Source organism: Grampus griseus (assembly GCF_964374135.1).
Source record: "Grampus griseus genome assembly, chromosome: 5".
NCBI classification, from domain to species: Eukaryota; Metazoa; Chordata; class Mammalia; order Artiodactyla; family Delphinidae; genus Grampus; species Grampus griseus.
Genome location: NC_138998.1, coordinates 62,753,099 through 62,824,785, shown reverse-complemented (window position 1 = coordinate 62,824,785; position 71,687 = coordinate 62,753,099). Strand labels below are relative to the sequence as shown.

Genomic DNA, 71,687 nt, shown 5'->3' with positions numbered 1-71,687 from the left:
TTTTACTCTATGCCAGACATTCCGTTATGTGCTTTTTGAATATTGTATTTATTCCTCCTCGGAAACCTTAAGGTTTGCATTATCATCTCTATTCTACAAATAATAAGACTGAGTCTCAGAGAGACTGAATATGCCCAAATTCACCCACTGAGCAAGTGGCAGCGCCATAAGGGAAATCCAGGTTCACTGCCCACACCTACTAGGCACTGGATATCGTCACTCAGGCTGTCACTGAACAATCCAACAGCTCTGTGAGGCAGGAGTTGTGATTCCCGTTTTTCGAGTAGGAGACTGATGTGCAGAGAAGTGAAATGGTCTGCCAACAGTCATGTAGTTATGATACCGGCCAGGGTTCTTGGCCTTCCACAAGCAAGAGAAATCGACTAGAGTCCGGACAAGAAATTCCGGCAAGGCTCTATTGGGGTCCCTGCTGCAGCAGAGGGAAGCAAAAACAAGTAATCTGTTCCCTTGCTCACTCCCCAAGGGGGTTGGCGAGCTGGTCCCTTATATGGGGCGAGGGTAGGGGTGGGCCCAGGGGTCGGGCCAGAGGGGGGGCTTAGGTGATCTGCCCACCCCTTTGGTGGTGTTGAGTGCAGGGGGCATGCACAGTATGCTGCTTTTGCTCCTCACACCCTGTTTTTGCTTCCAGATCTACAGAAGCGGCAGTTGGGGTCTTTTTGGTCTTTTTGTATCTTGTGTCAAGAATTTGCCCCAACTGCGCGTGCACGCTGTTATCTTTAGTCCCTTATGGTTTCTTTGTATTTTGTTCCTCGAGGAGACATTTGTCCAGGTGCAAGCACTGCAGCAGAGGGTCCCAGATCCCAGCCTGTGTCGGTTAGTAGTGATGGAGGTGAGCTAAGAAGTGGGCGTTTGGCTTCATGTTCAACCTTGATTCACCACACAAGGAGTGCAGATGTAACTTAGTAACTGCAAGAGAAGGCTGTGAATCCGGGAAGCAGAGGGAGGTAGTTTAACCCACTGAAGATCTTTGAATAAATCAAGAACTGGTTCCAGAAGGGAGGCTATAGAGCTATTACCATATTACCATATGGATTACCTCGTTACCATTTACATTTGCAAGGTGTACACATAGTTGTAAATGAATGCTGCCTGCATTCCAGTCAGGATGCGTGGGTTGGAAAGGATAAAACATGGATCCCGTAATGAGAAAGTACATCTTGTCATTGAAGGCAGTTTAACATATAGGGAGGAAGAGGAAGACCATATTTAGCTTTTATATTCTATTGTGGCTGAGACAACCTTGTCAGGACAAACCCTGAGGTCAGTTTCTTGGTTCAAGATGAACATTCCTAGGTGGGAAGGTCCAGCTGAAACCCAGATAAATATCTGAAGCAATTAGGTTATGGAGAAAGGAGCAAGAAGAGTGAGGAAAGGGGCTTCCCTGGTGGCGCAGTGGTTGAGAGTCCGCCTGCCGATGCAGGGGACACAGGTTCATGCCCCGGTCCGGGAAGATACCACATACCGCGGAACGGCTGGGCCTGTGAGCCATGGCCGCTGAGCCTGCGCGTCCGGAGCCTGTGCTCTGCAACGGGAGAGGCCACAACAGTGAGAGGCCCGCATAGCGCAAAAAAAAAAAAAAAAAAAAGAGTGAGGAAAGATTTCAAAGGTAGTTCAAGTCAAAGGGCACATGAAATTCTCCCAACCAGGATGCTACCTGATGAAGAAAATTCCTCAGTGGTCAGACTGAAATGTTGATCTTTCTTGCCTGCCTGAAGGATATGGTCTAGGTGCCCTGGAGTCTATCCCAGAAAACTGGCCACACTTAGGAGGAGCAGGCAGGCCCAAGGAGAAACAGAAAGCTGTTCAAGATTGCCAGCCCAATGGGCAAGGGGGCACCTGTCGGGGAGGATGTGGGTTGAACAAGTCAATGAGGAGGCTGATCCCCTCCTTCTGAACAAGGCCTGGATTTCCAAAATGCAAATGGGAGATTGGGGTGTTCTGGTGCAGTATGAATTGCTCTGGGTTGCGAAGGGCCGTGATGAGGCTGTAGGGTCTCACCAAGTTCCATGCCACCCCAGATCTGGCTGAAATGAAAGGCAGTGTCCCAGGGCCCAGGTGTTGCTGCTAAGAAAATGCAACACCTCTCTCAGCCCACAACCTGAGCTAGGCAGAGCCCAGGTCACATGCTTCTCAGTCCTCGCCTACCAGGTGGGCAGGCCGAAGCAGGCCATGCATAAAAACAAATCCACCAAGAGAGGGTAACCCAGCCACCCCCTTTCTCGAGCAGAGGGTTTGCTGTTCAGTAGAAATCACTTGCACACTCACATGTTCATTCATCCTTTGGTGACCTCTTGCTAAGTGCGAGGTGCTATGTTTGGGGCTGGGTAATTCAGACAGGCGTCCAAAGGGTCCCTATTAGAGGAATTTGTCCCATGGGTGACTCGACACATGAACAATGTGATATATGCTGTAATGGAGGGCAATACAGAGGTATGATGTTGGAAGCAGTCTTCGTGTGCCTCTTGGTTGATATCTGTAAGCATCTATGAGGTGTATCCCATGATTCTAAAGTGTGAATGATCGCCCCTCGAATGACTATATAAGACGCCTGACACCCTGTCCCCAAGTATCCATTCTAGCCCCCTCTCAGTCACATCTCCTTCCGGCCGGACCCTCCAGGGACCGCAAGGCCTCGGTGTGTGTGAACACTGTTCTCTCTGCCTGGAAGGCCCTTCCCTCCTCACTCTGCCCAGCAAATCCTAGTAATTAATCACTCAAGGGTTGGCCCAAATGTCAAGCCTCTTTGGTGCCTTCCTTGACCTGAACAGGATGTACTCACTGCTCCTTCGTTTGTACTCCCAGAACCCATTTACAGGCCTCGGTTACGACACCTGTAAACATTGTATAATAGCTATTTGTTCCTGTGCCTTTCACCCACCTCCCACCAGACTGGGAGCTCTTCTCGGACAAGCCCCACGCCGAGGACACCGGCCACTCAACAAATGTTTTTGGACGTGGAAATGAAATTTACGGCTGTGTAAACTCCCGTGCGTCTTACCTTAATGAGGTAAGGGCCTATTAAAAGTTATAGCCCAGCCTAGTCTAACAGGTGGGAAGGGCCGTTTGCCTTTCATGGCCAAACACTCTCATCCACTTATTACCTGGCCTCTACAGTGCTATGGGTGGCGGGAGCAAGGGCAGGGGGCAGAAAAACAGTGTGGTAAAGTCCAATTTGTGTTTTTTTAAAGGCTATAATGCATATACTTAGATATGATTGTCTAGGCAGTAGAACATATTGAGAAACTGTTAATAGTGCATGATTCTGAAGAATGGGTAGGGATAGGAGGTGATATGGGGTGTTTATTTTCCATTCTGTACCTTTCTGTGATCTTGAGATTTTTGTCATGAGTCTCTGCCACTTTTCAAAGAAATAAGACAAGAAAATGAATTCTGTGACTATACCTTAAATGAACAATGAAAATCAGGTTGCAATTTACCAAAGAACATATCCTAGAGTCTCACTAGAGTGTTCAAAGCAACGTCATTAATAATAGCAAAAAACTGGAAACTGCCCAAATGTCCATTAACAATTAAATGGAAAAATCAGTTGTAATATATTCATACAGTGGGACACTGTACAGCGAAGAGAATAAACAAAACACAAGTACACACTACAAAATGGATGAGTCTTCCAAACATAATGTTGAAGAAGCCAGTTACAAAAGAGTATGTACTGTATGCTTCCATCTGTGTAATATACAAAACCAGGCAAAATTGATCTGGGATGCTGGAAGCCCAGATGGTGACTGCCCTTGTAGAGCAGGGGGAGGGGCAGTCACTAGACTAGAGGAGGGGGTGAGGGGTCCTTTGAGGGCGTGAGCTGAACATGTTCTGTAATCTGGATGCTAGATGCACAGAGGGGCTTGCTTTGTGAGAATTCATCAAGCTCCACACTTAGGATTTGTTTACTTTCCTGTATGTATGTTATACTTCAGTAAAAAGTAAACAAACACGCGAAATAAGCCACAAATGAGATGCCTGAGCATTCGCTTACATCAAGCGGATAATCCCTCTTAAGAGTCAGATGCCGAACTTCTAGCCTCCTAGATACCCAGCGATGGCCCTCCAGCGGGAGATGGCCTCTAAACCACGGTCCCTGATGGTTTTACGAGCACCTGCGTCCCGCCAGAGGCAGAGCCTGACTGCAGAGCACCCGGCACCTCTGTGCTGCCCAGCAGCCAGAGCTTTCCTGGGACGAGATGCTGTGCTCAAAGTCTACCTTTCCGGCCAAGTAGTTTGGCTTTTTCATGGGCGAGAAGGCAAAAAAGGGAGAGGAACAGGGGTGCGGAGAGGTTTTCAGGTGGGCTCTGGTTTAAATGGAAGCTGCCGTACGTCCCAGAGGTTGGGGGCCAGAGACAGACGATTCCCAAGAATCTAGGTGGGGAAAGGTCGGCAGAAGGCACCTCCTTGTTTTAAACATGCTGATTGTTTGGCTTCAGGTGGCAATAGGCGGGAAGACTGCCGCAGGGTGAACGGGCGGGCTGGACGCCCCATCTGAAGCCTTGTGATAGAATCCACACGGGTGGAGCATTTCACCTGAGGGCTCTATTACCAGTTGGTCAGAGTTGATCTTCCCTTTGTCCAACTCCAAATAAATACAGCCCCCCTTCACAGGCCTGACAGAGCCCGAGCCGGGGTGGGCACTCACAAACCAAGCCAATAGCCGAAAGAGCCACCACCCGCTCTCCAGCTGCCACCGTGAAGCGGGCCCGTGAGAGAATGCACCTCCCAGCCCCACCATCCCCTCAGCCTGCTCGCCCAGTAGGATGGTGGGGCAACGCCACAAGCCTTTCACAGCTGGAGGAGGGCAAGTTCTAGGTTACCCTGCTACTCAGATTTCAGGGGCTCAAATCTGAGCACATCCAAGCAAGGGTTAACCCCTGGCCATAGGAAACTGTCCACTAACGGCACAGAAGGAAGCAAAAAAGAGGACTCCGAAAGGTCAAAATAGATTTTGTCAAGTCTACACATTCAAGTTCATCCACTTCCTCATCGGAGGGGGCCCTTTAGCTCCCACTCAGAACCCGTGGACGCCCGTTTCAAACTCCCTTGGTTTGTTGATTTCCAAGCACGTGGTACATCGGAGGCACAAAATCCCAGCGAACATGAGGGGCTGCTGGAAAAGTGTGTTCTTAATGTATTGAGAAGCTCCGCTTGACAACCTGCTATGGAAAAGGAGCAGGAAGACTCTAAAGATCAGACATGGGATCCCCCAGAAGCCCAGCACCTGAGGCTCTTTCATGCAGGGACCCTTCACGGGCCTCAGAGGTAGAGTAGGATGCTGATGGGTGATGTGCTCAAGGAACAGGCAGCTCTGTTCTGCATGGCCGGACCCAAGGTCTAGAAGGCTTGGGAGAGGCTGCAGAGTCACCAGGGAGCAGTAAAGATCCTGTTCTGGAGCTGGACTCCTTTCTGAAGGCAATAAGAAGCCATGGGAAGTTTCCAAAGATTTTCACCCTACGGTTCTGGTAAGGGTTGGGGCTTAAGGAAGAAATTCCTCAGCAGTCAGGAATCTAAATATAACATGTACCCCCAAGTTTTCTTGATAGTGGATGTTTTATAAAATCTAAGAATTGAGAATTAGGAGAAAGAGGTAGGAGAGAGGGTGTCCTCAAGCTCAGGAAATGAGCCGGGAAAGAATGAGGCCCCACTAGGCCAGTGGGTCACAGGGTCAACCTATTGGATCAGAGGCTTGGCTTGTTCCTTCCTGACTGTGAAGCCTCAGACGTGGTTTTTAAAATCTCACTTTGACCCTCTGTTTTCACATCTGCAACCTGGGTATTATCACCACCTCCAAGAAGGAATGGGAGCACTAAATGACAATGTATGTGCAGTGTCTTAGCACAGAGCCTGGCATCTAGGGGATGCTCAGTACAGGTAATTTCTAGTCTCTTTCTGACATGGCTCTAATGAAGATAAATTCGAGCTGGCCCAAGATAATAATTCAGAAATCTGCCTGGATTTGCTGGAGCACGTTCCCAAGGAAGCGCAGTGACTCTCAGGGGAATGGCAAGGAAGCAGCCAGAGCCCCAAAGGCAAGATGAGGGAAACCGACAGAGTTGGAAGATGGCTGGAGCTAAGACCTCACAGTAAAGTGTTTCGGAGCAAGGACTCTGTACAAGATCTGCGATGGGCTCCCGACTCCTGACTCCAACTCTTACTGGCTATGCGATCTTCAGCAAGTTACTTAACTTCTCTGTGCCTCAGTTTCATCATGCATGCAATAGGGATAATAATGGTATCTACATCACAGGGTTGTTAGGAGAATCAAGGGGGTTAGTATAGGCAAAGCCCCTAAATGGCCTGGTGCAGTAACATGATTTTTTGGTGTCAGCTACTGTCACTAAGAACACACACCTTCTCGGGAGCTGAGACAGCCCAGCAGAGTGGTTACTGGCAGGACTCTGGAGGGGGTCCCGGGGGTACAGTCTCCCTCTGACTGTGTGCTAGCCATGTAGCGATTTATGTAACCTCCCTGCACCTAACCTTCCTCATCTGTGAAAAGTGTAGGTGATAATAATAGTACCTCCCTCAGAGGGCTGTTGTTGGGACTAAACGTGCTAATACATGTGAAGTGTTTGGAAAAGCGTCTGGCTCATATTAAGCACTCAGTAAATGTCAGCTATTATTATTCCCTGACTACAAAGAACCCTGAAGACAATATGGCACTATTCGTTTAAAGAGACGTTGAATCGAAAAGATTTTCTTTTCTTGCCTCAGTTTTTCGGGTATTTATATCTGAATTTTACAAAGGAAGGTGTGCCAACCAGATAGAATCCTTTATCCCTTGAAGACAAGACAAACGCTGCTGCACCTTTTTGACGCAGTCCTCGAGTCCCTTCCCCTGTATTATACAAGAATGGGAAAGGACCACCCCCGCCAGGGTCATGTAGCCCACACCCTCACCTCCAGACAGGGCCACACTCCCTGCAGCATTTCGATCAGAGGAAGGGGAGGCACTGTCCCACTGTGAGAGAGACCAAGATCACCATGCTGCCACATTTCCCACTGCCATCTTGGTGATAGCTCGAGGCAGGGTTACCTGTGTTATACTTTAACTCGCTTTTGGGGTTTTAGGGGAAGACTTTAAAAGCAGTCCTCTAAAGGGAAACAGAAGCTTTCAGGTTGGGGGCAAGGGACTTGTTTTTCTATCCTTCTGTGTTATTCCTCTGAAAACACATTGCAAATCGAAGAACAAGGGGCTAGTTATCCTACTGTGATTGAGTTTTGCTGTTGCCAGAGAACAAAGGCTAGATTGACACGAGATGAATGTTCCAGAGGGCTGGTCTCTCTTTTTGTTATCTTTTCCAGTCCCGTTTCTCTCCTGAAGGAGAGGGAATGGTACATCAGAACAGAGGCTGGACAAATCCTCCAATGGAAGTAATGTTCTTAGGAGGAAAGACTCCGTGTACTAAACAAAGAACTTCTAAATACCGACCCTTAACTCTTTTTAAAGGCAAAGATAATTCAAGAAGATGGGGAGTGGGATGGGGACGGGAGCGGGGGAGGTAAGTCACTAAGAAGGAGAAGCAGAAGAAAAGAAGGAAGAGGTGTAGAAAAAAAAACCCATCATAAACACTTAACAGTAAGGAACAAACTCTGGGCCCAGGCATCAGTCTGGCAAGGTAGTTCATCATGAGTTACACCCTCACATTTCACAGCAGAGGCAAGGTGCCTGGGCCCAGGGCCTGAACCCCTGTCCAACACGAGTCATGTTCTCAGAGCTGGAGCAATCCTCTGAGTTCATCTACGCCACCCAGTGCAGTAGTATCTCTGCACTAAATCTTTCTGCATAAATGCCTCTTGTGACAGGAGGCTCATTACCAGCAGCAGTATTCCTTTTGGGGCCACTCCAAACATTCCAAAGTTCTTCCGAACCCGATACTGAGCTAAAAATCTGTCTCCCTGTGACTTCAACCAGTTCTGCCCTCTACCATTTGGGGTTCAAATGATATTCCCTGGTGGTTTCCTGAGCAACAAAGGCACTTGCTAAGTCAGCCACTTATGGGCTCTGGAGCCTGCCTGCCTTAGTGCTTATCCAGGTTCAGAAACCTACAAGCTGTGCAACTATTGGCAAGTTACTTAATCTCTCTGTGCCTCTGTTTCTTGTCTATAAAGTGCAGATATTAACAGTAGAGACCACTTCAGTTCTCTTCTTATGAGGACTAGATGAGATAATCTGTAGAGAATTGTACCTGGCATGAACAGGTTATACATTAAGTAAACTTCAGCCGTTGAAATGGTACAATAGATGGTGGGCTCCTCCAAGACAAAGACTGGATCTTACTCATCTCTGTAACATTTTTGCTGAGCACAGCGTTTGGCCGAGTATTGAGCACAAAATAAATGTTTATCGAATGGCTAAATAATTAATTGGCAAGAGCTTTACTCTGATGTAAATCCCTCTATGATCTGGTGTCTGTGACAATCTTCTCATAAAAACCCCTCCCTCAACTCCTCCCCTCCCCCCAGCTAAGCTGCTATTTATTACTACTTAATCCAGAAATATCAGCTTTTCTTCCCAAGGTGGGATGGAGAGCCTTGGCTCAAGGCAAAGGTCATCCAAGTCACGCTCCAGGCCTCAAGTTCAACCCCATGGAGGAAGTCGCTGTGAAGCGTCCTGCACTGTTTCCCTATAGCCAGTGTGATGATGCACCAGGGTTTATGTGGCCCCATGGGCTGCAGGCCTACCAGGCTGAGGCCTGAAGACAGATTGAAGCGAAGAGGAATTCAAAACCTCTTCTGGAGAAACTAGATCAGAGAGCAGGATGAGATGGGATGAGGTGGGGCAGGATGGGGGCAGACAAGCTGGGGAGGAGGAGGAGGACTGGGGAGCTAATCTGGGCCCTGAGTCTAGCCAGGGAGACAGCCCTCAGCAACACACTGGGAGCACAACTGGGCTAGGGCTGTACTCTAGCCGCCAAACAGAAATGGCACTACCTGGAGAGGCACTAAGGGAAAACTCCACTGGAGCTGGGGTAGGTAGCAAATTGCTCTCCTAGGAAATTAAATATCATGGAACTGCTTGTTAAAAGTTCACAGCGCTTTCCCACCCACCCGCTCATGCCCACCCCACTCTCTTGCAAAGTCTCATGCGTGGTCAGCACTGGGCCTCCAAACTCCCGGTTTCCTTTGGTGAATTCCAACATTTCTTGGCTATAAACGACAGACCAAGAACCCATAAGTGGAAGCAGAAAAGAAAGTGGGCAAATTTTTACTTAAATTTTTTTTCCCAGAAAGCCACACTGCATTCCCCATGGTGGCGGTGTGAGGCAGCCCCAGAGTTGCCTGGGGCTCCCTTTTCTAGGCGCACTCCCCTGATACTTGGCGTCTTTCTTCCCCACCGCCGGCACACGGGGGTGAACGGCAGGGCACACGAACAGAACGAGAACAGAATAGCTCCCTCACAAGCCCCAGCATCCCGGGGGAGAGCACAGAGCTGCCCCACGGCCTTGCAGGAGGGGGCAGAGGGGGCGGAGAGGGGAGAGGACTGCTTATTTGTTTCCTGGAACACCCTGTTAAGAATCTCAGCAATTGCAGTTAGTGCCCGGTCGTTTGGCAAGCGGAGTAGCTTCTCGTCGTTCCCAGCTGCACGGGATCTAATTCGCAAACACACCATCTTGCATTCAACACTTAAATGGAAAACAGCAGCCCCGGGAGGGAGGCAGGCGATCTAACTCTGCAAGCCCGTTTCGGAGGGCTTTATGTTTCTATTTCTAGGTCTGCGGACTGGTTGGTGCAGTCCTCGGAGAGGATTTCTTTGAGCACCGACCCTCTCTCATCTCGGATCCAAAACCCACTCTGGCGGTTATAAACCGCAATTAGACGTGGGGAGAAAACGGGATTTGGTTGGGCCTTGGCCGGCCAGTATAAAATAGTAACTAAAATCTGTTTGAGAGCTCAGATTTTAAAGGGAGATGCTGCTAATTCTTCCCCCACTGGAAACCTAGTTAAAGGAAATTAAGGCCTCTCTTAAAGGTAACTAAGATTAGAGCTCTTGGTTTCCGTTTTCTGTGTTTCTATGGGCCGAACGCCCAGGTCGGTCAGCGAGTTTCTCTCCGGGTGGAATGACGGATTCCTGTCGCCCGAATTCTAAAATGATAAATTCGCTTGGTGCTGCAGCTGCAAACGACTGGCGCCCAGCGGCCCAGTCCTGGCAGTGGTGTTGCTGGGGCGGGGGGGCGGGGAGAGAAGTAGGGGTGAATGGGGAAGGGAAAAGAGCCAAGCCTCGGTAAAAAGTTGGGAGAGCTGCAGGGAAGGAAGGAACTGCGGCTCCTCGAGGCCCTCGGCCCCTTTAAGTTCTTCACTGACTCAGCTAAGCTTCCCCCTCAGGTCGCGTTTTTTATGAATGAAAAACGTCCTTACATTCATTATATAAACAAGCCTGTGCTGATTGGCCAATGGCCCCCGGTGCATAAATTATGTAAAACAGACCCCTGAGAGGTGGGGAAGGACGCTCTGTTGACCAATGGGGACCGGAGTTGATGGGGCGGCTTGGCTGGATTTGCCCGCAGACAGGGTAAACAAGAGGTGATGGACAGCCGCTGGAGCGGCCTCGGGCCAATGGGAATGCTACTGGGCTATAGCCGCGGGCCAATAGCAGAGGGCGGAGCGGCAGGACGCTGGGGGCCGGGCCAGCGCTCCAGCCTGGTTGGCAGCTGCGGCGCAGAGTCCAGCGGCTGGTGCGCGGAGCGGTTCAACGTCCCCGTAGCGGTTCGGCCCAGCCATTAGCCTAGGCGCCCAGGCCCGGTGCGCGCGTGCGTGAGCGCGCCTGCGCCCCGGGGCCGCTGCAAGGGGAGGAGAGCCGCTGCCTCAGGTGAGGGGGCGTCGAGGAGACAAGGGGGCTTAGGAGGAGGTGTCCAGGAAGGGCCCAGCCGGCGAGAGTTCACTGGCTGATTCAGAATCCTCAGAGTCTGGGTGCACTTTCCATTGGGGTTGGGTCCCCTTCCCTCCCGAGGCTGACCACCCCCTCCTCCCGCGGCCAGGTCCGGTTCGGTTCCTGGGAGGCGTCGGGCGGGGGCGGCTAACGGTTCCGGAGCTAGCGGAGAGCGGGTTTCCGCACGTCGCGGGGGAGGCGAGCGGGAGCGCGAGGTGCGGAGGCTCCCGGGTGGAGATGGAGGGGCGGGGAGTTGCGGGCTTTAGTCTCTGGAGACCTGAGAGCCCCGAGGGGACTTGGAGGTTCGCGAGAAGAGGCACTCGGCAGATCTTTGCAGGGGGGAGGAGGGGGCTGAAGCAGCGTAGGGGGAATGTTTGAGAGTGATGCACCCCCACCCCAGCACCTGGAGGGGTTAAGTGACATAGGCATGTGCAGCCACCGGGGTTGGGGGTCGGCCAGGAACTTATGAAGGCCTTGCAAGGATGTGGAAAGCGGACACCCAATCCCCCCACTCCCACCCCCAGCAGACTGAGGGCGTCAGGCTGCATGGCGATTCTCGAGAAATAGGAGAGCATCAGAACCGCGGCCTGGGGATGGTGGAAAAGAAAAAAAATGGGTGCGGAGGGCGGGGGATGGAGAGATGCTGGAGCCTCGCGCTGGATTTGGGATCTGACCGTATTTTCAGAGGGGAGGGGACCTCTGGGGGAGCCGAAATCCTGATTGTGGAGGGGTGCCAAAGAGAGATGTTTGGAAGGGTGTTTTTTTTTGGGGGGGGACCGATTGGAGGCGGTTGGTAGCGCCTGGCGCCGCAGCTCGTTTTTATGAATGTGGGTGACTTTATGAATGAAGTGGGTTTCTTTCGTTGGCTCGACGCTCCCTGCGGCTTTTTTTTCTTTCCCTTTTTGTGAATGAAGCATTGAGCTTTCTTCCTAGGACGCTGGGGTGAGGGGCCTGCGTCGGAGGCTGGGCGAGCTTTGGGAGTGGGGGCGGGGGCGCATCTGAAGGAGTTTTCTTGAATGGAGAAGGCTGGGAATTGGGTGGAAGTGTGTCTTGTTTTGTGAATGGGGCCCAGTGAGAGGGATCCAGTTACAGCCTTTACCTGATGTGACGGCCGCGGCTCTCTCTCATTCATAAAACCGGGCCCGCTGCGCGCCGCGGGGGAGGGGCCTCGATCGCGCCGCTGCGCTGTGTTAAAGTTTTTCCTGGGGGCCCCGGGAAGGGGGGGGCACAAAGGAAGTGGTTTAAACTCCTGGATGAACTCGAGCCTTCCCTTCAGGCTTTAAAAAAAATTACACTTTGAACACGATTTTTCTAGCCCTTGAACTGTGAGAGCTGCGTTAAAGATCCTTGATCCCTCTTTTGGGTTCGCTCCTTTCTTTCATTTAATTTTTTTAAAGGTATTTTTGCTCTTCATGGTGAAGTATTTTTGCAACGTATTTCATCGTGAGACTCTGAAAATATCTCCCTCTCCGATCTCCTACCCGTTGTCCCCGTCTCCCAATAGACATTTACAGAATTTCTAAGGCCACGATTTATTTTATCTGACAGATTTTTGAAGGCTGCAGAGAACTCATTTTCTTGCCCCTCGGCTCACTGCTGATGCGCCTCAGATTTTGTTTACCGTTTGGTGACATTTGGGAAAGAAGCTTTATTCTGAACGTTTTAGCGCTGTTTGGAAGGCACGCAGGCAGGCTAGCCGAAGTGTTTTTCTAGGAAGTTATGAAGTGTGCAGTTTTGTCCCTCTCCCTCTTTCTCTTTGACTTGGAAAATATCTTATTACTTGGACCAAAGTGATGAGAGGAGGCTGGCCGTGAAGGGTTTCCTCGTATCCTGCTAACTTACAAAAATTGGATATGTTTCACACAGTGTGCAAAACAAATTGGATGGAATTGCCCACTGAGAAAAAGTTCCCTATCTAAAATTTGTATACAAGTTAAAGAAAAGATTTATCCTGAAGTGTTTCGCATTGCTTAGAGCTGGGATGAGTGAAATGAGTGTTTCCCCCATTTTGTTGACTTAACTGCGTTTTTGTTTGAAGAATAAAACAGTGTTCGGGAAAATGGCACTTTCCTAAAATTGTTAGTTTATGCCTCTCAAATTAGAAAAAGTTCCTCCTCTCCATTCTGACCCCCAGCCTCCCTTCCCAGCCCCAACACTTGACAGTGCTGAAACAAGTTTAATTTTATTTTTTGGTCATATTTGAGAAAAAATGATTTCATTATAATAAACTCATTTTTCTTTCCATGGATCTTTTGCTTTTAATGCTTTTTAAAGATCTGTGGTAGAGATGCATTTAAAATATGTGCAGTGGAATTTAGTTAACTTTATGCGTTACTTTTCATAGCTACTTTTCTTTAAGAAGTTGGAGATATCACAGACATCTCTGTAAGTTGCCACGGAGTCGGTGACATTTACAGACACTCCAGCTGTTTGGACAGAAGGTTTAAGTTTTAATAAAAAGCTGTGTGTGAAGTTAGGTATACCACTGATCGTTGTATTCCTGGAACTATTTTTAGTGTTTTACCACTGACCTACAAAATACTTTTAGAAACAGTATATATGTCAGATTCTTAATTGCAAATAATTTGGAATGCTTAAACCCAGTTTTTCTCCTTCCTGTCACTGTAATGTCAAAAATTAAATTATGTCTAAAAAAAAAAAAACCCTAACACTACAAACGCCCTGGGGAATATTCTTATGGAAAGAATCTTGAAATCGCCCTTTTTAATGAAAATACGGTCTTTTTTTTTTTTTGGTAGGGGACAGGTAGTAGTAAACCTATAATTTTAATGATTAAATAAAAAGAGAGAAAAAGATTAAAAGACTGACTAGGTGAATGGATTTGGCACTAAGTACACCATGAATCTTTGATGCCCTTAATCAAGCCCAGCGTTAGTCTGTAAAGCTTACACCTTGAAGTGGGCTTTAATTACCTCAGAGAAAGGTAGTGATTTTGCACAGGCCCTAAAAGGACAAGCAATATAAAATTACTTCATTTCTCTTTCTTCCCCCCTCTCGGTTAAAATCTCCCAAATTCGTATTACAGGAGGACCCCTTTCCCCCCAGAAATTACTCAATGCTGAGACCTTCCAAAGTGACATTAGAGACATTGGAAGCACCATGGATGGTTTTTATGATCAACAAGTCCCTTTTATGGTCCCAGGGGTAAGTTTATGTGGCTTTTGGTTTGTTTTGTCTTCCCTCTTTGAACATGAGTCTTCTCCTTATTGGTTTATGGCACAACCCCCTTTGGACCCCTTTATTACACTTGAGTCTTCACTGTCTGTTGGCCTCTTTCAGAAATCTCGGTCAGAGGAGAGTAGAGGGCGGCCTGTGATTGACAGAAAGAGGAAGTTTTTGGACACAGATCTGGCTCATGATTCTGAAGGTAGTGAAGCTTTCCCCTCTGTTGTGGCTTGTTCACATGGCTCCCTGCAAAAGCTGCATGCAGCCAGCTCTTCCCTCTTCTCCCTAGCAGAAGAATTCTCCTCATTCTGGTGTCTTCTGTTTTCAATTCCAGAGTTGTTTCAGGATCTCAGTCAACTTCAAGAGGCTTGGTTAGCTGAAGGCAAGTTTCTTGGCTGTCCTATTTTCCACATAAAACATTTTATTGTGCTTTTTAATAAAACTTAAAGGTCTAAAATAAAAATCTCTTTTCCAGCACAAGTTCCTGATGACGAACAGTTTGTCCCAGATTTTCAGTCTGATAACTGTAAGTACCTTTCTGGTGGTGGCACATGTGTTCTGAAATTGTTTGGTCTTGGATCATCCAAGTCTAGAATACTCTTTCCAGTTGTAGCCAGCATATTTGGACAGTGGAATGTGTTTGGTTTCTTTTAATAATTCAAAGTTAATCCCCCTCCGAATTTGTTTCATTCCTTATGGAAATTATTTCTAAAGTGCTTTTACTGTATTGCAGGTGAGATTTACTGAACATGATTTTATCTTAAAATGTCTTTTTGCCTAAGAATTTTGCAAGGCTTCAAGATCCAAATGATAAATTAATTGAAATATATAAGTTGTTGGACCAAGCATCCATAAATCAGTCATCCTTTTACAGTGGTTTTTTGGGGTTTGTTTTATAAATTAAATCCTTGATGCAAATCATGAGCCTGACTTTTTTTTTCTTTTAAAGGTGCAGAAAATAGTTAATGGAAGATTCAGTTAATTGTTGCTTCACCAAACATGTTGTCAATTTTGTTTCTAGTTCAAAGTTGACAAAAGGTGGTCACAGAGTGACCTGATTTGCACTTATTTTTCATGTAGTTGTCAGGACTTTATCATTCAGAGAAGAGTAAAAACTTTCTTAAAATGGTCTTTAAGTGCTCATATCACTGAGATAACATGCAGTGGGAGCTCAAAAGGCGGCTCTCGGTGCTGGCACAGGCACAGTTCGCATTACACTGATCTTTTGGGGCTGTCCTCAACAGGTCTGGGAGATTTTATGGTCCAGGAAGAGCTATCAAGGACAAAGCTGGCTGATGAAATTTGAGCAGCACAGGGCAGCTCTAGAGAGCATTAGTTACTGGCGAATGAGCAGGTTTAAGAGAGGCCTGGAGAAAAATGCTGCCTCTCTTGAGAGTTGCATCATAGAGAAATTCGTGTCTTAGTCATAGTTTATAATAGCAAGCACCTGAGCCAGGCAAGGATTCAATTTCTCATTTTGCACCAACACATTCTTCCCAGCTTTGTTTTATCTCGTGTGTGTGTGTGTGTGTGTGTGTGTGGTGTGTAAAATGCCACTGGGAGAGAGCATATCTTTTGGTGTAAGTACAAGTTGGGTGTTCTAAATCAATAAATGAAAGACCAGAGGTACCAGCTAATCTTTAATGATAGGCCTCAGTATTCAAGGTACAGTGCTGGGAAACTTTGAAAGGGAACAAACTGTAACCCACAGATGCATGGTTACCTTAGCTTTGTCACAGCTTGCTGTGAATGTTTTCTATAGGAGAGTAAATGCGTGTTAATTATTGCCCTCTGATTGCTTTCAAGTGATTGGGAAGCTTGCCGCTAAAAAGCTAAATAAAGATAACCTAAATTTTGTGTGTGTGTGTGTGTGTTTGCGAGATAAAAGACAGGATTTGTAATCCTGCTTTGCTCCGTGCTGACAATTTGGCCCAGCCTTTCCGGTTCTTGCTCAGAGCAGCATAAACTGCAGTCTGGGAGGTGGCTTTCTTGGCAGAGGTAATGCTTTTATGACACTTGTTTCTCTGTAATCCAAAAGAGTTAAAAAAGGAAGGTGAGATGACTGCATTCAGGTTGATTTCATGTGCTGAATCAAAGGTATATTCTTTAGAGAAAGATGTCAGCAAACAGGATTTATATTTGGAGAGATATTTATCTGCAGGAAGAAGCTAAAGTGAAGGAATCAATCAATGTGTTTTGGCTCCTTAGAAGTAATTCCTGCTCAGCAAATAGAATGTGCTACCTTCTTTAATTAAAGTGCCATACCTAAAATGGAGCTGCTTTGGGAGATGTTTCTGCTTTACCAAGTGTGATGTGTTTCTTACTTTGTTTGCTTTTTGCTTTAACTTCTTAAGGTTGAGCTTTTCTGTCTTTTAAGGATAAAGCAGATGGTTGAGTAGCCTCAAAAAGTCTCTTAATAATTCTTTTCCCCTCTCTGACTCTTATTTCTGGAGGTGGAGCTTCAAGAAGGATAGATTCAAATAGAGGTTAGGAAGGAACACAAATGCGGGGAGGTGTATCCTTGAGCCATTTATCCTTGCTGTTACATGTGTAACTGCTTTGACTGCAGTTGAGACAGGCAGTGTGGACTCATGGGAGCTGGCAGAGCCCAGGGCTGGGCAGACTCTGAGTGCATCTCACAACCTCCTGCTGAGGATCAGCTTCCACTCCAGTCACCTTCTGGAAGAGCCCATGATTGTTTCAGGGGAGGGGGGGAAGCTCATTTAAATTTAATGAAATCTTATGAACTGGTTTGAATCACCTGATCAATGAACTATAAACCAAACTCACACTTGCTAGGTAAAGCAAACCTCTTCCCTAGGGTAGCAGGAACGTTTGTGTCTTCAAATATTCTTCTGTGGCCTGCCACAAGTAGTAGTCTACCTTTCCTGTTGCTGATGATTTAATTTTCCATCTTGTATGTGTGAGAGTTTTTGTGTGTGAGAGAGAGAGAAAAAGAAATACCAAGTAATGTGGGCAACGTTTTATTTTAGAACGTCAGGTTTGAAGATTATGGCTTACCTTTTTTTGATAAACACCACTGTAAGCTCAACTTCTGAAGAGATTATATTTTGTAAATTTTCTAGATTTGGGTTCCTATCCATAGGCATCCATCTATAAGTGTGATTTAAATAAATGAAACCACTGTTCTTATAAGTCTTATAGAAATGCCCAGCCTACTTCTGGTTGTATAGATTTCCCCTTATGTCACAAATTCAGACATTAGTAAAGTATCCCCCACCTGGAAACTCCTAAAGGTCACATTCAAGGGAATAGAAGGTTTAACCTATAGACATAGGGGTTCTGCCAATGCCATCCATTGTCCCTTGATCCTGATGAATAATCCTGAAGATCCCAGATTGTTTGAGCTAGAGGTCCCTTGTAGAGATGGTCTTGCCTAACCCTTTCACTTTACTTATGACAAGGTCCAGAGAGCTGGGGAGACTGACTAGTGATGGGGGGCAAGTGGGAGGGGTTAAGTGAAATGAGGGGGGGAAATGTATAAAATCATATCCTTGAAGAAGCTCTCACAAAGCTGCAGAGCCAGGGAGCACTGTCAACGCCCAGGGCTGCTCAGGGCTCTCCCTCATTATTTCAGATACCTGGAGCTGGCCCTCAAGAAGGCCTGGGAGAGTGCTGGCTGCCCAGTCTAACCCACAGTTCTCTTCATTCTACAATCCCAAGAAACCAATTCAATATCTTGGTGCTTTGAGTTTTTTCATGTAGGATTTGGAAGAAAGAGAAATTATAAAACAGAAAAATTATGAAACAGACATGTTTCCTAGAAGACATTAGTGTGTATACAGATAAAACTATGAATATATATCCTGTATATTATGAATGTGTGTGTAGCTACCTGTGCCTTAACACACAGAACTGCCAAACCACAGAATCTGGGCCAGTAGATAGGTGTGTACTACACATTTTTACTACACGTTTTCACAGAATTAGCTGCAAATCAAAACCATGGATAAGGATGGAACTCAGAGTGCTTAGATTTGGGGTAGGGGTGGGTAGTCGACATTCATTTTTCTGAGCTGACTGGTTGGGCACCTTAGGGTAATTACTAGATTTTAGCATATATAAATGGGTTTTTTTTTTTAATGCAGATTTCAGTTCTGATTTTTAAAAATCTCACTCATTTGTTTGAATTGTGACTGTTTTATGTGTCGGCATTTTGAATAACTAAACTATTTTATGCTGGGGAGAAGGTGTGGTAAAATCTTATTTTAAAAGATGGTCTCTGCACCAAATATAATTTGAAGAATTGTTTTAAAATCTGAATGACCTTATTTTCCCCTGGAAGTGTTCTTTTTAGATCTGTGCTTCAAAAAGAATGGACCGACTGGAGGAAGTAAGGGTAATTTCCTAAGGACTGGCTAATTAACTGATAAAAATCGACATTTCATAAATACATTGCAATAGATGACTGGGGAAATAGGATTAACTGTTATGGCAGCCCTTGAGCCTAAAATACATTGATCTTAATCCTGTTTCTATACGATATTATTCATGTGTTTTGTTTGTTTGTTTACTGCATAGGAGGTTGATATGGTAGAGGGAGTGCCTTCCTTTGGGAGAGGGCACATGATTTTGGCCCCAGACATGATGTAGCAAAACTGTACATTTACTTGCTCTGTGTCCTTGGGCCATTTCTACATGAAAGGAGCATCCTAAAGTCTTTTTGTTATAAAAGGTAGGAGAGAAAACAGTAGGCACTTTAAAAATAAGAGGCTTGAGGGAATCAAGACTATCATTTTATCCTTATCCAGAGCTGGTAGCTCTGAAGGTAGGGAGAAGAAACAAGCGTGCTAAAGCAAGAGGATGAAAACTGGAGGTTATTTGACTCCAAGTTTTACAAACTTTTCAAAGTCTTTGTTATCTATCCCACTCACCACCTTACCACTGAGAAGGGACTAAATGATTTGAAATCCTTCCTGTTTTGATAGCCTCCAAGATCCCTAAGATGCTGGACTCGTAAGGACCCAAGACCTAGTGTTCCCACTTATCAAACAGAGCCATATGTTTACACGAAATCTCTTTTCATCTGACTTTAATTCAGTTAGGCTTATTAAAAACAATAGATTTTTTTTCTCTTCCTCTTCTATGTCTCTCTGCTCTCAGTCCTCTAATAAAACCCAGTATCCTTTCCAATCATTTGTGTTTGGCGCAAAAGACTTGGAATGGGGAATTACATCTGCGTCTGCCGGGCAGATCACTTCTGTAGATGCCAGAGGTAACAAAATCCCGGCATCAGTCAAGAAATTAGTCTATCCCCTGTTTTTCAGCGTTCTTCGGCTTTATAAGATGAAGACATGGGTAGACTGGTGAAGCTGAGGATTTGTACTGTCTGCCATTTCAACCATCTAGTAGTATCATTGTTTTAATTTCAATCCTAGAAAAAAATGTTACCTGGTGGGGTAGGTGGGGTGTGTAATTCTCTACCCAGAGACTCTTCCCTCCACGTGTTTCTAAGTTTTCATGGTGGTAAAGCACATCCGGCCCAGAGGCTGACAGCCCCCTCTCGGGCACATGGCTGCCCTTGAGGCAGCTTGGGCCCCATCTGTGCCCTGGCACACAGTGCTTCTCCGCTTGGAATCCAGGGAGCTCAGAGTCTTGTCATGTTGCAGCTCCCAGCTCTTGGACAAGTGCCAGGCATGTTGATGCCAGTACCGGATTAGGTTTCTTTTTTAAAAATTCATTTTGTGAACTCATCAAGCTCATTTAACAGAGGCTTTGGTCGTCAGTTTCTATCATTGTCCCATCCCTCTAAGAGGCTCAGCTTAAAATAAAGGAGAGACAAGACACTAAGCCCCGAGTGTGTCAGTGGGTGGATGCCCGCACAGGGGGGTGTGTGTGTGTGTGTGTGTGTGTAATCACAAGGTAAGTACACCTTTGGGCTTGGCAGGTAAATGACAGATGTTAGCAATTCAGATGTTAGAGCCGCCTCATGAAGGAGGCTCCCCTGCCTAACAGAAAGAAACATCTAGAGGAAAGTTGCAGCCAAGGGTGAAGATTCCAGGGAGCAGGATAAGGTCTAGCTGTTAAAAGGCCAGGAGTTTGAGTCCGATCTGCAGAGCACTCCAGGCATTGAATGGAGAGTCTGTAGTTAGAAAGATGCAGAGAAGTGCTTCTGGTGTCACTATCTGAGTTCACTGGCTGTGGGAATGGGGGCAGGCAGTGAGAAGAAGTCCACATAAGACATTTGAAAATAGTCCAATATGTTTCGAAAAAGAAGGAAAACCCATGTGCTAAAATTTATCTTTCCTAAAGTAGTATATTCTTCCTTGAAATAAAGTCTAGTTGTCACACTGGCTTCATAAGATCTCCCTTAGGGTGATATTGAAGGCCTGAGAAGAATAGAAACCCAACCAGTTTTTAGCCTTGTACTTTGCCTTGTCCTTGGAGTAGATTTCACTCCCACCCCCCGCCCCCAGATCTTCTGCCCTTCTCTTTTGATGTCTCCTGAGCATGCCCGGTGGGTATTATAAACTTTTCAGGCCGGATGCAAAGCCAGGAAAAGGAACTGTGAAACTGTTCATAATAGGTAGCTCGACCCCTCCCCCTCTGCAGTCAGAATCTAGTAGTGAGTGTCTCCAGAGACCCACTCCCTTGGGGAGGAAGCCAGGTGGCTCCCGATACAGCTATTGGGAATGAATGGAAAAGCAAGGAGTCTGGAAAGGCTGGCTTCCATAGGGAGCTGTCCTCTAATGCAAACCAGTTCGTCCCTGAGGGCAGGAGAAATACCGCTGAAGTCTGTTTCTCTCAGCTGGTAGCTACAGTCAGAGTCTGAAGTGGGCCGCACAAGACAGATTTCTTTTGCCAGAGGGCACTTGCCGACCTCACTTGGAGCCGACTTGCACACCCTTGCGGATTTCAGCCAGCGTCTTGGCCATCTGAATCTTAGGGAGTGCAGAGCACGCCTGCAGGGTCTGAATTTCTTACATAAACACAGCGCGCTGGGCGAGCAAGCGTCCCTGCGGCGACAGCTGGTCTCTGCTCCGTCGGCCCCAGCGAGCTGAGCGGCTGAGTCCCCCCCACCCCCACCCCGGCCTGAATGGAGCATTCCAAATTGGTTGTGAATGGAGGGCCGGGCTCCCTTGCAGACTTTTTCAATGAATAACCAGACCCCATTGTGCAGGCTGTGGAAAAACAACCAACTCAAACAACACTGGGACTGTTAGAAATATGCTGGTGATTGGCAGTTTGGAGAACCTCCAAAATTAGTTTCCTTTGGCTTCCCTGTTGCTCCCTGTTCTCCGAGCCTGGGCTTAATGGGGTTTGAGTTTTCTTTTAAGTGCTGACTTTAACCCTCCAACTGCCAGACTGGGGGCCTGGGCTTAGGCAAAGGGCTGCTACTGACCCATGGGCCCGCCCCCCCCCCTTTCTTTGTCTCCTATTTTAGACTGTAGCTGTCTAAAGGGAGTGATAATAGGAGAGGGTGGTTTAGCTTCCCTGGAGAGAGAGGTGTTGAGACTTGATCTGAGGATATTACCCTTTTATCTCTTGGTTCCCGTGGGGCTGTGGCCTTATCTCCCCACTGAAGAGTCCTGCCTGCTCTTCTACTCCAGTCTTTACTCCAGGCCTGAAGAACGGGTGTTTTTCTGCTATAGCACTTCTACTTAACATTTTAACATGGGAGGGACCTAGCTGTAATTTCTCGACTCCTTGGCTTTCTCTCTCCCGTTTAATTTCCCACTGTGGTCAGATACCTGTCATTTTAAAATGACCCTTCCCAGACTGGTCCTCAGCTATGGGGGAGCCTCACTATGGCAGCAACCCTCCCATGGGGTACTCATCAAATGCCTTTTCTCCTCAACATCCCAGGAAGTACCAGAAAGAACCCAGCCTCTGAGGAACCCCAACACCAGAGTGGCCTCCTCACCCCCAAACTTGGCCAGGTTCTAGGGGTACACTTGCCTCAGTATCGCCCAACCTAAACATCTTCCAGCCTCTTGGCTAACAGCTCACAGACATACCCCCCCCCCACCTCAAAGGGCTGTGTGGGCTAGACCAGGGCTGTATGATAAGCATAAAAAGGACAATCCGTTAAAAAAACAAAACTTAATAGTAGTGATCCGGTGCCATTTCCTCAGGGTTTTAAATTAAGAGTTCTTCTCCTCACCACCTAACAAGGCTGTTTGCATTTGTGCTTTTGCTGTAAAGATTTTTTTTTTTCCTGTAATGTTTCCCTTGCTGTAAATTGGTCTTGCAAGAGTGTCTTCTCTTCCCTATTAAAAAAAGAACAGGCCTGGGCAGATTGTCCTTTTGTGAGAGAGTTTGAAACCTCTCAGGAGGTAACCCTAGATATGGGCTGTGTAAGAGGATGCTGGTACTTGTGCTTCTCCAGAGGGGCTGAGGAGGACTTAGCTTACATAAACACTTCTCAGCTGAGTGCCTGGAAATGCTTTGTAATTGCCTGAAAGGGCACTTAAGGAGGGTCTTTTATACTTTTCCCATAGAAAAGGTAGAATAGAAGAGGGGGGATGTCTCTTTTACTTGGCTGCCCACAGTAAAGATCAGATCCTGGAAGTCCTACCCCAAGTTTCCTAATCTGAATTTTAATAGAGAATAATTCAGTAGGGATAATGTCACTGTGCTGAGGGTACCTCAGCAGAGTCAGAACATTTCTGCTTCTCCTCAGCTTCGTTCTCTTTCCTTTCCTTCCCCACCAGCCTGGGATCTTATTTCTTGGGGAATAAAGAGAAAACAGCAGCGTAGGGCTTTAATGTATTCTGTATTTTGACATATTAAACAAGGTCCCTGCTTTCCAATTTCCATTCCTGTCGAAACAAGAAGCAAACAGTTTCTCTTAGGCTCTAAGTGTGTCCAAAAGCAGAGAACCCCTGTCATGTGTTTCTTCACGTCTGCCTGAGCAGTAGCATGGTGCTCTGTGCGCAGCCGACACTTGGGGAGTGTGTTTTGCACACCACGGCTCTCTGTTCTGTTCCTTCCCCGCCCTGTTGCTCAGCAGGCCCCAACGCCAGCCTCCAGCCTGCAGGGAAGTAAGTTTGTAACATGAGTTCTGAAAGCCCCTGGGATGACCTTAGTGATAGATAGAAAAATACTAGCTAGGGCTATTTCTCATTTTCTGATTCCTCTCTTAAACACACACACTAGCCAGGTCTTCCCAGGCTGCATCTAGACTTTGTGTGGCTAATGCTGTTCCCCAGTAAAACTGTATGTGTGAGGGGACAAGTCACAGTTTAGGTACCCTTGACACACTTGGTGCGTTTCTGCTCTTAGGAGCGTTGGGGTTATAAATAGAAGGGAATGGTTCTCTCCTACGAGAAACCTATTTCTCTAGGGTTTGAGTTTTCTCCCGTCAGACTTTTAAGATGAACTTTAAACTTGAAGGTAAAATTTTCCACTGTGATTAAATCCCACTTCAAATATTGTTGATGCTTTAATGCCAGTTTAGATGAAAATCAAATAAACTGGGAATAAATTATAGAAGGGGTGTAAGGTTCGGTCTTGCATTTTTTTCCATTCAGGAGGAATGCGCTGTTTCCCCCTTTCCTGATGGTGTGTTCCGCTGTGAGCAGCCCTTCGTGGTAGAATTTGCTGTGGCTGACGGAAAGCCCACAGTGGGGGGAGCCAGCCTTTCACCTCTAACCAAACCCGAGTTGGGAGAACAGGGCTCTATTTAGGCCTCTCTCTCAATGGTAAAAGTTAAGCAAATAAGTTGTCTATCATATTAGTTTCTCTGTGGCCTAGAGTTTGGGGATGTGACACTGATGCAATTAGAAATATTCGTTCTGTATAAAATATTTTCATGGCAGAGCCCCGTATTATAATACACAAGCCCTACCTCAGTCAGAGTTGGGCCAGATCTTTTCTAAGCTCCTTTTTCTCCCTTTCATTTCTAACTCTTATATTCAAGGCCTCTGGGTTTCCATTTTTGGAATTCTAAAATAACAATCCTAAATTGTTAGGATGAATGAGTCCCTGAAAGAAAATGAACTGCACAAATCCAAGCTGTTTCAAGAATAATACTAAAGTGTGGAAAGAGTGTGAACTTGAAGTAAATCTGAAACTAGTTCATCTGGGTCAAAATAAACACCCCAAAGCCTCTCTACTACCATTGGCATTAAATTATCTTCCTTATTTGAGAAACCAGTTTTCTATTTAGAAATGACTGTTTGAAGGATGCAGTTTCAATGAGAGGTAGCTGTTCCGTGATAGGCCCTCTTTCTGACCTGCAGTTCCCCTCTGAGTCAGGACATTCCCGATTTAGTACATTCAGCCAAGGTGGGTTCCTCTTACTAACATGACCACTTCTTTCGGGAGGAGAAAGAAAGCATTAATACAAAGAATCTTTTTTCTTCTATTTTAGCCAGACTTAGAATAGAGGCCCTTAAAAAAATCACCTGTCATTATTGTTAGTACTGGTAGAGGTGAAGAAAGGATAAGGCCAATGTCCTATAAATTTCATTTAGCAACTGCTCTTCCTAGTTGATGACCAAGGACATGACCAGCCAACCTCTTTACCCTGGCAAACTTGCCACTGGGCCATAGGTCCCCCTTGAGGACTCTTTGGCCCCTAAGCCCTCCCTGTGTATAGGCCCATTACCCTGACCTCTTCCCAGCACCTGCCCAGCCTTTCCAGCCCCTTGTTGCAGAAGAGGCAAATAGATGGCCTTGAGGACCACTTCTCTTCCTAGCCAAAGCTATCCTCGCTCTGTCTGCGCTTTAGGACCTGGGCATCACCCTTGTCCCGGGTCACGTTTTCTCCTCTCCGGAGGCAGAGTAAAGAGGTAGGGGAAGCCTGGAGCACCCCCTGGAGGCTAGAGTGCTGCCCACATTTTGAGTGGTCAGCCTGGGTGGTACTGTTCTACCTTTTGGGTTGCAAGTGTACATTATACAGTGACCTGCCAAACTGACTTCCATGGGCAAAATTTAGTTTTTCATCTTCTGCCCAATAGTATTTCAGCTGGTGATTTGATTTTGAGATACCGTGTCCTGGTTGTGCCACCAGTGGCTGCCATTGCTGGAAGAGGCAGTGGAAGAGGGGGCAGGGGAGGGAGGAAACTTTCTGTGGGATGAGACCATGGAGCTGGGCCTAGCAGAAGCAAACCTCCAAATCACCCACCTCCCCTCCCCATTCTATGACGTTACTAGATAACATGAACATTCTAGTTCATATAAGACCCCAGCAGTGTAAGAATGCCCCCAATAAAGCCCTTTCCTATAAAGTATAACCCCCTTGTCCAGTCAGTCCCTCTTTTCCACAGAGAAATGTAAATCCCTTTTTAAGTATAAAACCACCATTTTCATCTCTTCCTGCTTTTACCCGAGCCAGAAGGGCTTTGTTTGGGGGTCTAAAGGAAGCTACAACCTCGGGGCCCCTTAAGCTGGAGCTTTGGCTTCTTCGGAGCTGGATTTCTCCATTGTTGAATCTATCTTGTGTCATATATTCCACATTCCAGGGAGCAGTAAGAGCATAAAATACCATAACACCAGGCCCATCCAAACAAAATTTAGCAACATTTCACTTTCCAGAGCCAGTGTGAACACTGCAGCTTCTTGTCATCGAAGCACCAATCTCACATACAGCCAGCCTTTCCCCCCTGAGAAAGCAGCATTCTACAAGCCCAATACTTGATCTGGGGCACAACCTAGACCCATGTTGCTCTTGTCAGCTCGAGTCCATAACAGAGATTTAGGGTCATCCTAGGTAAACAAAATGGAAGAGAGGCCTACAGAGCATGGCCTCATGGTTTTAACTTCTTCATGGTATCAATTCTGTTGACTAATTTACAACCCAGGTGGGAGACATTCTATCAATAACTCTAATTCCTGTCTCCTGGGAGAAATTCCACTGCCTTTGCAGGTGACCTCTCAGAAGTTTCAGATACCACTCTCTACTAATGCTATTTATACCTTTTCAAAGTTGGGCCAGTTTTTTTTTAAGCTCCTTTTCCTCCCTTTAATTTCTAAACTCTTGTATTTAAGACCTCTTGGTTTCCATTTTCAGAATCCTGAAGTGATCTTCTCATGTCCCTGCTAACCCTGTTGGTCTGCCACTCCATTTGTGCATTGAGGGGGGTCTCTCTGGAGACAGTCTCCATACCACCTTTTTAAAAATTTTTTATTTTATATTGGAGCATAGTTGATTAACAGTGTTGTATTAGTTTCAGGTATACAGCAGAGTGATTCAGTTGTACATATACATGCATCTATTCTTTTTCAAATTCTTTTCCCATTTAGGCTGTTACAGAGTATTGAGCAGAGTTCCCTGTGCTATATAGTAGGTCCTTATTGGTTATCCATTTTAAATATAGCAGTGTGTACATGTCACTCTCAATCTCCCAATCCACACCATCTTTCAGGTAAGTGCCTATCATTTTTTATAGGAACTCGCCAAAAAATATTCCTGGGCTTGCATCCCCCAAAGTTTCCAGCTGTAGAATTCCAAATACTTGATATAACCTCATTTACTCTTATGAGTAAGAAAGGTGTTTTCTTCCCTCACCTCTTTTCCCACTGTAGCAAGACCTGGCTCTAGTTTTGTAGGTTATTATTTCACTCTGGTATTACCCAGCCATCTTCATGCAGGGTCATCAAGATTTGAATCTCGCTCTTGGGCTGGTCCTGTTCCAATACCAATGTAATTATAACCCTATTTGTTGGATCTGACGGTCTTTTCCCATAGTCCATGTCATGATAAGTTCAAAGGCTTTTTTCTTGAGCTGATTATGTTACCCCAAGTTTCTAGCTCTAAATCATGAAAAACAGAGTGGGTTTTTTTGTCCACACACCAATTCCTGAAGCCTCTCTTCTGCTGACTGTAGGTTTTTCCCACTGCTTGGGAGAAATCTGATTCCTGGAGCCAGATGTTCCAGGAACTAGTTTTATCAGTTCCTAATTTGGCTCCTATGTTATTTATTGTACAGAAGATGATATTGGCCATCCATATAGGGAAGACTTCTTTAATTGTTAATTGATGAATTCTGCTACTTCCTGGTTGATCTTATGTCCTGGGGCCCTGAAATATATCACCAGGGTGATAGTCAGTCCTTTGGTCCTTACTGAGAAACAGGACAAGTAAGGAAAGAATAAGCTGGAAAAATCAACATATCCCCCCACCACCATGATTAATCTCCAATCTAAAACCCTGAATACTATCCCTGTTACTCATCATCATAAACCTTGTAATTCTATTTGATTTCTTAAACTATGTGAATTTATTAGTGTGATGAAAACAGAAGTTACTTTAAATAAATAAAATCTTGAATACTGCCACTGTGACGATTGTGAAGAGATCTTTCCCTATACCTACTGATACCAGATTCTATCCCAGAACAGAAGCCTTGCTTTCTCCACGTAGGACTTTGCCCAGGACAAATGCAGCTATTCTTGCCATTTGAGATTCAGAATGAACCTGCCCTGAAATCTCAGCCCCTGTATGTGGTATGCTCACCCAGATGTTGGCTGTACCAGATGTTTATCATATTTCCCATGAGTTATGTGGAAAGCCTGTTTCCGTACCAGAGTCCTGCTGCCATTCTTGATTCCCAAAACGTAAATGCACAGGGGATTCTCCAAGCCAACAGACTTGAACACAATTTAGGGCTCCAGCTCCACACTCCTTTCTGATCTCTTAGCCTAATAAGCTAGGTTGGACCAGTTGTAGCTCCCAGAAACTCTTGTGCCTTTTTCCCCAAGGCTCAGGGCACCAAAAGTCCAGGCAACCCATTTCAAGCTTCCTCTCCTGGCCCTGGCCCTGCTCAGGCTTTATGGGCAGAAGGAGCCAAACCAGCTACTTGGAGGGAAGAATGAAGGAGAACCTCGAGGAAGAGAACTTTAATTCCTTTTAATTCTGCCAGCCTTCACAGCTTGCTGATGGCTGCATTGTGCCCTTCTGAGGACTCGGGATGAAATCTAATGAGTTGTTCGTCTGTTCCGGTAGCGTTCTGAATGTGTTGTGCATATACATTCACAAGGAGTGGACATTCTCCATTTTTTTTTTCCAAAAATGCTTTGTGATCTTGAGTTGAGCTTCTGTTTTAGTTCCTGTTATATGTGTATTAATATGAATATGGACCTACTGATCAATTTTACTTTTGTTAATATTTTGTACTTGTGTAATTGCTGTCTTTTTACCCAGGCCATAGTAGAGGTGGCACTGGGCAGTAGTCATGGTGATAGCAGGGGCAGTTTTCATTTTGCCCTCTCTTGGGTGTTCCCTTCTCCTTTCTAGGTGGGCCAGGGCCAAAAACATATTTGAGAATCACTGGCTTAGATGTTAAGAGTATGACAACATTTGTCCTTGTGTAATTTTAGATTCCCAGGGCTGTATTATCCAAACATGGTAAAGGTACGGTATAAACAGGGCAGTCTCCTTCCAGTTTGGTAATAGGCCAGGGGGTGACTTCCGTCGTGTGGTAATGCATGGTTTTGAAGTTCTTAGCACGTCTACTGACCTGTTAGTCAACCATAAGATAATTTTTTTCTCCAAGTATCTTGGAGGAGATGAGATATAATAGCTGTTTTATCGATTTATTTTTAAAACATATTGCTACATTTACTTCATTTCTCTGTGTATAGATTTTTTTTCCCAAGTTATTGGAAAGTAAGTTGCAGGCATTACGACATTTCACCCCCAGATGCTTTAGCGTGCATCTCCGAAGGACGTTCTTCTACATAGTCAAGAAAATTAACTTACTCAGTAATATTCCCCGGCTGTCTTTTATAACTGATATTGACATTGTTATTGATATAGGATTTGATTAAGAATCATACATTATGTTTATTGTTATGCCTCTTTTATCTTCAATCTATAACAATCTGCCTACCTTGCCGCCTCCCCCCAATAACACTGACCTTTTTTAAGAAATGAAATTGAGTTATTTGTAATGAGGTGGATGGACCTAGAGTCTGTTATACAGAGTGAAGTAAGTCAGAAAGAGAAAAACAAATACCGTATGCTAACGCATATATATGGAATCTAAGGAAAAAAAAAAAAAAAAAAAACGGTACTGGGCTTCCCTGGTGGCGCAGTGGTTGAGAGTCCGCCTGCCGATGCAGGGGACACGGGTTCGTGCCCCGGTCCGGGAAGAGCCCACATGCCACGGAGCGGCTGGGCCCGTGAGCCATGGCCACTGAGCCTGCGCGTCCGAAGCCTGTGTTCCGCAATGGGAGAGGCCACAACAGTGAGAGGCCCGCGTACCGAAAAAAAAAAAAAAAAAACGGTACTGATGAACCTAGTTGCAGGGCAGGAATAAAGAGGTAGACATAGAAAATGGACTTGAGGACATGGGGTGGGAGGGCAAAGCTGGGGCGAAGTGAGAGTAGCATCGACATATATACATATATACACTACTGAATGTAAAATAGTTGGCTGGTGGGAAGCAGCAGCATAGCACAGCATAGCTCCGTGCTTTGTGATGACCTAGAGGCGGGTAGGATAGGGAGGATGGGAGGGGAGGCTCAAGAGGAAGGGGATATGGGGACGTGTATGCCTATGCCTGATTCGCTTTGTTGTGCAACAGAAACTAACACAGTACTGTGAAGCAATTATACTCCAATACAGATTAAAAAAATAAAAACTGACTTCTTTTGAAGGGTCCTGGCCAGTTGTTTTGTAGTTGTTGACTTTTTTAGGGTACATTTTTAAAGGATATGTAGAAATGCAAACAACATACAGAAATGCTGACCTTAGGCCTGGAAATTCCCTATGTTTTGGGTTTACTCACCTCTCATATCCATGTTATAATGTTGACCTCTAAACACTGGTAAAAGAACAGAGTGAGTCAGATGGAGAGAGACTGTGCATGTTTACTTAGTTACATGCATGTTTAGTTCCTGGAGAGAACTACACATGCATATAACTAAGTAAATGAATCCCTCAAAAGGAGAGGGCTTTTGAGGGATTCATTACAATTTTTTAGCAAAGCTTACTAAATAGTTGATTTTACTATTTATGGATGATTTTTTGCTGTATTCAATTTTTGAATTTATGTTTACAAAGGTTAGCTGTATCAGATATTAAAGAAAATGGCACAGTCCCCCATATCTCCACCAATTCTGCTTTTAGTACTTGTGCCCCTTAACTAAATTTGATAACATTTCAAATTTTTATTTTTGGAAACTGTCTCCAGGCAGAATCAATGTTAACCATCCATTCAAATGGGTTTGAGCATGTCTCTTATTTGGTTTAGAAATCTAAAAGGCATCTCCTTTTCCAGATACTTTTTTTATGTGCCAGAACCCGTCCACTTATCTCATCTCCCTTAAACCTCTTTGGTTCCCAGAACAGGGTATTATCTCCTGTCCTTGTCATTTGCTATAGCAATTGCAAAGAATATTGAGATTAGGAATATATTTTATGCTTGAAATGAATTTCTCATCTACTCAGGCCTAAAATAAAGACATATTTCTGACCCCTTTTAGTAGTATGGTAGAACTTAAAGTAAGCCTCAGCCTGCCTACCCCTTTTTTCTTACTCACTAGCTATCTATGCTTTGTCTCAGAATTTGTCCAAAACAGGCCAGCACTAAGGAAAGGTAGCAGTATGTTGGAAAGTAAGCCTTATGGTTTTGTTGTGCACAGAACTCAAGGGACACTGCACCTGGTGACTTAAAGCCCTCTGGTCTTTGCCAACTGGGTACCCTGACAAGGTAAGAGTCATCAGGGGAGAAGAGGCCACACCTGCTCCTTCCAGACGGCTTTTGCATTTCTATTTTGCCAGTGTCATTTTTAAGTTCATATGTCCCTCTGCCCTCTTTCCTTGAGTTCTACTGACAGCCACAGTCAAAGAGCAGTACAGGCAGGTGTCTCGGGCTTCCCTCCACCATCATTCTTTTTTTTTTTTTTGCGGTACGCGGGCCTCTCACTGCCGTGGCCTCTCCCGTTGCGGAGCACAGGCTCCAGATGCGCGGGCTCAGTGGCCATGGCTCACGGGCCCAGCCACTCCGCGGCACGTGGGATCTTCCCGGACCGGGGCATGAACCTGCGTCCCCTGCATCGGCAGGCGGACTCTCAACCACTGCGCCACCAGGGAAACCCCACCACCATCATTCTTGAACTAAACAGTATGTATTCCATACTATGGAGGGAAATGAAGCAGGATGGTAGTGGCCTAAGACAGGAACAGTGACCCAAAGCTGGTGGCACAGGGAGTAGTAAGCTTAGGAATGGACCTTCCCTTTAGGATTATGGCTCTGGAATCCTGAGAAGTCTCTCAGCCATGACTGTGTACATCCACACCACATTTGTTCACGAGTGCTGTGAGAGGCTCTGGAGGCACGGGCTGGCCACGTGGGACATAGCCTCATGGACATGCCATTTGGAGGCAGGTGTTGGTGTTCTGGTCAACCTTCCATGTATGGTAAGAAGATCGTGCCTGTCAATTGTGACCAAATAAGGTCCTATCCTGAGGTCATGCCTGCACAGCTGATTTGGGAAAGATGAGTCTGTTCCAGATGCAAGTAATGAAACTGAAGAAGGTGGAGAGGAAAACCCCAAAACAAAATCAGAACGGCGGCACCGAACAGAAAGCAGGCAGAGCCTGTGTGTGATGCAGGAGAAGTAGGATGGTCTTAGTCTCTCTCCCGCGCAGACCGCAGTATAACTGATTGGCAATTTCTTTAACAGTCAGCGACTACATAAATGCTGTACGTATTCACAACAAAGGCTGTGGCGAATTGAAATTTTGATGATCACGAAACACCAAAGGAAAGGCTTATTATTAGACAAGGTGGTTTTTGTCTTTCTGAAAAAAATTCCTTTTGACTCAAACTGTCGTGCATCATAACATTCAACAAAAGTGTTTTCCTTTGTTTTGATCCTCTGTGCTGTAATAGTGAAGTTCACTGCCAGCACTGGCATGGGGTAGCTGCCTTGGACAGAATCCACAGGCCTGTACTTGTGGGCAGGAAACAGATTTTGTCAGCAGAGGGAATTATTATTTCTCTTGAATGGACTAGTTTGTCTATATTTTTTTCTATTTTGAAACAGTTGGGTTATGTCTTTGAGAGACTGCTTCTACACCATCACAGAAGGAAGATTTTCTAAAGTTTGAGAAATCTTAGTATTAACTCAGTGATGCTATTTGACCAGGACAGGGCTGTGTTTTTTTTTTTTTAATAGGAACAATTGAAATAACACATAGCAATCATAAGAGTACAGCTTGATAAATTTTCATACTGTATAAGCCTTTAGATCAAGATCTAGAACTTATCAAAATACAAGGAGACTCCATGTGCTCCCTGAACAGGCACCACCCCCAGACTCAGGAGTAACCTCCATCCTGACTTTAAACACTGTAGAGTAATTTTGTTTCCTTTTGAATGTTATTGTAAATGGGCTCATGCAGTGTCTGGCTTTTTTTGTAGTGTCTGGCTTTTATTTATGAGCCCGTGTTGTTAAGTGTGATTGTAATTTCTTCATTCTTATTTCTGTGTAGTATTGAAATTTTGTTTGAGATTACATTGAGCCTATACATAAATTTGCAAAGAACTGATATCTTTGCAGTATCAACCTTCCAACCTATGAACATAATATATTCTTCATTTATTGAGAGTTCTTTGATTTTCCTCAGGGTTTTATAGTTTTCAGTTTAGATATCTTGCATGTCTTTTATTAGGTGTGTTTCTAGGTATTTGATGTTATCTGTTGCTGTTGTAAATGTATTTTTTGAATGTCACATTGTTTTAGTTACTGTGTATATAAATCGTTCTTTTTATGTATTGGCCTTATAGCCAATGATCTTGGTAAATTAGCTTATTGATTATTATACTTTGTGGATTCTTTAACATTTTCTGTGTACCCAACCAGGCCAGCTGTGAATAATGAGAGTTATATTTTTCTTTCTAATCTTTTTGCCTTTTACTCATTTTTCTTAACTTACTGCATTGGCTAGGATCAGGCTTGATTTTTGATCACTGTGTCAGATAGAAAAATATTCCAAGGAGTTCCCTATTAAGAAAAGCAACTGTGAAGTTAAGTTGGTTGATCTGTGAACATCGTATCTAAATTTTAGATGGTATCATGATGGTCTACAAAGCAGCACATTGTACTTTGTAATGCATGCCCACAGATATGGACTTAGATCTTGTCAGCCAGCCACCTGGTCTCTCCTACCCCTGACAAGTAGAGACTCTCATATATTTGTGCATGGATCCTTCACAAAGTTCTTATAGTCAAATAGGGGTCCAGACAGCTCACTCAAAGTGTTCTTGCCTCAGAGGTGGCATTAAGAGGGAATGTCAAGAAGCAGTTTCAGGAGGGGTGGGGCATTTGGGGTGCGAGATGGTATCCATGGCAACAGTGTGGCATCTGGCTGATCAGTGACTGGCTGTAGAAGATGCCAGGCTTTCCAAAGTGCCTGCAGCTATCTGAATGAGAAGATTTTGATCAGCAGGATATAGAAGGGAGAATGAGATCTTCTAGATGGAATACTAGGTTGGGAGGCAAGGACTGTAAGAAGTAGAGGCCACTGGAGTCAAGAGATGTCAGTTGCCAGTAGGAGTGAGGCAGGGATCCTGGGTATTTTGGTGGCCTAGAGATGGGGAAGGTGTAAGCCCTTGAGTGGATTCAGGTGTATCAGGTGTGCCTCCAGCTGGCGAGTGCAGAGTAAACATGAGGACACAGACCCTGATAATTGGCGAATAGTATTCCTTCATCTTCTTCTCTGGTGTTGTCTTCTTTCTCGACCTCTCTCTGTATTTCTTTTAATCCCTTTTTGATGTAATCTTTTTCTCTCAGATTCCCTCTGGGAAGCAATGTGATGGAATGACTAACAACTGTTTGGGACAGTATCCTGATCACTTACAGCTATGAGACTGTGGCGGATTACTTAGCTTTTGATTCTTGATCTTCTCATCTCTAAAATGGAGACAGTGAAAGTAGCTTCCTCACTGGGTTGGGAAGATTGAATAAAATAATGTATATAAACAAACTGGCCAAAGCCAATGATAAGGGATCTGTCTGGCTGCCTCTCTCTTGGTCTACCTGGTTCTTTTCCAGAGGTGTTAGTTCTTATCCATTGTTCCTTTGTTCTAGAGCACTCTCTCTCAACCAGATGTAATGTGGTATTTTTGTTGTTTTCATTGAAAACAAAGTCTATGTCCTCTATTTTTGATGTACAAAGTGGGTGAGTGCAGTATCTCCCATTGCTGTCAATGTGGTAGATCACTGAAATGACAGTGGGGGGCTCTTGCGTCCTTTCCCCTCCAATATCAGAAACTCCAAGACCTTGAGCAATTCCTTTAACTCCTCTGGGCCTCAGGGTCCTTATCTATAAATGTAAGGGCCTGAATTAAGTGGATTGTGAGGCCCCAGTCCAACTCTAATTACACCTGTGGGAAGATGCTGAAAGTCAGACCTCTCACTAAATTATGCATGCCCTGAAGAAAGGACTGCCATGTCTGTTTTGTTTACTGTCATATCCCCAACACCTTCAGGATGCCTGATCCATGGAAGATGTTCAATGAATGAATGATTGGATGAATGAATGAAAGAAATTTTTACAACAAGGAAGGCGGCCCACGTTTGCCAGGAATTGTTCTCAGGGCAGTGTTGGCTTTATGGGCCCATCTTCTATAACTGAGCTTAAACTCAAATTTTCTAACTGTAGAAAATGTTTAGCAACTCAAATAGTCAAGTAGCATCTCTTTTCAAACTTCCTAAGGAGTTCATGCTCCTCTTTGTTTTTGTTTTTGTGTGTGTGTGTGTGTGTGTTTGTGTTTTTTTGCGGTATGCGGGCCTCTCACTGTTGTGGCCTCTCCCGTTGCGGAGCACAGGCTCCGGACGCACAGGCTCAGCGGCCACGGCTCATGGGCCCAGCCGCTCTGCGGCATGTGGGATCCTCCCTGACCGGGGCACGAACCCATGTCCCCTGCATTGGCAGGCGGACTCTCAACCACTGCGCCACCAGGGAAGCCCTCTTTTCTTTTTTTTTTTGTTTTTTTTCGGTAGGCGGGCCTCTCACTGCTGTGGCTTCTCCCGTTGCGGAGCACAGGCTCCGGACGCGCAGGCTCAGCGGCCATGGCCCACGGGCCCAGCCGCTCCACGGCATGTGGGATCTTCCCGGACCGGGGCACGAACCCGTGTACCCTGCATCGGCAGGCGGACTCTCAACCATTGCGCCACCAGGGAAGGTCTATGCTCCTCTTTTAATTGCAATTCATTGCCGTGCTTTATAGTCCTCAGTCTCTGTCATCCTTTAGTAAGTTGCCCATGCGAAGGTAAATACTCTGTTTTTGAAAGCACAGTGTATAATTACACAACATCATAGCACCATCTGCAAGGTGCTATGCCATTTTCTTTATTTCTGAAGGCAGCATCACATATCTCATTTTACAAAGAGGGAACAGGCTGAAAGCAAGGAGCATTCCTTGGACTTCTAAGTTCCTGCTTAAAATACACGACTAGCTCTGACTAGTGCATACCACCGTCAGGCACCTTCATACATCCTCTGGCCCAGCAGTCCCTTTGGAGACCAAGCCTTCGTCATAACCCCTCACAGGGCCCCTACTGGCTTTCCTGTCAGTGATCTGTGAAACTTCCAATTCTCGCTCCTGCTCTGTACCACTCTCCTCTCCCTCCTTCGAATGGTCGATTCCTGAGGGAAAGAATATTTATGACTAACATCGTGTCTAGCCTTGAAGGGTAAGTGTGGTCCCTGCCTTCAAGGTTAAGAATTAATTGGAAATATAACCCATTCAATCACTTATTATTGTAGTTGATTCAGGCTGCTATAGTACCACAGACTGGGGAGCTAACAAACAACAGAAATTTATTTCTCACTGTTCTGGAGGCTGGAAGTTTGAGATCATGATGCCAGCATGGTTGGGTGAGGGCTCCCCTCCAGGTCACAGACTTGTGTCCTCAGATAGCTGTGCCCTTGTGACCTACTCACCTCCCCAAAGCCCCTCCCCGTAATATCACATAGGGCATTAGGATTTCAACATATGAATCTTGGGGGTCGCAAACATTCAGACTGTAGCACTCATCAGCTATTTCTTGAGCTCCTCCTTTGGTTAGAGAACATAAGATTCCAGGTATAGGACAGTTTGGTGTGGTGGAAGATACCATACGATCAAAAGCCAAAACGGTGTAGTACGCACTAAGATACTGTGTAGGTTTGAGGGAATCAGGACATCCAGTTAGCCAAAAGCTTAGATTCTCTTTCCAAATGGGTATATACTATTCCTGAAGACATTATGAAAGTTTGCTTTCTGGGAAGCTTTGGTTTACCTCTGGTGTTAGTCCTGTCAGCAGAGCTGGTAACTTTTATAACAATATTGTGAAAATGTCAAAACATTTCTAAAACCTGAAGTGAGAAAATTGAATCATGCCATAACTTGTTTACTCTCCAAACTTCGGTAAAACAGTGATTATAAATGATTTTCTTTAGATAAAGTCAGAAAAGTACTTTCCAGGACATGTAACTTCTGTTTACGCTGGGGCATCATCACCTTCCCTCATTACCTTGCCAAAACTTTTATGGCAGAAGACTGGTAAGAGGAGAAGCAATGACACGGGGGCAGTGCCGTGAACCACCAGAGCATCCACTGCGTTGGAGAAATGGTTTTCTGTGTCAAATCGTCGATCTTCCCTTCTCGTTTACTAACAACATTCTAACAACAACAAGCTTAGCCATTTTCTGTGTCTGAATGTCTGAAAACATTTGATAGCAATTGAGGGTTGGCTGCCATGATGTCACCATCAAAAAATCACAAGAGAGACTCTAATGACTTCTAAATATAATCTGCCAGTTCTGAGCTTACTTTGCATGTTCGGGAAAAGCAGTTGGCATTATGTAGGAAAGGAATAATGAAAACCTGCCCTTGCCAGTCAGTCCCTGGCAGGACTTTGCTTTATAAACTTGTCATCTGTGATCTAGTCCTCAGTCTCATTTGTTCACTTCTGAGTCCAGAATTCAGGGGTTGGAGGAGGCACCTGAGAAACCAGTTGGTGGGAAGATTGTTCAGTCTTACCAGACAGGAAGGGGATGATCCTTTAGCTAATTCTCCCTAATAGAATCACTAAGAAAACCAATCTCCTGGAAGATGGCTTAGAAGTAAAGATTGAATGGAACGGAAAACTTTAGTGGGTCACCAGAGCACTAAGCTCTGTTAGCTATTTAATGAGAATTTGGATCCAGTGGAGAACAGCTGGCAGGAAAGCTTAACTTGTTCCCCTCCCTCTCCTTCCCAGATGCTGGACAGAGAGTAGCAATGCTAGCCCGTAGCTAGAAGACAACCCTTACGATGCAGCATCTTTAGAGTTTGCCCTTCTACTTTGGGTAAAACGCGCTGTCTAAAATGAGTTAGCTCGTAGATACGGCAGAAAAGACAAAACTGGTTGGGTTTTGCCACTGCATGTAAGTCACCTTGGTTTGAAAAACTCTTAACTCCTCTGCCCTCTCAGAATCACGTATGGAATGTGCAGTCGACTTCTAAACATAAAGCAACAGCTCTGTATGCTATCAATTTAGGAAAAGTAATTGGCACCATCTGTGAAAGGATTGGTTATGAGAGCCTGCCCTTCGTGGCCGGGTACTAGGAGACGCATGGAGCCGACACGAGCACAGAGGTTTCCAGGCCTCCTCCTGGAGAAGAATGCAGTTAACCTCTCCTCGGTCGTGGTTTGGTCCATCGTTGTATTCCTTTGCTTTTAAAAATTTTGAAATGCCCCTAAAGTTGCGTATTTCTTACTCAGAGCTAATATTTAGTTGCTTGAGGAAGGACTTTGAAAAATCACGTGTTTTTTTTAAAGTCATATATTTAATTTGTATATATGCCTCTGTATTTTGCCACAGGAATTTTAAGACTTTGATAAGCTAACGTGTAATGTCTACCAGTATCTTTTTGGTGTTGTTTTGTCCTTTTCAGAAACAAAATTGTTCTTATCTGCAATCCTTGGTGTTCTATCACACCTGCATTTTTCTTGAAGAACCATCACCTACAGGTTCTTTAAGGGCCTCAGAGCTGCTAGGAAGCAGACCCAACACCAAAGAAGTTTGGTGAAAACAGACTTGGCTAATGTAAAGTGTCAGATGATGATTTCTGACTTTAAAGAACGTTTCATTGGTTTTAGATGGTAGGCTCTGTGTTAAGGGTTGGGCTTTCTCTGGCATGTGATTTGACACGAGTTCCAAGAACAATCAGCTAGTATAGGGTTTGCAGAAGGAAGCATTGTGCTCCCTGTTAATCAGCTGTCCTCTGTTCCTCCCTCATCCCTCTTCTGATTTTAGTGGTGCTTCATGCCCCACCTCCAACCAAGATCAAACGGGAGCTGCACAGCCCCTCCTCTGAGCTGTCGTCCTGTAGCCATGAACAGGCTCTCGGTGCTAATTATGGAGAAAAGTGCCTCTACAACTATTGGTAAGTGGAGCCAGAGGAAGGCTGGCCAGGAAGTGGCCGGCACGCTGATTGCTTACAGTATTACTCAGCAGATGCTCAGTGTAGCGCACCCCATCTTTCGTGGCAATGTAATGATCCTCTAGGTGTAGCCAGTCCAAATGCGGCTTTGTCTGCACGTAAAATGCAAAACTGTTAAATCGGCTCTCCGGGGGGGGACTGAGTTCATGGGGTACCGAGCCCTCCTAAGGGAAAGAACCTTGAATGCTGGGATATTTGATCTGTGGCTTCGAGGGAGGGAATATATGCTTCTTCATGTCTATCATATGTTAATGTGAACTTTAAGCACCAAAGAAGTAATCTTCAAATCAGAATATATGAAAAAGTCCCCATGCTTGTGCCCTTTACTTAAGAATATCCAGGCCCCAGGAATGAAGCTTTAATTTTAAATCATTCTTTGCTCTGGAAGATAAACACAGGCCTGCCTGAAAGGGGGAGGAGAAGAGTTGTTAAGTGATGTTACAGCAGAAATTTATCTTCAATAAAGATTCTAATTCCTGGGAACCCTGGAATTCTTGGAGAGGGGGCCAGAAAACTCCTCCCAAGGCATACTTTCTCCCCTCATCTATCCACCCCTGCCCACGCATACATGGAGAGTTCTTTTAGAAAAGGGGAAAAAGGAAACCGGAAGCAGAGGCTAAAATTATCTTTGAGAAGAATCACTAGAAGTGTTAAACAAGTCCCTGTGACGCAGTGTGTTTGTCACTTTGCAGAGGTACAAATATTCCCTCGGGCTGCCAGCAATTTAACTATGTTAATGCTGTCATTTCCTGGCAACCGTGGGCTGCAAGCTGGACCTGGTGACCATGCTAATGGCTTCATTGCAGCTAAATGGTTCCTTCTCTTTTTCTGTTTACAGTGCCTATGATAGGAAGCCTCCCTCTGGGTTCAAGCCATTAACCCCTCCTACCACCCCCCTGTCGCCTACCCATCAGAATTCCCTATTTCCCCCACCTCAGGCAACTCTGCCCACCTCGGCACATGCCCCTGCAGCTGGCCCAGTACCAGGTGTGGGCCCCACCCCCAGCCCTCATTCACTTCCAGAACCTGGACCACAGCAGCAAACCTTTGCGGTCCCCCGGCCGCCACATCAGCCCCTGCAGATGCCAAAGATGATGCCTGAAAACCAGTATCCATCAGAACAGAGGTGGGTGCATATCTGGGCTTCCTTTACTGCCTCCTTCCCCCTCCCCTTTACCTCCCAGGGAGTGGGGAAGCAGTCATATTTACCAGGTACCTATGAAGATCTCATTCCATTGAGGCATCTTGTGATGTTAGACTACTAATAATATGAATAGGACCTGTTTGTATATCACCCTGTACCTGAGGTACTGCACATGGGTTATAGACATTACAACATCCTGTGAAGTAGGTAGGGGAGAGGTAGCTGGTACTCTCCCCGTTGCAGAGGCAGAGGAAGAGGGGCCTGCTCAGGATGCACAGTCCGTTGACCATGGCTCCTCGTTGGATGCTGCCTGCTAGAACTGCACTTTGGTTTATGCTACCCATAAATATTTTATTACCATTTTACTTACATATTAGGGAAGATTGCTGAGTTATAGGAGGTATTATTACTCATTTGATTTTTAACACATTTTTACAGTAGGGGATTACCCAAGGACCTTATTTAGAGTTTTTCACTTTTGAGATAGAGATCTTGACTTCACTCGAGGTAGTTCTACATTCTGAATAAGGAAATAGAGGCATCAGGAATAACTTGTCCGAAGTCATTCATTCTCAGAAAAACTAAGATGTAAAAGGAATCTACTCTGCAAACACCAAACTTAACCTCTTAGGTCCCAGCCTTCAGAGTCCATTACCTGCAGTATTCTAGAACTTTGGATGCTTGTCACCTTCCTTTATACAGGATATACTGCGGACCTGTCTTTTTTTTATTTCAAGTCCCTCTGGGATGAGGAGATAACATAACGGGTAGTTGTCTGTGGTTACCAAGGGCTGCCAGGTGGTGACCATTGTTTGTCCTTTCTGTCTTTCTTGCTCTGCATAGGTGGGTGTGGGGGAGGAGGACAGGAGAGGAAGGACGTATGAGTGTTTCTTCCCCCGGCCTGGTCCAACCCAGATGCCTGCCGGTATTTAATTGGAGGTCACTTTCTTTATTTCTAGGTGAAATGCAGAAAAGTAAGCACTCTTGTCTGGTTCCAATTCCCTTCCCCCTTTGCTGTGAAAGTCACCATAAAGAGCTATATAACTTGTCTGGTTAGTGTTTATTCACCTGCTGAAGCCAGGGGGCCACAAACGCCAGTGATATACGGGGCCTGAGGGGAGAGTGTTGACTGGGGGCTGGCTCAGTGGTGGGCCTTGGTTTCCACAGGGAGCTCATCTGAAGGAGGCAGCTACCACGAAGCTTTTGCTAGTTCTTGCCTTGTATTAATAGTCTTATAGTTTTTCAAAATTTGGATTTTTATGTAGAAATTCTAGGTTTGTTTGAGGTTTTTTTGTTTTGTTTTGTTTAGTTTTAAGCTGGCAACTAACTCAAATTTAAAACAGCAGTAACACTTTGCAGACTAAACAAAACCTCTCTGTGGGCAGAATCACCCTTAGGCCTGCAAGCTTGTGAACTTGAGCCTGGATGCCATTTTTATTTCAATAATTTTTCTGGTTTTATGTTTTTAAACAGTATCTTTCTGATTTTCTGCAGGGATTATTAATTGAAGAGGAGGGCTGGGGTGGGGTATATGTTTGGTATTTGAAATAATTAGCAAACTTTATCTTTATTACACCAGATAGAAAGGAAGATTACTTCGTGTTGAGTCTGTTTTATTCCTGTTTGCTCCCAATCTCTGTTTCTTATCCAGGGGCCTGTGTAAATAGATGGTGTCAATAGCTAACTAAACTGGGGGAGAAATCCCCTAGTTCTGCTGTGGTTATTCATCCCCTTGCAGCCCTGGCAGGCAGGGAGCCTTAGTCTCAGTGATGAAGTAGGTTTGCCTCCTCCCAAAAGGAGGACATTTGATCCCTGAGATTTGAGTGTCTGTCCTCAGGTGTCCGAAGGCAGGAGCCAGAAAGTAGGTATTTCTTTTGGGGGGTGATTCCTCCCTGAAATCTGCTTGTCCACCTTGCACTCACTTCACCTTACCCTCTGCCTTTAGGAATGGTGGGTCTGAAATAAAAAGACCTCACACATACGGGAGTGATAGAGATCCTTGAGAGAATTGGGGTGAAGGGCAGGTGCCTGGAGAGGTGAAATACAAGCAAGACTGGGTGCTTAGGCTTCTACCCCAGACCACTATAGTCTCCAAGCTGAGGGTACAGGAGTCCCCATGGGGGGCTATTAATAATGCAGATTTCTTGCTCTACCCCAGAGATGGAGTTGTGGTTCTAGGGCAGGACCTGGAAATATTATTGTCACACTTTGGGACATCATGGTGCCACCCTCTCTTCTACCCTGACACCTACTCCAACCCATCTTTTTTTCTTTTTAAGCAGCAAGTACCCAATACTGTGAATTTTGTTCTTATTGCCCTTGTCTGTTATTAATGAGATTTGATATCTGTGTGATGCAGAATACATCAAAAACATGACAATTGATTTTGCTTGTAGATACTGGATACCGTGCAGAAAATGAGACAAACTAAAATCCCTAGTCTGATTTTGTAAAAGTAATAGGAGTTGTAGTCATGTATGATTACAAGCTTAATAATTACATATTCAATAACTTATGCCTGCCTGAAAGTGGGGCAGATTAGTTTGTAACTGTAGCTTGTTCTTTGCTGACTTTTAATTTAAATTAGAGGGAATATTGCTTCAAAACTGACCCCATAACAAAAATGTGATATTTTGCAGGATAGAAGGAAATATAGTCTTATTTGAGCTTTTTTTTTTTTTAACAGCTCTGTAACCAAGGCAGAGTTAAAAAAAAAAAAAACCCGTTTTACAGATAAGGAAAAAAAATCAGACCTCAGAGCATCTAAAGGACTTCCTAAAGGTCACATAGCCAAATACAGGGTCCTACATTTGGAAGCCAAAACATTAACATATAAGTACACCATTTTGGTTATGCTTGCAGGAGGGAGGTTGCTAACAATCTACTGAAAGCTGAGTAAGGGACCTTGAGAAATCCATTTCGACCTTGAATTTTATCCATCACTTTATCTCCTAAACTACCAGAACTTTATCCATCTCTTAAACTACAAAATCCTACTTAATTCCCACATCACTTATCTAAGCCCACATTGTAACACCTATATTTTTCTGTTTTGCTCACAGAGTGCCTTATTTCTTCAGTTGAATAGAGCAAACTCTTTCAGGTTTAAAAATCATGGCTTAGACCCCTTTCTTTAGACCACATTTAGCTCAGTATCTTGTCTTCAATGTTTATTGATAGCGATTGTTTGCTAAGATTATACTTTAAACAAGTAAAATATAATCCAATCAAGAGTACATTCTTAATGTTTTGTATAATCTTAGTATATAATTCTTTACAACTCAAAATTCGTTTTTAGAAGATAAATACTGTGTTGGAAAGCCGTGATTTATGTTCGTTATTTCCTCCCCTCAAGGAGGAGAAAAAAAAACAAACATGTAATTTGGCATGTTCAGACATGTTCCATTTATCCTTAAAGAGCAGCTGCTCCTTGAAGAGGAGAAGTGCTTCTCATGCAGCTTTTCCACTCTCACAGGAGTTTTCACTGTGCTGTTTACGAGGTTCACATGTGCTGGGTGGAGGAACTTAGAAAATAATTCCTATGGTATGCCCATAGTCCTGGCCAGATATGTTTTCATCTTTACTGTTCCATTTGTCATTCCATCTCAAGTTGAGTCCCCACAATTCAACTGAAGAGGCTCCACTAAGAAAAGCATCATCTAAGAATTTTGGAATACGCTGCTGTCGCACTTACGTGGCATCAAGGAGCAAAAACTCAAGAAAAGACAAAATTTAAGGAGATACCCCTGATGGTGGAAAAATCCTTTGCTTCTTGATGCTTCCTAAGGGCATCAGTATCGCAATAGGCTATCACACTGAAATCGATAGTCAGAACCGAGTCCCCAGAGTCATCAAGAAAGGGTCTGTTGTGTGCCACACAATCTAAAGGAGTGAATGGCCTGGTTGAGAAGGTTCCCTCAGTGGTTATGATCGAAACTTCAGAGCTTAAAGAATGAGCTTACATTTTCTAGAATTGTGATTTAATAGAAAACTGTTCCCTAAAGATGCTAGATTAAGAGATGTAATATATGCAAGTTTTTCTCTTGCTTCCACTTCCTCTCTTAAAGTCCATCCCTAATAAATTGCTGTTCATTTTTTTTTTTTTTTTTGCTGTACGCGGGCCTCTCCCGTTGCGGAGCACAGGCTCCAGAGGCGCAGGCTCAGCGGCCATGGCTCACGGGCCCAGCCGCTCCGCGGCATGTGGGATCTTCCCAGACCGGGGCACGAACCCGTGTCCCCTGCATCGGCAGGCGGACTCTCAACCACTGCGCCACCAGGGAAGCCCGCTGTTCATTTTTGTCCTTCATATTTCGTAGTTTTTAGAGAGGGAAGAACTTGACAGTGAGTCACGCTTGTAGCCTGGCTGACGCATGCCTCTCCACGCACTCCTGTTAACAGCGTGTTATGTGTGGCAGCGCAAATTCACTTTAGGATCCAAAACTGAGTTTCATAGATGCTTAATGGAACCTTCTTTGACGGACTGAATAATGTACTTCTAATGGTTCCAGTAGGGGGTGATTTTTTTGGTTCTGAATCTTAAAAGGGCTTGTTTTCTGCATTTCCCCATGTTTACTATAGGATTTTGGGGGGGGGGGGTTGGTTTTGTTTTTTCTTTTTTACCTTTTATCAAGCTAAAGGAAATTTCCTTCTTTCCCTAGTGTACTGACTTGGCCTCTCACCGTTGTGGCCTCTCCCGTTGCGGAGCACAGGCTCCGGACGCGCAGGCTCAGCGGCTGTGGCTCACGGGCCCAGCCGCTCCGTGGCATGTGGGACCTTCCCGGACCGGGGCACGAACCCGTGTCCCGTGCATCGGCAGGCGGACTCTCAACCACTGCGCCACCAGGGAAGCCCCTGTACTGACATTTTTTAATATGACTACATACTGAGTCTTATCAAACACTTTTTCTGCCTCTATTGAGAGGATCAAACAAATTTTCTCCTTTAACTTTTAAATGTTATGAATTACATTGAGTTATGTGAAGCCAACCTCATATACTTGTGATAAGGCAAAATTATTTGTTATGTATTATCATTTATACATTGCTGGGCTAGGTTTTCCAGTATATATTTAGGACTTCTGCATTTGTATTTATGATTGAGAATAATGTATACTTTCTCTTTCTTACATTGTCCTTGTTGGGTTTTAGCATTGAGGTTATACTCACCAAATGAGTAGAGGGTATTTTCCTTTCTACATATTCCAGAATAGCTTGTGTGAATTTGGGGGTTTTCATTCCTTGAATTTTTGGAGGAATTTACCAGTAAAACCATTTGGACCTGATGTTTTCTTTGTGGGAAGATTTTTTAATTACTGGTTGCTTCAGTGTCTTCACCTTTTATGGTCTTGCTCTGGGGATTCCTATTTAATTGAGTGAATTTAATAAATTATTTTTCTAGGAATTTTTCCGTTTTACGAGTTTTAAAATTAATTGGCATGAAGCTCTTTGTAATGTTCTTTTAACAACCTCTATAGCATCTGTTTATCCATTTTTCATTTTTGATGCTATTTATCTAGACCTTCTTAGTCTTAGCAGATTATATCACTCATCTTTTCAACAAATCAACTCTGGCTTTGCTCATTCTTTCTATTGGATGTTTTCTATTTCATTGATTTGTGCTCCTACTAAAATGTTTTACTCTATTTTCTTTGCTTATTCTGTTTTTTTCCAACTTCTTTGGTTGGATGATTTGCTCATTAATTTTTTTAGCTTTCTTTATACTATAACCATATAACCAAATAAAGGTTCTCCTAAGGCTGGGGTGACCATACATTCAGTTTTTCCTGGGTCACTTATGGTTTATGAAAGTAATTGCTAATAGCTTCCCTTTTCACTCCTCAAAATATCATGGTTGGGACAATCAATTATTTGATCTCCCTTCCCAAGTCCTGCTTTAGCTGTATCCCACAGGGTCTGATTTTGTGGCATTTAAAAAATTCAGTTCCAAGTGTTTTCTATTATTTCTTCAATCCTGGAGTTCTTAAAATATATATTTCTTGATTTCCAAACATATGGGAGTTTTCTAGCTGCCTGGACTACATGACTGTTATTTAAATGTCAGAAAGAGGGTATTTTAAAACAATTGTAGAAACAATTGTACAAATAGTATAGGCCAATGGCTCTGGAGTTGAACAGACTAACAGCCTAAGATTGAATCCCAGCTCTGCTACTTCCTATCTAAGAATTTTGGAATACACTGCTCTCTCACTGAACGTCTCTCCTATCTGTGTGACCTCAGGCAGGCATTTAACTTTTCTAAGCTTTGGTTTCTTCATCTGAAAATGGGAGAATACTAGATCATTGGGTGAATTAGATGAAGTCACATTGGCACAGGGAAAGTACTCAATAAATGTTTCCCTGACAATTTTATTTCAAAAATCACTTTTATGGGGCTTCCCTGGTGGCGCAGTGGTTGAGAGTCCGCCTGCTGATGCAGGGGACACGGGTTCGTGCCCCAGTCCGGGAAGATCCCACATGCTGCGGAGTGGCTGGGCCCGTGAGCCATGGCCGCTGAGCCTGCGCGTCCAGAGCCTGTGCTCCGCAACAGGAGAGGCCACAACGGTGAGAGGCCCACGTATCGCAAAAGAAGAAAAAAAAAAAATCACTTTTATTGTTCCATAAAGAAAACTATCCTAAAGGAATCTTCCTTAAATGATGTAGATACTACAACGTAAACTTTAGTTGGTTCACTGTTTAATATTAAGTTTTAAAAATGTAAACCTCCCTGTATCCCTAAATCTTTTCATCATTAGACTTACTAATGTTGTACACGTAAAACTAATACTTTCACCATCTAATCTCCTGGTAACATCTTGTATTTACATCACCTTTTTTCTTCCATGTTAGATCTTGAGAAATCAGACAAATATCTAGGCCTTTAAAGGACATATTTTGTTCGTCATCTCTTTATGTTTTACCATAGTTTAGATAGGCCAATTTGAGTTTAGGCCAATTTGAGTTTAAGCAGTGCCAACAGGCCTCACAGAGTCCTGAGAGCTGTGTCAGAGTTCTTTGGTGGGCTTTTTAGGGACAATGTGTGGGTTTTGTTTTGCAGCAGTACCTGGCTCTTGGTATATGTCAGGAAAATCAATATTATGTGAAGTTAGGTGGTACGTTACCAACCGGAATAAAAGTCAGCATTCTCTTTCTGAGACAGGAGAGTGAGTAGGCAGCTAGGAGACTCTTATTTTGTGTGGAGGAAAGTCTTCTCCCAGTTCCTTAAGATCTTCCCTTACATTTGCATACCTTCTGAATTTAGCTTACTGTGGGGGTCAAGGTGGCATGGGGAGTTGATGGTGACGTTTGAAGGTAACATAAGATCAAGAACTCGACAGCGTGCTGGGCCCTGTCTCACACAGTATCTTATGTAATCTTTATGACAGATCTTTGGGACAAGTAACCCGACTGTCCTTATTTTCCTGATGAGCAAACTGAGGCTCAGAGCATTTACATAACTAACCCAAGGTCACACAGCTAGTAAGGGGTAGAGATTGGATTTCAACCCAATGTGTTCTGACTTCGCAGTCAGAGCCTCTTACCCAGCTATGCTGCTTCTCTATTTTCTATCTTCTCTTAGCTTTAACGGAAATATTAAGTACGTGCTGGTGGTTTCTTAGCCAATTTTCTGTATCATCTCTCGGCTAGCCTCTGAACTGTCACTCTACTTCACCTGGCACCCATAGCCAGCCACTGTGTAGCCTTCGTTGAATCCACACTTTTCTCCTTTTTTCTCTAAGGATTGTGTTTACTCTATGTGTTGGCAGCAGAAACCGAAAAGGAAATGCAGAAAAAGCATCTAACGGTTTTCATAATGTAAACCAAATGTTGGTAGCGTGGGTGAGCTCTTGGGAGGAAAGGCGCTATATAAATCTGACAAATAAATAAATAACTGATTCTTTAAATAAACTGGCACTGAAAAAAGCCTTAATCTGTAACCTATTGAATTTAGGCTTGCTCAGAAGTCTCCTTTTGCTCACCAACTGTGAGCTCACTATGGTCTGAAATCTGTTGGGATCACGGGGTGAGGGGGTGGTGGAAGGGGGGAGTGGTTATCAGGAGGAAGAAAGAAGTCTGTTAGGAGCCAAGCCACCCCTCCATTGAAAATGATTGCCTGCCTCAGTAAACAAGAGGCATCTCTGTCATAGCTGTGCTATGTATACAACACATTCTTAGATACTTCAGAAGGATTGCAGAAAGGGGAAGGGGGTTCAAATGAAGGTCAGTGAGTAAAGTTCACAGAATGTATTTGAGGACAAGAACTGAATTACTTTACTAATCTCTGCAAATAAAAGCCATTATCGGCAGCAAGCTCTGAGAGAACCTTTCTTCCAAATATGTTGGTTTTGTGACCTACCCTTAAGCTCCCCTTTGCCACTCCCGCTCCCTCAAAACAAACTAGGACAAAACAATCCCAGTTATAGAATCTGTTCTGCAGATCCCAGGCCTGTAAGCTTCATGCATCCTTAAAGTTATGCTGGGGGGAGGGGATGAGGGTTGCTGGCTGGTGCCCACCTGGAAGTACCTTTTCCTGAGGGGACCATAGCAGGCCAACTCTAGAGTTTCATTCTGGAAAGTGAGAAGATGAGCGCTGAGCGGAAGTGCAGTGATTGGGCCTGCCAGCTGCACAGGCTCCGGTTACAGAACTGAGCAGTTTGGTGCCGTCTCAGAGCCATCAAGGAAGTGATTTGTGGACGTTACTTTGGAAGGTGCTAGGAAGGTTGCAAAGCGGGGAAGGGAGAGAACATGGAAAGTGGGTGCCCTCGTTACTGTTCCTGCTAGCATAAACTTTGGGTACTTTATTTTAAAAAGCCCTAAAGAGTATCTTCACTTTCTTTTCTGCCCACTTCTTCAGAATTTGCGTTAAAAAAAAAATCAGGTGCAGCATGCTTCTGGTGCCTGTATTCTAAATGTCAAGCCTAAACCCAAGTTTCAAATTTACACTTCAAAGACCACAGAAGGGTTTCCTTAAATAACAGCAACCTTGAAAATTGCACTCCTGGTGACAATCCACTGTAATGCATTCAGTGCCCACTGAACCTTACAGAGTTCATAAAACTCGTTTAAATAATTGGCCAGGCAGATTCTGATGCTTTTGGTGTCTGGGAGAAAAGGATAGATATATATAAAATAGTTTGGTGATCTTCATGTTATACAATGGTCTTGTGGTGCTGCTTTTAGTAAGATAGTAAAGACTCACAGAGTGAGCCATGCTATACCCTGATCTAAACAGTGTTTTATCTGCACACAAATCTCTTCAGTTTAAGATTTTAAGTCTTGATGTTCTAGAAATCTATTGGCCACCTGTTGTCACAGATTGATTCTGATCAAATTCAAATTATTTGATTAAAACTATTAATAGGATCAAACTAAAAGTAGAGAGTAAGACCTTAATATTAAGGGTTACATTGTTGACTTTTAAAACTTACTTTTTTGATTACTAATGAAGTGAAACTTTTGGTCTATGACCATTTACATCCCTTCTTTAGTGATTTCCCCGTTTATGTTCTTTACCCATTTTTTCTGTTGGCGTGTCCATCATTTATTGATTTTTTAAAAGCCCTTTATATCAACAGTATTAACATTACTGTATCTGTTAGAGATTTTTCCTCAGTTTGTTTAATTTGGGGCCTTGTTTCTGGTATTTTCTGACTATTATAGATTTTTCCCCCCAGTTTATCATTTTTCTTTAGGTTTCTTGTGTTTATTGACTTACAGAAATTTATACAAGGAGATATATCCATATTTATCTTCATGATATCTGCTGTTGGTATGATGTATTGACAGATTTTTCCTCACTCCAAGATATGTTTTCACATATATTTACTATCGTGGTTTCACATTGAAATCTTTATATAAAAATTTTGGCATGTGGTATAAAACAGGGATCTTTTTCCCCTCTCATTTGAAATGCTAACCTTAACAAGTAGCATATTCTGGAATATGCTTGACAGTTTGTGACTTCTCGTTGGATTCCTTTGACATGCCTATCTTTCATTCTTTGTATTCCTGTTATTGTGGCTTTATAATATTTGTCAGTCTAATAGATCATTCTTTCTTAATCTTTTAAAGTTTAGAATCATTTTGTCAAGTTGGTTAGGAAGGAATTGCTTTTACAGAATAATTTTCAGTGAGTGAACACCTTCCAGGTTCTAAATATTTTCTTTCATTAGATCGTTGCTTAGAAAATAGTTTTAAGATTTTATTCTTGTATAGCCTACACATTTCCTGATTTTTCCTAGGGATTTTGTGGCTTTGATTGCTATTACATATAGGCTTTTTTTTTTTAACTATGTTTTCTAACTGTTTAACTTCTGGTTAAATACTCCTCTGTCTTTAAAAATTAATTCTGTCTACAGGTTAGAAAATGAATGAACCAGTGAACAAACATAACATGTTAGTGATATTTGCAAATAATTGGTTTTATATATTCAGATACGTAATCTGGCCCAACTATACACATAGACTGTGCATGAAATAAAAATTCATGGAAAATAAGATGCTCCCATGTCATTCACTGTTTTATTTATTTATTTTTTTGGCCAGTCCCTGACTCAGGAGGTTTGAAATGTGTGATATAATTTTGGGAAGAGGGTAAGATGTCCAGAAATAAGCATTAATAAGTACTTTGCAAATAATTCCATTAATCTGGACTTCTAATCCTCAGTGCTATATCACGGTAGGTATTCATCTTGTTCTTACTTAACAATGTAACTACTACTTTCTTTTTGCAGATTTCAGAGACAACTGTCTGAACCCTGCCACCCCTTCCCTCCTCAGTCAGGAGTTCCTGGAGATAATCGCCCCAATTACCACCGGCAAATGTCAGAACCTATCGTCCCTGCACCCCCCCCACCCCCTCAGGGATTCAAACAAGAATACCATGACCCACTCTATGAACATGGGGTCCCAGGCATGCCGGGCCCCCCAGCACATGGATTCCAGTCACCAATGGGAATCAAGCAGGAGCCCCGGGATTACTGCGTTGATTCAGGTAAGCATAAAATCATGCCGTTCCTTTCTTCAGTCTCTCATTCATCTGTCAGGTTGTTACTGTCTCTTCTATGTGCAGGGCTTTGGGGAGTAGATTTTTAAAATTTGCCCTCAAAGAACTTAGGAGCTAGTAAAGCAAACATGTCTATGCATAACTGAATACAAAACAAAACAGAAAAGCCATGCAAATGGTAGGAAGAGCAGTAGGCATTCAGAAGTGGTGCACAGCACATCTGAGTCCAAGCCTGAAGATTGCCGCCATCCTGTCTTGGTGATGTCCTTTCTTAAGACCGGTCATCTTTCAAGTCACTGGACACGGGGGATATTATTTCTGCATTTTAGGCCTGCCTCTAGTTTTGTGGCTTTCTTTTTGAATACAGTGACCCATTAAACTCCCAATACAAATATAAGAGAGTCCACATGTAGGATGGGATTCTTTCTATTCTTGAAATGAGTGGTGTTCTGAGAAATCGCCTGGTCTGTCATGGCTGTGTAGGGTGCTGGGTACGCCATGGAAAAGTTTGTCCTGTTAGTTGCTTCATAGGGGTCGCTGCTCTGTTGCAGTACTTTCATCTGGGAAAATTCCTGTGTCCTTCAGCTGTTGCCAGTGTACACAGGGAGAGGTATAACATGTTAGCACACGTATGGTTTGCTTTTGGGTTACCTCTTATCTAGAAACTTAAACGTAAAGAAGTTTAAGCTGGCCTTGGGAGTCCTCTCCACCCTCACCCGAACACTCATTCACTGACTGCATATCTTGTAGGCCAGGCTTATTAAATGAGATCATTATGGGAAAGGAGAGTGGGAATTTTGCAGCTTGCACATTTAGAAACTCTTTCCTCTTCTTCATTTACCCGTATTTAAAAAAATGACCCTTTTTTGCTCCTTTTTTTTTGCAGTTGGTGCTAAAGGAATTTGAGGGTGGTGGGTCAGTTATCAACCTTTCCTGTGCGTGCTTTCCTTGAAGATCCTGGGGAGGGGGTGGGGCAGTATGTACTCAGTGGCTTTTGCAAATGGAATAGGATATAGGATTTTCTCTCGGCCTTCTGAGATAATACATAGATTGCTCAATTCAGGCAGAAATTGGTTATGGGAAAGGCTGGGGAGGTAGGCAGAAGGGAGACATCTGTTGCTTTATGATGGAAAAATTACCAAGTATAGGTATCGATAGCTTATAAAATGTCCACTCGCATTCCTCCTGAAGGCTCTGATGTATTTTTCTCAGGAGCGGGCATGACCAGCAGCATTTTCCCTTTGGGACTGACATTTTAATCGGTCCTATGAGTCTTTCACCCCATCCCACTCCCTTAAAGCAAGACACCCAGCAGATGTTACCGTATCTACAATGCTTTGATCTGAGAGGTGTTCCCAGGGTGAAGCCTCATCCCACATGGGCACAGCTCAGCTCACTGTCTTTTGTCTCGATGGACACCTTGATAACATGGTGTCTGAAGAAGAGATCGCTTCAGCATGGGTTCCATTCTAACAGTAATAACGTGGGAGAAATGTGCTTGCCAAGCTGCAGTTCCTCACTCCTGCCCATTCTTGTCCTAGCTTCATCACTTCCCATCCCCTCATCTCTTTGACCTAAAAATACCCTCACTTCTTGGAGCAGAAATGGATATGACCATTAGCAGTAAAGGAGAGCAAACTGGGAAAGCTCTAAAGTGACCTTCCTGCCCCTCCAAACCCCAAAGCCCCTGAGTCAGGACAGGCAGAAGGCCACGTTGGCCTTTTGAAAGCCATTTTCTTCTTCTGTCATTAACTCTCTCACGAGGTTTGACGTTAACTAGTTTCTAAAATGAGCAAGTTATGAGAGTATTTTTTCCTCCCAGTTCTCTTGATTGTGAGTCGAGTCCTCCATTCAGATGGTGGGACATAGTGTTTCCCACGCTGCTTACTAGAGTGGTACCCCTTTTCCAAGACAAGGCCAAAAAGACATGACCTTGGAGCAGGAGAAGGTTTAGGGGCTTTCCTGCAGTGCTGCAGTTAGACCGATGTGCTGATTCAGCTGCAGAGACTGACAGGAGTGTGTGTGTCTGTTCTCTTTCAGAAGTGCCTAACTGCCAGTCATCCTACATGAGAGGGGGCTACTTCTCCAGTAGCCATGAAGGTAAGTAGCTCTTTAAAAAATAATAATATTCAAGGAAGCTTAAAGTTGCACAGTTTCCGGGCTAAGATGTGAGATCGTAGTTTAAACCTTCCTTAGCTTGTGAACACGAGAGTTCACTTATCGTGATCCCCAGCTATCTCGCACACAGGGTTTGAGGCATGCTCTTGACCTTTGAGGGCTGCCATCCTTTTCCATAGTAATGACCGTAACTTTTAAGAGGAAAAACACGAACCGTCTGGTTTCCACCCTTCCATACAAGGAGGTTATGTATACATAGCTGTAGATAACACTATCACCTAAACTGGCACTTAGGAACTATGTCACGACTTGAGATGGTACCTTTAAGAGTTCTCTTCTGAACGCTGAAACAGGGAAGGATTTCTTTCTTAGAACACGTTCCCCAGAAGTATGTCCTGTTTTCTGTCCTATATAGCTCTCCATAAATACCTAGAGCAGTGTGATTCCCCAAACCTACAGCATCAGTCAGGTTCACCTGGGACTTGTTAGAAGAGCAGATTCTCAGGGCCCACCTGCTGAATCAGAGTCTCCAGGGGAGGGGCCCAGCACTGTGTTCCAACAAGCCCTCCAGGCAGTTGTGACGCACACTGACCTGAGAACTAGGACTGCAGTCATGAGGCTCAGCTTTGGCTGCACATTAGAATTCCCTGGGGAACTGTTAAAACTTCTGGTGTCCAGGCTTCACCCAGAGCAATTAAATCAGAAATTCTCAGGTAGGACTCAGGCGTTAGTAGTTTGTAAAGCTTCCCGGGTGATTCTCATGTGTCCCAGGGTGACAACCACTGTTCTAGAGTTTTAGAGAAAGGTTGAAAGAGCCGGTAAGATAGCACTGTGAAGCATTGGCTGGTTATTGTGAGTGATTGGTTCACAAGAGTGGTCTCTATGGGTGGCTGCCTCCCACTGACTTGGTTAGAGGGGAGACCCAGTGTGGCTGCCACGGGCACCCGGGGATATTCCGAGTGTCCAGCCCTGGGAAGGAAGGGCAGTCTACTGGACCTCTGGCCGTGATCGGCACAGCTGTGTGGGGCTCTCTTCCAGGTTCCCGAATGTTTCTATAGCAGCAGTTGATGTCTGCAGCAGGCGAACTAGAAGGGAGTGAGGGAAGAGAGGGAGGAAAACACTTTGCATGATTACAACATTTAGAAAGGAGCATGCTCTTAAAGGAAATATTTTTAGTAAGGCATCGGGCTGCTTACTACACACAGAATATCTGCGAGCTTGTGTTTTTCCCCCACTTCTTCCCTGACCCCATACACATTGAAGAAATTAGTTTCAAAGAGATCTGCATTCTTAATTGCTCTCAATTACCCTGACATGGTTTTTCTCTCCTCCTTATACGGGCTTGACCACAGATGCCCGTGAAATAGTGAGACAAGTGTTTCTGATTGGCATCTGTGATTACTAAGACAGCCATCCTGCCTTAGCGTTCACCTGGAATCTTTGCATACTGTTTTGAATCTTTCATTTCCACTTTGTCCCTCAAACAGGTTCTTCCTTCCTGCCACCTTTATTTGAGTGATTAGATGGTTGTGGCCACAACTGATGTAACTGCTGTGCAAATTCAACTGACTTAAATTTCACTTAAACCAACAGCATCTTCCAGATGTTTTAGAGAACCACATGTGGCAATGACTAGAAACCACAAAGTACACCAAAACGATACTCATGGGCAGGGCTTCATCTGATTAGTTTGAAAAACCAAACCTAGAATTTAATCTGGATTTACATTTTTTCCCTATATACTGTGAACTGTGAATGTATTTTCTTTACCTTAGAGGAAGAAAAGCTCTAAAAATAAAATGGCAATTTTGACAGGTGTGTAAACTTTGTAGTTTATTTATAATGACTTTATAATAAGGCTGTTAAAACATCACTGGAATAGCAAAATCCATGTGGAAAGTCAGGAAATACATAGCTTCCTGGTAGCCAAGGCAAAAAGCATGAAGCATGATGGATTATGTAATTCTTGTTAATATAAAGTATAATAGTTTGTCATAAGTCAGTTTCCTAGTACCAACTTGGAAAATAAATTATAGGAGTCCCTGAATCCCTAACTTAAAAGTTAGTATTGCATTCTTAAAGCTTTTAATGGAAACTATAGATTCCCTCATATTTATTCAAATATTTATTGAGCACTTACGTACCAGGTGCTATAAGGAGGCTAAGATATTCAGGATATGTCCTTTTACTAAAGGAATTTAGAATCCATGACAGAATATAAGAAAAAGCTCTCACATTATCCAGTTAATCTTTTAATAGCACTTATCACAATGTACAAGTACTTACTGTCTTAATTTCTTATAATTATCACGTATTGCACATTTATGTACCAGGAGCTATTCTTAGCTCTCTATTGTAAAGATAAATCGGTCAATGGAACAGAATATGTATCAACTCATTAAATTCTCACAAGCCTATAAGGTGGGAATTATTATCTTCCCCAGTCTTCAGATGAGGAAATTAACTTGAGAGCAATTAATTAACTTGTTCAAGGTCACACAGTTAACCTAGGTCTATCAGTCTGGCTCCAGGGCCCACACTTTCCACAGTATACCATGTCTCTTTTTTCCCTACTTTGTTGTCTGTCCCCACCAGTTGGGACGCAAGCTCCACGAGAGCAAGCACGGAGTCTGTATTCTACTATCTACCCCCTTCTAGCACGGTGCCTGGCATAAATATTTATTGGATTAAATACTAAATAAAATATACTTCCTTTGTAGTTAAGCAGAGAAATAATGCTTGGGGCTGAGGAAACAAAAATGAATAATACAGAACCTTAAAACAGTCTGTTTCCTCCAGGTTGGGCAGTGTTTTCCCAACCCCAGGCCTCTTTAAAATTGTGCTGATCCTGCCAAGGAGAACTTCACCCGGGCTGATTGTGAAGAAAAAGAACAGATTCTTTCTTGGCACCTTTACCCAGGGATTTTAAGTCAGAGCAAATCCCTCTCAAAATCTAATGCTAGCCCTTCACTGCAGAGCAACCTCCTCTGCCCTCCCCCTACCACGTACCTGATACTCATACGCCTGGACCGCACACCAGACGAACTGATCAGAGAACCAAGCACAGGGAGTACCACTGAGCAGACAGGAGCTCCTGCTGCTTCCTCTTGAGAAGTGTGCGGGTAGAGGAGAGTACGCTGGAGCACTCGCCCCCTGGAACAGGCTGGACGGCAGCCAAGGGTGTGGTCCCATCACGCCTGTCTACTAACTGGCTTTGGCTTGAGCCGCTGGCCTTGTCAGGGTGCCTGGCGACCTGGTGGTCAGCGTTGAATGTATATGAAGGGTTGGTGGGTTTAGGATGCCAGGCCATCCTTCTTCTTGACACCTTCCACTTTTTGCCCTGCCTTCCTTTCATTTCCACTTACATGTGTTGTTGGACCAGTCAGTTCCCCTTTGTTTTCTTGTCTATACAGTGAATAAGTTTTATTGACAGAAAGTCTCTTCAGATTCCTTCCACAGTGTCTGGAGGTGATAATACCTCCAACTTTTTGAAATTATTGCTTGTCACAGTCCTCCACAGGCCCAAGCCTTTACTCATTTGGCATTGTTCTCTACCCTCCAAGCTTTTTCATGACTGAGTGAGGTGTGTGGGCAGCCTAGACAAGCAGTAAGAAAGGTTGAAATTAATATTTGCTAAAAGGAAAACGGCTAGACCACGTATAGATCAACCAAATCCACCCGGTAAGGCCAACTGAAATAGATGAGATGTCTTTTCAGATACAAAGGCTTAGTCACGTACACACTGATCCATGCAGACCTTGTAAGCAAGATGCAAAGGAACGTACAGGTGACTCAGTGCCTCCCTGCAGTCTCAGCTCTGATAGCAGGAACTGATGCTCCTCTGACTGAAGCGCAGGTGATTGCATCAGAACAGAACGCCTAAGTCCTGGTGAAGTTGAAGTTCCCTCCAAAATTCAGTCTGGCATAGATAGAGCAGTTCATCAGGCTGAGGACCTGAAATGGTAGAATCCTATTTTAGTCCTTAAATCCAGAGTTTTCAGAGAACACTATTTGTTAAGCAGCACGTTCTTTCTAAATTCTTCTTCAGGTTTTTCATATGAGAAGGATCCCCGGTTGTACTTTGACGACACCTGTGTTGTTCCTGAGAGACTGGAAGGTAAGTAGCCACATCCAGTTTGTTGGGAAGCTGGAAGGTTCAAGATGTCAGAGTATGTTCATCAGTCGTGATGCTAAATTAGTGTTTGCCCAAATCAGCTGAGAAACTTGAGACTAAAGTACCACATATGTGTCTTTGTCTCAAACAGGCAAAGTCAAACAAGAGCCCACCATGTATCGGGAGGGGCCTCCTTACCAGAGGCGAGGTTCCCTTCAGCTGTGGCAGTTCCTGGTTACCCTTCTTGACGACCCAGCCAATGCCCACTTCATTGCCTGGACAGGCCGAGGCATGGAGTTCAAGCTGATAGAACCGGAGGAGGTAAGCGCTGGAAGCTGGGATCAGGTGATTTGATTTGTTGATGTTTGTTCCTGTTCTCCATTGAGCCTTTTTACGGTGTTAAATACGCTCTTCCTTCTCGTTCAGATTCTAGCCTGGCCAATGGGCTTGGCAGTGCCTTTTCTATGAATAGGACAACTTACAATTCACAGACAGGCAGAGTTCTCCACTGCAGAATATATAAAATGTATTAGTAACACTTCTGCAAACTCTGGGGAGGGAGGCCATGAAGACTTACATTCTAATAGGGTCTGCTCTCTCTGTTGGAAAGTCTTTTTCAAGTGTTCTTTCAGTGATACCAACTTGTTTTGGTGTCAACCCTCATATGTCATAGCCTATACCAGAGGTTACATGAACAGATTTTAAGACATATTGGTAATATATTATAGGTTGCAACTACCCCACTGTGTATGTCAAATGGCTCTAACCTAGAGAAATAAAATTATCAGAGATGGGTCAATCTTAGGAAGTTAGATTTTTTTTTTAAAATGTAATATCACAGTGGTTGAGAGAGGACACAAACTTTCATTATTTTGTTAATAGAAAGAAGAAACATTGTTACTGTCTGTTTGCCCAGACTCTTGACAGAAAGGCCAATGGACAGAACCAATGCCATTTCTTCAAAAGGGGAGAACATCATGGAACTCCTCCTTTCCTGAATATTGCAAAGTAAATTAAATCAGGCTCTGAGTTTGGCATATTTCAAAAGGGGTTGTTTTATGTTTGTTTGTTTTGGTTTTATGGCCACGCCACACGGCCTACGGGATCGTAGTTCCCTCAGCAGTGAGAGCTCGGAATCCTAACCCCTGGACCGCCAGGGAATTCCCAAAGGGGTTGATTTGATTTCTATTTGATTTAGAATCTAGAGAGATTATAAATAGAAAAGAAATAACTTCCCTGAAAATACGACATACGCTTCTTTTGGTAGCATATACTTAGGTGTTACATATTAAACCAGCAGAGCAAAATGTATCTTTGGGTTGGGTGTGATTGGAATGGGACCAATGCTCTCGGAAGGAGTTTGAACAGGGACTGCAGTTGTAGATGTTTTTCCATCAATTCCAGGGCTCACTTTAGCACACCAGGGGGACAGGTGGGTATGGGGGTTAACAGCAGGAGATTTGGAAGAAGAAAGGAGCCTGAAAGTTAAGATGAGCAAAGGAGAATGTGTGGATTGGAGACTTAAGGAGAATCCTGACTGAGAGGAGAGGAAGGCAGGCTTCATTAAAGGCAGTTAGAGAAGATACATGTATGGTGTTCCCGATCTTGCATCATTCACAAAAAAATAGAAATATGTCAACACCTCATATTGTAAACGGTTTCTGTTAAGAGTCAGTCTACCTTCAAAGCCAGAGTTTGGTACTGCCGTGTTTTCCTAAGGGTGTCTTTTTGGCTAAGTCGTGTTTAGAAGTGGAGCTGTGTTTGTGGCTTCCAGCCACACTGGAGAGCATCCGCCCTGCATTCTTTTCCTCATAACGTGGCCTGGTTTATGTGAGGCTTGAGGAAAGCATGTCGCCCAGACTCACTAAGGCTTTTCGAAAGTCAGTCTGTCATGTGGGCAGCCCTTATTGATTTATCTCATTGCAGACAGGAGCTTTTATTACTTTATTGCCACTGCCTCTGGCCTAAGCACAGGCTGTATAGCTGCAGGTAAACCTGGTTATGACCCTTTGTAAAGCTGTTATTGAATCTGCTGCTCTCCTACCAGTGGTAAAGAAAATGATGAACAGATGGCCAAGGGCCCCGGCTTTCTTAATAACGAAGCTAATACTAAGCCAGAATGCTCACAGAAATGCCAAGCAGCCAAGTCGCAGGGGAGGCCTGTGGTGGCCTGGAGCCTCCCTCAGCTGGTTGGACAGCTTTGTTTCTTCAGGAAGTACTTCTTTCCGCCGCACCTTGAAATCCCCGAGCATTCCATGAACTCCGAATATTCCATTCTCTTAACCCAGGATCAGCTCTGTTCCACGTGTGCACTCTGGCCTCGGGACATGCAGCATTTGAATTTTTTCGCTCTCTAATCCTTGTATAACTCGGAGGGCCCTACTCTTGTTACTGTCAGGAAGATACCAACTCCTCGAAAAAGCTGTAAGAAGTTGTCATGGGGGAAGCTTGAAGGGTGAAGCGGAGGAGGAAGCTGTTTGGGCCGTAATTGTAGGCAGCTGTGTGGCTGAGTAGTGCACTCTGGGTAATTATCCATAATATCCATTACACTGTGCATGGAAATTGTGGTTTTGGAACTGCTTTTGGCAGGCCTCCTAATCAAATGTCTTTTGATTGTCATCCAGCTTAGCACCCTCTCAATTATGACTGACTCGGCTTTAATCTGGAGCCATTTTAACTGTGAATCTGCATTAATGAATATTTTGGGGGGTAGGGTTGTTTGTTGAACATGTGGCAGATAACTGATGCCGTGGGGAGGTTTAAAAGGACGGGCTGCTAGAAAGAGCCGCTCCCTGTGCTGCGGCTGCTCTCTCTTAAAAAGGGAGGAAGAGACGTGAGGTTTTCTTGTTTGTTTGTTTTTAAAACTCCTTCGGCCTCCGTCCTCAAGATGCATGCTATCAAAGTAACGAATGTGAAAGATGAAAGAAAGGAGGAGCTGGTAGCAAGCTATTGCCTGCTCCCCTCCCCCCAGAAATGGGACAGCCCTAATTCCCAGCTGCTCTGCAGTTGTGCTGCATCATGATTACTGCAGAAGGAGCAGCCCTGGTGAGGGCTACTGAATCAGAGGGCCCTGGCCCAAGAGGATGAGTCAGTAACTATGGCTACCAGAGCTGCTTTGAAGTCTGTGCATATATAAAACCTCTCTCCAGCAAGCTACTGCATATGCACGCGACAGCAAAGAGAGGTCACGGCTGAAGTTGAAAAATATTCACGAATTGTTTTCCACCACTGACTATAGTAAAATGATGAGGCTGGGCTTCTTTTAAGGGTCCCTGCATCACTTGTGTCTGACAGCAGTTCAAGTACAGTTTCATGGTGTCATTTCTTCTGAACAGGTAAAAGGACACGTATTGACTTAACAGGTTCTTTCTTACCCCTATTTCTGTTGGTTTAAAAATAGAAATTGGTTAAAAAAAAGTTGGTTAAAAATTGAAATTGGTTAAAAACTGGTTAAAAATAGAAATTGATTAAAAATTGGTTTTATCTTCTCGGGACTTCCCTGGCGGTCCAGTAGTTAAGACTCCACGCTTCCACTGCAGGGGACACCATTTGATCCCTGGTCGGGGAACTAAGATCCTGCATGCTGCTTGGTGCAGCCAAAAATAATAATAGTAAAATAAAATGTTTGTCTTCTTTAACGAGGGGATGTATTTTTGGTTCATTTTGTCTTTTGGGCCATTTCAAAGAGTTGAACGGGTGCAATGTGGAGAAAGGGGGAGAGCCAGGGATAATCATGTGTGCCGTGGGGCGCAAAGCAAACGAATGGAAATTTAACTTTCACACAGTGTCTTGCAAGGCAGAGTGGAATCGTGGCTATTGAATTACTGCAATATAATTAGGACAGATGCATTCTTCCCTACTTACCAGATTATTTTTGGTATTTATTAAAGGTCATCTTAGAATCCTGAATTCAGAAGATGTTGTTTTCATTCTGCCCCAAATACTTTTAAAGAATACTTCAAGTGAAATGTGGTTTTATGATCCACCTTTTCCACTTGCAGTCTCCCTACTTCTCATTCCATGTTTGTCATCTTTTTTTTTTAATAAAAAGGAATGTAGTTATTTTGGTTTTTTAAGTTTCTAAAACTGACCCAAAATGTTCAAAACATGATCCCTGGTTTGCATACATTTAAAGACCTCATGTTTCCAAGGTTATTCTTCTCTTACCTCGACAGTCATCCTGATAAGTAGGATTTGGGATGTTGAGATACTTGAGAACAGAAATTGCTTGGCTGTCCTGCTGAACTCCACTAGGAAGTTTTCTTGCTATAAGGTCTCTTTGCCCAAACCTCCAATTACACCCCCCCATCACTGCACCTCAGAGGTGGACCAAGTTGGATATAATGCACTTCAGAACTGTTTGGGAAGCCCTGTTAATTTTTCATTAAGTGGATAATGGTGCTACATGTTTTAATGTCCATTCTGCAAGTCTGCTGGGAGCAGGGGATTGGATGGCAGCAGGCTGAAATGATCCGATTCCCCTTTACTCCATGAGCTTCTATAAGTAAACATCTACCAGCCCCTCTCCAATCTTATTAGAATTGAACTTTTGCTCTGCTGGCCCATTAGCAACTCACCAGTGTGTTTCTAATGTTTCAGGAATGACCATTCTAATTATTCCTTATTGACTGCTACAGAAACCATAGCACTTAATGGCAACATGCTAATGGTCTATGGGTATTGGTCGATAATTCATATGTGGAGAAACAGTAGAGAGCCTGCTTCCTCTGGGACGCTAGCCGAGCCCTCTGCAATCTTAAAGTGCTAGGATTTTTCCACCTCTAGGTCTCACCTCTTAGCATTTGACTGAATCATCACCTTTGCTAAATGTTTGGTCTTGAGGGAATTCAGTGCTTTTCCTTCCAGGTCAGAGAAATGGGTCACTGACCAAAACAGTCAGATTCTAGAACTGGCTCTCCTGGGATTGGGAGAAAACCACTAAGCCCAGGGAATGAGTTTCCATTGCTTTCCTGTCTCTTCAGGTCGCTCGGCGTTGGGGCATTCAGAAGAACCGGCCAGCCATGAACTACGACAAGCTCAGCCGATCTCTACGCTATTACTATGAAAAGGGCATCATGCAGAAGGTGAGCGATTACTAGAGACGCTTAGACCACTCTGACCACTCTCAAAGAAAATGTCAAGGGCTTCTGAAATAAAACTGTATGTGATGACTGGGAGGACATGTTAGCCTCGTAAGTAATTCTGTGATAGGAAAAACATCTTGGAAAAACTTAAGTTAAATGAGATAATAAGGAGCACCTTTAATGCTGTTGGGTACGTGAAAGCCAAAGGTTGTGTATGGAAGACACTGTAGGAAAATTAGGCTCCTCTGCTTTAAACTGTCTCTACTTACGAAAACATCCAGACATTTAGGCCAACTATTATATCCATAAAGGAGCAAGTGAGGGAATCGACTTGAAGGTCTCCCCTCCCATGAGAGCTTAGGCGAAGTCTTTAGTTGAAACACCGAGACCTCCAACTATGTTGGTTTAATACTCCCAAAAGTGTTAGGGCAGTAAAAAAAAATCTTATTTCTCTTTAGAACCTTAGAAACTGGAACTCAAGTTAAAAACCCAAGGTTTGCAAAATGGCAGAATCACCAGGTAGCAGGTAGCAGAAAAAAGGATGAAGTGTAATTTTGAGAAAGCCAATACAAAATCCTTATTGCGATAGGTGGTGAAGAGCCACAATCTTAAAATCCTGTGGATAGGCAGAAGATGAGAATGGAAAATCTTTGATTGGTTTTTCTTAGCCATCAGATTTTATACTGTACTGTTGCCCAGATTCTAGCATTTACACATTTAAGCAGTCTACATGATAGATGCCAAGATGCACTCAGAAGTATGTGGTCATTGCTGCTGAGAACTTGTCTACGCTGAAGCCAGGCTTATCTTTCTCAGAGGCAGGTGGTAATATGATCCCATATTCCTCTCATGTCCTTAAAAATTATTAAAACAGCTTTTCATGGATGGTTTTCTGGATAAGATCCAGACTTTTTAATGCTTCATACAGGCTCAAGGCACCATTAAACCCTCATTTCCTCACTTGTACTTGGCTGCTTTCACTAGCATAGCCATCTTTCTCTTAATATATTTGTTTACCGAACAATACATATCACATTCATGTAAGTTATCAAGCATACTATAAAATGAAAAACTACCTATTAAACTACCGTCCTACTTCAGAACACTCCTAACGCCTTCATTGCCTGGCCAGCCCCTACTTGTTTTCTCAGTAAATCACCTCTTTACTCCAAGAATCTGAAGTTCTCAGCCTGAGTTACATGGTCCCTCTTCTGCTTCTGAGAGCACCTGGGCTCATCTCCATCACTTCCCCTACTGTCTGTATTGTAAGTTACTCCCCGGCTTGTCAGTATCTGCTACAGGAGTATCAGCTCCTTTGGGGCAGGAATGAGGGTTTGACTTCAGTGCTTGTCACAGAGTGAATAGATACTCTAGGATGGGTGGTCACCCCACCCAACTTCCCCCCTTTTTTAAAAGGGTTAAATTCAGTGGGGTTTTAATATGTGCACAGAGTAGTGCAGCCGTCACCACCATCAGTTTTAGAACATTTTATCACCCTAAAAAGAAACTCTGAACCCATTATCAGTCACTGCCTTTTCCCCCTCAAACTTCACACACACTCTCTCCCCTTTTAGTTTTAACATTATCGGGTAGAATCCTAAACTCAGGAAGGAGAGCCATTACTCCTTTGCTGTTCCCAACTCCAGATCCAGTCTGAGGGAATGTAATCAAGACACAGTTAACTTGAACTAAGGGCAACGAGTTGTCCCTATGAACTTGTTCCTAGGTTTTCTAAGGAAGTAGGAGAGAATTTTCTGAGAATAAAACAGGCAAAAAGTACAGGAAGGCACAGGAATGAGACTTGGGGGGCTCAGATCCAGCACTGCATTTATGCTTTAAGTCAACCTTCCAAAGCCTGTTTCCAGTAAAAATGTAGATAATAGTCCCTAATCTAATCTCAAAGGGTAATATATGTGAAAACATTCTAGAAATAGTAATGTGCTGTCCAGTGTAAGAGATCATTGTTATATTTATTACATGACCCGTGAGTAAATGAGAACTAAATAAAAGAGAAGTGGTAGCATGCCCGTCTGGGGAGGGACTTAGAAAAGCAGTAGTCCCATACCCTCGGTTTTTGAAAGGGAAGATTGAGGTTGAGAGGTTGAGACTTGTTAGCGACTGAGCCAAGGCTGGGAGCCATCCACTCCTGGCTTATGAGCCGGTATCATTGCCACTATGTCCTCCTACTTCCCTCTTCCACATACATGAGCTGACTCTTGGGCCGGGGAAGGAGAGATTTAACAACCCAAATAGGGATGATTGATTGTATACATCTGCCACCCTTAATCAAGACCATTTGGTTCTTGTAATATTATAATGCATAAAATTCGTATAAAGGTAGTCATCAGTTCCTTCAGTGTAGCAGAACCATGGAATGAGTAATGTAAAACTGCAGGTAAGCCAAAACACAGTTCTGTTTGGTTTTGGAACAAACTTAAAATTCCCACACAGCTCTCTGAATTCCTAGCCCTTCAGAGCAAAGCTGTCCTGGGAAGACCGTAAACTTTGGAGGGAACTGAACACATGGTCTGACTCCTGCGTCTTTCAATCCTTATATCTTCTTGTAATATCAGGCACCAACCTCAGCATAACCATTGTTTCTAGGCTGTGAGTATAACACAGTGAGGATTTTCTTTTAAAAGAACCTAATATGAGTTTGAAATTCAGATATTCTTTTCAACTGCTAAGCTGTGTTGTCAACAAAACACTTGGCAGGTAACAGGTTCCCACAGTTTATCAAAATAAATCTGAATGATTTGGATAATCAGCTACCAATGAGCATCTTGGTCCCTGGCTCCCTGAGAGCTTGGTGACTTACAAATATCTCATTCTTCCCTTGGTGCCCTGGCCCCGGCCCATGCCCTGTTCCAGCTGGGCCTCATAAGGTGTGTTTTCTCTCTTCAGGTGGCTGGGGAACGATACGTCTACAAGTTTGTCTGCGACCCCGATGCCCTTTTCTCCATGGCCTTCCCCGACAACCAACGTCCGTTCCTGAAAGCGGAGTCTGAGTGCCACCTCAGCGAGGAGGACACCCTGCCACTGACCCACTTTGAAGACAACCCTGCTTACCTCCTGGATGTGGACCGCTGCAGCAGCCTCCCCTATGCCGAAGGCTTTGCTTACTAAGTTTCCGAGCGGCTGAGCGGCCAAACCCTAGAGCTAGCAGTTCCCATTCAGGCAAACGAGGGCAGTGGTTTTGTTTGTGTTTCTGGCTGTTCCCAAAGCTTGCCCTTTGAGTATTATCTGGAGAACCCAAGCTGTCTCTGGATCGGCACCCTTAAAGACAGATACCTTGGCGGGGGAGTGGGAACAGGGAGGGGCAGAAAACCACCAAAAGGCTGGTGCCTCAGCTCTGAACCTGACAAGGTTTCTGGGAAAGCAATTGAAATGGAGCCTCCTTCCCATGGACAATATATGCAAAGCAATACCTTGTTCAGGTTAGTACCCACAAACCAGGACAGAGTGTGTGACAATCTGCATTGATCATGGACTACTAAATGCCTTTACGTAGAAGGGCTCTGATTTGCACAATTTATTGAAAAAGATGTCACAAACCCATAGAAGAGGAGGTAGGCAAAGTTGGGGAGGCTCAAACCATGAAGGGTTACAAATATATCTTAAAACTCAGAGAGCTCTTCCAGCTTAATCTGAAATGTTTCCTCTTGGTCTGGAAAGAAGGGGAAAAAGGATGAACAGCTGTTACCCACTCCACGGTTCTCAAATAATAAACCATTGCTACCCTTGGGAACCTTCTGGCCATGTGGTCACCAAGTAGAGCAGGCCCCCTTTCTCTTCCCAGTCACATGGCTGTGTGTGTGGATGGCTTTAATTTTAGGAGAAGGGTGATTAACACTTTTGACAGTATTTTGTTTTGCTTTGATTCGGGGGATTGTTTTGTTTTGGTGGTTGTTTTGGAAAAACAGTTTATAAACTGATTTTTGTAGTTTTGGTATTTAAAGCAAAAAAAAAACAAACCTTTTGGTAACTGCACTGCGCCCTTTAAACAGGGCAGTGCCAACTTATGAAGACGCTGCAGCTTGAAAGGGGCTTTGCTGGGGGGCGTCCCCTTAGCCGAGTACAAGCCCTCTTTTATTGCCTGCTTTGTGCTTTCTGCACCAGACAGCCTGATGGAACATTTGCACCTGAGTTGTACATTTTTGAGGTGTGCAGGGCAGCCTGGACACACCGTTTAGATTCTATGTGTATAGTCCCCCATGTTCCCTCACATGCCCTCTCTGGAAAGCATATGTACATAATACATGTCATGTCCATTTGAAACCTGGTCACCTGGTGAAAACCCTAGGTAGGGATTCTTCCCTGGGCATGACTGATGACAATTTCCATTTCAGTTTGTTTTGTTTTCCTTTTTCTTTAATTTTTGGACTTTAAACCCTGCATATGACTCAATAGGGTTTGAGACTTACGTGCGACACTGACAGGTAAAGCAGTACTAGCATCTTAGTTTCCTGCCACTTTAAAAAAGGTTTTCTCCGATTGCTGTATTATATTGGGAAAGTTTTAAATAACCCAGCTAAAGCTATATGAAAGTTAAGCTCAAAGTAGTGGAAAAAGAATTAGAAAGTGGTAGCACCTTGCTGCCTGCTGATAGGATTCTGTGCTTCCCCTGACACCTAGCACACAAAGAATGACTATGCTACTCTTCATATGCGAAGGACAGTGCTTTGAGTTGTTTTTCTATTGATGGACCCGCTCTGTAGTCTCAAACAGTCCCCCTGGTGACCAGGAGCACATTTGTGAAGAGGGTCACAGAGATAAGGGGTGCATTTTATAGCTATGGAAAGACAAGATTTTCCTCTCTTGGAAGCTAATTAGCCCACAAAGGTATTGAACCTGTAGCTTGGGCCTTAATTAGCATTGTATTCTAATCAAAGGACTTTCCAAACCGGTATTTATAGCTTTCTAACCTACACATAGTCTATACATAGATGCATATTTTACCCCCAGCTGGCTAGAGGTTAATTTGTTGTAAATGCTGTATAGGATTTGTTTTTTCCTTTCTTTACTTATCCGGGTTTGGGTTTTGTTGGGTTTTTTTTTTTTTTGATGGATTTATGCTGTCTTAGCAAGTACTGAAAAGAATCCTCTGTAGCCTGAGCTCCTCTCCCCTGCTGTAGCCACGTGGCCTGTGCTGTCTCGGGACACAGGATGGCAGCATCACCGTCGCTTTCCCATCGGATTCATGCACCTCCCTGATGGTTTTGTTTCTTTGTTCTTGTTTTTGCTTCTTTCCAGAGTGTGGAAAGTCTACAGTGCAGAAAGGCTTTAACCTGCCAGTTGATTTGAAATACTTTCCCCTGCGCAGGGCCGTTTGCATCCTGCCAAGCTGCGTTATATTCTGTACTGTGTACAATAAAGAAGTTTGCTTTCAGTTTACCAAGTGCCTGAAACCCGTCTCTTTCTTGCCCTCAGTGGTCTAATCTTGAAGCAAGCAGAAGCCACCTGGCATCTTTCTTTCCCCCTCTCAGCTGTTTAGCCTTAGGACTGTGGAAGTTGATAGTTTGTGTACAACTGCCCCATCGCCTCATCTCTTAAGCTCTGACCAAACATTTGACCCAAGAGAGTAGGAGAGTAGAAAGCAGAGCGGGTTTCGCGGCCAATGGTGAGCAGACACCACCCCCTCTCCTTGAACCCACCTACTTGCCAACTTCCAGTCCATTTTTTTTTTTTTTTTTTTGGGTACGCGGGCCTCTCACTGTTGTGGCCTCTCCCGTTGCGGAGCACAGGCTCCGGACGTGCAGGCTCAGCGGCCACGGCTCACGGGCCCAGCCGCTCCGAGGCAAGTGGTATCTTCCCGGACCAGGGCACGAACCTGTGTCCCCTGCATCGGCAGGCAGACTGTCAACCACTGCACCACCAGGGAAGCCCTTAGTCTCCTTTTTTTAAAGCATAGCTCATGCTTGGGCCCTGGGTTGCATGAAAAGATCACTAACTAGGCTAGGACTTTGAGTTCCAAGATACATCCAGCTCAGCCCCTTAGATGGATTCCTGGAAAACCAGACAGAAGTTAAGACCACCCATTCCCTAGTTTCCCCCCCAAAAGGTTTGACCTTAAGGAGTAGAAATTTTACTAATAGTTCCCTCAAAAACAACAACTTAGGAAGGCCTATGGCTGTTTGTTTATTCCAGCCATAGAGCAGTAAAAACCTTTCTTCTGAGTTTGAACCATGTTACCGAACCAGGTTCATTCTATCGCTCAGCAAGCCAAAATGCTGAGACACCGAGGTTTGCAGCAGAAAGGGCTTAATGGGAAAGCAGCGAAGAGAGGAAACAAGAAATGAAGCCTGAAAACTGCCTCCTACAAGGCAAGGGGCGGGGGTATTTATAGGTTTAGGAATCAAGCGTCAGGGCCGACTGAGGCGTGGGGAGCACGGGGAAAGGTGATTGGAAAAAGGTCAGGGAATCGAGGTTCTGCAATAGTATATTATAGGCCTCTGCACATCCTGAGGGTGGAGTTTTCAGCCCTCTGTGTCGAAAGGTCACCCAGCGGACACCGCCCATGCCCAGTTGGAGGGTCCGTGCTCCTGTCCAGTCTTAACCTGCCCAGCTCCAACTAGATACACACAGCTGACTCCAAGTTCCCGAGAATATCTCAGGCAAACATTGTTTAGGCCACGTGCTCCTTGGAGGACATGGCAGGTCTTAAAACAACGTTGATTAGAGAATGCAGGTGAAATGAATTTAACTCATGATTTCGGGAATATATATATCACTTGGGAAAAGTTTGCGGGGCTCTCTGCAGTATTAGGCCTTTTAGTGTTCTCATTTCACCCTTCTTCTGCACCTTAATTTGGGCTTTTCAAGACTCCTGTTACAGTAGAGAAATGAGTAGATCTTTTTTTCAAGCCTATAACAGAAGGCTTTCTGTGAATTTATCTGCTATATTTCTTTCACTGTTTTACAAGCCCTAAGTGTAGAAACATCTGAGCCTGAATTGGTGCACAGCCGCTTGAATCGAAGCTTGTGAGGAATGAATGTCTGCCACATAAACCCATTGGCTTCGACAGATTAAGAGATGCTTGGGGAGAAGGCAGGGGAGCCAGGACAAAGCAAGCTCTGCCACTCAGCTTCACCATGATAAGACTTGGACAATCAGCTCCCTATTATTCATGGGCTCATTATCCCCCTGGGCCCATATCCAGATCGTTAACCTAATGCAGGAGGTCACCAAACACTGGGCCTCCCTTCTCCTGTTGGGCACTAGGATAAGAAAGCCCAGAAAATGTGAAGTTTACTCTTCATCGAGGTCCCCTTTCTCGAGCCAAGTCAAGGAAACAATGCTTTTTCAGTTGTTAGATGACAAAGAAGTAGTGTGAGGGCAAAAGAATGCGGTTTTGAGAGCCAGAGTATGTGCAGAATCTAAATTGTAGTGCAGCTGGGACAAATGTAAACTAATGTGGGAGAAAAACACTCACGTACCCAGACAGTTGGAAACCTTGGAGAGACAGTCCGTTGCCCGGTGGTACAGGTGGCTGGGGCTTAGTGTGTGGCTTCTAAAACACAAGCAAAAGGAAAAGAAGCTGGAAAATCATCAGTTTTATCGCATATACAATGTAAGCATTGATCTTATTCAGCACAAGTGTATTGTACTTGGCGGGATGGGGGTGAAAGAGGCACACAGACAAGCCACTGTGTCCTTCTGATCCCAGCAAAGACACCAGTGTCCCATTCGGAAGGGGCCCCTTGAATGACCAGCCTTTACTTAGCTCCTCCAATTTAAGAGCTGGCTCTACACCCAGGCCTTGTTGACCTTGGCAGTGGACCTCAGATAGCTAACGTTTGGATAGCACTTCACAGTTTACACAGTACATTTTCATCTGCATTATCTTTTTGGCAGACTTTCTTAAATGGTAACACTTTGCTGAAATTGAATCTGAAAATATTCACGGCTGTTAGCCTCCAAAATTACTTTTTTGGAATGTTCTCAGTGGCTACTGTGGAAAGAGGACTGGACACTGGGAGGTGGAACATTGGGGCTCTGGCCCCAGTTCAGGGATTGATTGGATTTGACTAGATGATCTCAGAGGGCCATCCTGGCCTAACCTCCTACATCAGTGAGGGCACTGATGAATTGTTACTTCCCAAATCTCTTAGGAAGTAAAGGAGAAAGGAGTTCCTTGGAAATTCAAAGGGTGTGTGTGTGTGTGTGTGTGTGCACGCGTGTGTGTGTGTGTGAGTGTGTAGGCAGATTTAACAGTTAACATCATTCTCACCTTTGAGCAAGCTCTGAAGATTGCTCAGTCCCACCATTAAAGGCATGTTTGTTGATTCCCTAAGCATCCACAGAGCACCTACTAGATGCCAGACACTGCTGGATACTGAAAATAGAGGTTTAGGATGGCATTTTCAAATAAATCCCCGTTCTTGACCTTGTAAATGTTTAAATGCTCTACTCTCCAGCTCCTACTTCAACACTACTGGCATTGTCTTAGTCTGACCACATTGACCAGAGGCCAAGGAGGCTGGGGCATTTATCTACCAATTCATTCCCCTACTGGTTGAGGATCAACCCCAGGGAGGCTAACACTCCAATGTACTTCCTACCAGGAAGAAAAGAAGAGCAGCTATCAGTGTGCTGGGCACTGCTGGCAGGAGACCTGGAATAGACATCATGGTGTTCGCTACGCCCACCTTTAACACTAGCAGGGCTCTCCTGCGTGACCTGGCTTCTTTGCCTCCATACTTAAGGTGGGTGATTCTTTGCTTCCATCATTCCATTAACAAACATATATCAAACATCTGTTGTTTGTGAGACACCATGATAGACGTTTCCGCAGCGGGTGGGGAGAGGGACCTCGCAGTGAAACCCACCCTCCCCTTAGCTCACAGGCTAGTGGCAGAAACATTTGTCTGCATGAAACTAGAATACAAGTTATAGCATACTGAGTATTACTCACCCAATGAATAGTGCCTTTTCTATGCCAGGTACTGCTCTAGGATCAGTGGAGGGGAAAAAATAGATATAAATCTTTGCTGAGGATCTTACATCTGGGGAAGGGAGCAAAAAAACAAATGAAACAAATAAATGATAGTATTCATTAGATGATGTTAAGTACCATGGAGAAAAATTAAGCAGGGAAGGGATATGCTGAGTGATGGGGATGGGGGTTGCAATTTTAAATAGGAAGGTCAGGGAAGACCTCACAGTTGAGCAAAGACTTGACAATAAATACAGAAGTAGCCAGATGGTTATCTGAAGGAAAAACATGTAGCCAGAGGGAAGAGCAAGGCCGTGAGACTTTGAACATGCTTGGACTATTTATGGAATAGCAAGGCCTGTGACAATGGGTCAGAGGGAGTGAGACAGGGCACAGTAAGAGAGAAAGTCAGAAAAGTAACTGGGGACGTATCATCTAGGGCCCTGCAGGGTTTTTAAGGACTCTGGCATTTACTCTGTCAGTGTTTAGCTGTTAGAGGTCTTGAGCAGAGAAGTGACATAATCTGATTTATATTTTAAAGGATCACTGGCTGCTGAGTTGAAATCAATTGCAGGGGAGTAAGGAAGGAAGCAAGACCGAGGAGTAGGCTATTGCAGTAATCCAGGTGGGGCGAGATGGTAGTCTGGACCAGGGCATGAGGAGGTCATATTCTGGATATATTTTTAGGTAGAGCCAATAGGTTTTGGACTGTAGAGTGAGAGGAAGAAAGGAGTCAGTTCCGATGCCAAGGTTTTTGGCCTGAGTACAGGGAAGCGTGAGGTTGCCATTTACTGAGATAGAAAAGCCTGAGGAAG

The 71,687-nt window shown here is 44.3% G+C and overlaps 1 protein-coding gene across 1 annotated transcript; it reads left to right on the top strand.

Moving 5' to 3' along the window:
* The first annotated feature begins 11,432 nt into the window (after positions 1 to 11,432).
* ETV5 (ETS variant transcription factor 5) lies at positions 11,433 to 67,324 on the top strand. Its single transcript, XM_082654825.1, has 13 exons — positions 11,433 to 11,513; positions 13,944 to 14,062; positions 14,198 to 14,285; positions 14,418 to 14,465; positions 14,559 to 14,609; positions 38,289 to 38,418; positions 39,314 to 39,601; positions 50,349 to 50,608; positions 52,661 to 52,720; positions 56,787 to 56,855; positions 57,004 to 57,173; positions 61,835 to 61,936; positions 64,841 to 67,324. The coding sequence occupies exons 1-13, from the start codon at positions 11,510 to 11,512 to the stop codon at positions 65,060 to 65,062; spliced, it is 1,611 nt and encodes a 536-aa protein (XP_082510951.1). The 5' UTR covers positions 11,433 to 11,509; the 3' UTR covers positions 65,063 to 67,324.
* The last annotated feature ends 4,363 nt before the right edge of the window (positions 67,325 to 71,687 follow it).

What these genes read in the sequence shown, in the direction of transcription:
- ETV5 (XM_082654825.1), top strand. An exon ending in AAGTGCCTCTACAACTATTG is followed by an intron (nt 38,419 to 39,313) that starts GTAAGTGGAGCC and finishes TTCTGTTTACAG; the next exon opens with TGCCTATGATAGGAAGCCTC. An exon ending in GGATTACTGCGTTGATTCAG is followed by an intron (nt 50,609 to 52,660) that starts GTAAGCATAAAA and finishes GTTCTCTTTCAG; the next exon opens with AAGTGCCTAACTGCCAGTCA.